Genomic DNA, 59,021 nt, shown 5'->3' with positions numbered 1-59,021 from the left:
GGCTAAAGGGATCAAGGGGTATGGGGAGAAAGCAGGGATCGGGTACTGAATTTGGATGATCAGCCATGATCGCATTGAATGGCGGAGCAGGCTCGAGAGGCCGAATGGCCTACTCCTGCTCCTATCTTCTATGTTTCTCTGTTTCTATGTTTCGAGGCTGCCTGCTCGGCTGTGGACTTCGAGCCGTCCCAACAATTCCAACTATTGCAGGGAACAGGCTCCATCTTGATACTATTCAGCTGCCTGGGGCTGCACCGAGGCCTCTGTTCTTATCCACTAGTCATTGATTGTGGTTGGTAATGAAGAAGAAAGCTGCAGACTGTGGGAATATATCAATGGACTGGTCAGGTGGGCAGAACAGTGGCAAATGGAATTCAATCTGGAGAAGTGTGAGGTAATGCATTTGGAGAGGGCTAACAAGGCAAGGGAATACACTATAAATGGTAGGACACTGAGAAGTGCAGAGGATCAGAGGGACCTTGGAGTGCATGTCCACAGATCCCTGAAGGTAGCAGGACAGGTAGATAAGGTGGTTAAGACAGCACACGGGATACTTGCCTTTATTAGCCGAGGCATAGAATATAAGAGCAGGGAGGTTATGCTTGAACTGTATAAAACACTAGTTAGGCCACAGCTAGAACACTGCGTGCAGTTCTGGTCACCACATTACAGGAAGGATGTGATTGCACTAGAGGGGGTGCAGAGGAGATTTACGAGGATGTTGTCTGGTCTGGGGAATTTTGGCTATAAGCAGAGATGGCTGGGGTTGTTTTCTTTGGAACGGAGGAGGCTGAGGAGAGACCTAATTGAGGTGTATAAAATTATGAGGGGCCTAGATAGGGTGGTAGAGGCAGAGACCCTCCTCACATTTAAAAAGTACTTGGATATGCACTTGAAGTGCTGTAACCTACAAGGCTACGGACCAAGTGCTGGAAAGTGGGATTAGGGAGGATAGCTCTTCGTCAGCCGGCACGGACAAGATGGGCCGAATGGCCTCCTTCTGTGCTGTAAATTTCTATGATTCTATGATTCATTGATCATCCCATTCCCAAGCTGACTCTGTGTTAACACCTCAGACGAGCCATCCCACGTAGGGTGACTCCCTCAACCTGTTCTCCTGGTAACAGAACCAGTTTGTGTCTCTCAGGAATGCCCAAGGCTCTGTTGTCTGTGCACCAACTCACTCGTGACCTCACACGTTGCAACAAGTCTGCTGCCTGAGCAGTTTGCAGTGTTATTAGGTCTGTAGGTCTCTCAGCAACCACCTCCCTTATCGAGGCAAAGGGCTCATCTCCTGACTTTGGGTGTTATCATTCCAAACTTCAGCATTCTCTGTCTTTTAGTTTCAATCTGTCTGTGTCCACCCAGTGACGACACTGAGCTCCTCCCTCCAACCACTGACACTCGCCCTCTTGCTGAGAAAGAAAGACTTGCATTTATATAGCGCCTTTCACAACCTCAGGATGTCCCAGAGCACTTTACAGCCAATGAAGAACCTCTGAAGTGTAGTCACTGTTGTAATGTAGGAAATGCGGCAGCCAATTGGTGCACAGCAAGCTCCCACAAACAGCAATGTGACAATGACCAGAAAATCTATTTCAGTGATGTTGATTGAGGGATAAATATTGGCCCCAGGACACCGGGGAGAACTCCCCTGCTCTTCTTCAATGTAGTGCCATGGGATCTTTTACATCCACCTGAAAGAGCAGACGGGGGCCTCGGTTTAACATCTCATCCGAAAGACGCCATCTCTGACAGCGCAGCACTCTCTCAGTACTGGAGTGTCAGCCTAGATTTTTATGCTCAAGTCTCTGGACTGGGACTTGAACCCACGACCTTCTGACTCAGAGGTGAGAGTGCTGCCCACTGAGCTAAAGTGCCTGGAGCTAAGCCAGCTGGGATACTTGACATAGGATTACATCGGATATACGGCACAGAAACAGGCCATTCGGCCCAACCAGTCCATGCCGGTGTTTATGCTCCACTCGAGCCTCCTCCCGTCTTTCCTCATCTAAATCTATCAGCATAACCCTCGATTCCCTTCTCCCTCATATGCTTGTCTAGCCTCCCCTTAAATGCATCGATACTATTCGCTTCAACCACTCCCTGTGGCAGCGAGTTCCACATTCTCACCACTCTCTGGGTAAAGAAGTTTCTTCTGAATTCCCTATTGGATTTCTTGCTGACTATTCAATAGTAACTGTCAAAAGGGAATTGGATATATACTAAAAGCAGAAATTTGCAGGGCTGTGGGGAAAGAGCAGGGCAGTGGGACTAATTGCACCGCTCTTTCAGAGAGCCGGCACCAGCACGATGGGCCGAAAGGCATCGCACTGTGCTCTATGATTCTATAACATCAGCTTCTCTCTGCTCACTGGTACTGAGAGAACAGGGAATAATCTTTAAATCCAGCCCAGTTATTGGGGGCCCTTAACATTAACAAGCCCCAGTTGCCTGAATTAACATGGTTCAGTCCTGGATGTGATTAAAGGCATCGTAAACAGTGGACTCGACCCACCGCAGTCACACTGTGGACACTCTGGTGTGTCAGCGGGTGGGATACACCAGGGAATCCCTTTCCACACACTGAGGTTGACTCTAATGATCGGGAGTCCCAGGGTTTCGGATACCAGATAATCAAGCTCACAAGAACACAAATTGTCTCTCCAGGCTTTATTAAGAGCGCTGCATAACACAGATCGGGTGATAATTCCCTCAATCTGGAGAATAGAAGTACAGTGGATTCACGCGCGATCTTCTCGAGTCTGTTCCAACTGACAACGGCTTAAGTGGCCTGTTCTTATACACAAGCTTCGTTACCGCTCAGGAAATGGGATTGTTTGGACCTGTCTGTTGACCGCCTCCTGAACTCCTGTTAATTCAGGGAATTTAGTCCATCTGTGACCAGACTATAACCACAAGCCCGTCTGGTTATCACACCTATATGGTCCGTGAGGTTATTATTAGATTCACACCCAGACGTTGTGCCTTCACTTGTCTGGCACTTCATCCCATAACACGGGTACAGAGGCTCAGTAATGTTTCATTCATCAGAAAAGACAAAGTACAACACCATACTGGACAGCTTAACAGAATCTCATCATATTTATGGGGCCATAAATATAAAAGGCACTAATAAATCCAGGAGGGAATTCAGGAGAAACTTCTTTACCCAGAGAGTGATGAGAATGTGGAACTCGCTACCACAGGGAGTAGTTGGAGGTGAACAACACAGATGTATTTAAGACGAAGCCAGATAAACATAGGAGGATATGTCGGAGGAGGCTCGTGTGGAGCATAAACCCCGGCATGGACCAGTTGGGCCGAATGGCCTGTTTCTGTGCTGTACATTCAATGTAATAACATGAACAGTCCACCGGTGCGCTCGAGGCCTTCCGCGACCGGTGGGTACCGGAGGGACTGGCGTGCATCATCACCACCGAAAATAGAATCTTCATTTAATTTAAGTTTCCTTTAAACTTTTTTTGTTATGTTACAGGTTTTATTGGTTGTGATGGTTGACTTTTAATAGGCAATTGCCTGTGATAAGGAGAAAAACAAAAATAACATTAACAGTCAAATCAAGGGAATCATCAGCACAACAGATTGAAAGATTAAACAGCAGTACAAGAATTTATAAAACATTCATCCATTCCACGTTCATGTCACCCCAGCTGTCTTCATGGCCCTGCGCTACAGAACAGTGTGAACTTGCTGGTGTCTCAGCAGGTGATTGGAGCTTTTAAAGCTCTTCCCACAATCAGAACATGTAAACGCTCTCTCATCAGTGTGAACAAGCTTGTGTGCCAGCAGGTTGGTGGACTGCAAGAATCCCTTCCCACACACAGAGCAGGGAAATGGCCTCTCCCCAGTGTGAACTTGCTGGTGTCTGGTCAGAGCCCCAGACCTTTTAAAACTCTTACCACAGTCAGAACATGTAAATGGTCTCTCATCTGTGTGAACAAGCTGGTGTTGCTTCAGGTCCCGGGAGTATTTAAAGCTCTTCCCACAGTCAGAACATGTAAATAGCCTCTCATCAGTGTGAACCAGCTGGTGTATCAGCAAGTTAGATGAATCAGTGAATCCCTTCCCACACACAGAGCAGGGAAATGGCCTCTCCCTAGTGTGAACTCGCTGGTGTTTGGTCAGAGCCCCGGAGCTTTTAAAACTCTTCCCACAGTCAGAACATTTAAACGCTCTCTCATCAGTGTGAACAAGCTGGTGTTGCTTCAGATCCTTGGAGCATTTGAAGCTCTTCCCACAGTCAGAACATTTAAATGGTTTCTCATCAGAGTGAGCTTGCTGGTGTCTCAGCAGGTTGCATGAATACACAAATCCCTTCCCACACACGGAGCAGGTGAACGGACTGTCCCCAGGGTGACTGCGCCGATGGACATCTGACGCATATGGCGAACTGAATCTCTTCCCGCTGTCCCCACCTTTACCCGGTTTCTCCCCGGTGTGACGGAGCACGTGTCTCGCAAGGTCAAGCGATCGGCTGAAGGCGAGTCCACACACGGAACACGTGAGCGGTTTGTCTGCGCTGTGATCGCTGCTCTTTCCTTCCATGTACAAAGGCCGATGATATTCAGGTCCTGATGAATCGAGCAACTCTGTCAGATCCTGATGTGATGTCTGGTCTGAGCTTCCGGTCTGTAAATGCTCCACTTCTAAAACCCTGTAAAAGGAGTGTAGAAAGGGGTAAGAGGGAGAATGTTGTCTCATGTCCCCCTTTCCCAGCCCAGGGGCAGTGAAGCTGATTTTCAGGCCCCAGCTGCTGCACAGGTTGGTTGAAAGAATCAACAGTAATGGCGGCTGCAATCCCCACCAGCCCCCGCGCTCCAGACAGCGCTCCGGCCGCCGCGCTGAGTTGTGACTGACACCACACAGCGCCCCATGGCCCCGCCCTCTCCTGCTCCACAGGTGCCCGGCCCGCACCGCGCATGCTCAGCACACACCCTGGGCCCCTGTCAATCATCCTCCCCCGCGCCTGCGCGCTGGGCCCGAGCTCCAGGCTGCCGCGCGGGGCTTTCTTTGTAAAGTCGGTGTTGGTGAAGAGCCGCAATCAGTGAGGGAAACATAGAAACATAGAAGATAGGAGCAGGAGTAGGCCATTCAGCCCCTCGAGCCTGCTCCGCCATTCAATGAGATCATGGCTGATCATCCAAATTCAGTACCCTGTCCCTGCCTTCTCTCCATATCCCTTGATCCCTTTAGCCTTAAGAAATATATCCAACTCCTTCTTGAATATATTTAATGAATTGGCCTCTACTGCCTTCTGTGGTAGAGAATTCCACAGGTTCACCACTCTCTGGGTGAAGAAATTCCTCCTCATCTCTGCCCAAAAGGCTTACCCCTCATCCTTAGTCTGTGACCCCTGGTTCTGGACTCCCCGGCCATCGGGAACATCCTTCCTGCATCTAGTCTGTCCAGTCCTGTTAGAATTTTATAAGTTTCAATGAGCTCCCCTCTCATTCTTCTAAACTCCAGCGAGTATAAGCCCAATCGACCCAATCTCTCCTCATACGTCATTCCTGCCATCCCAGGTATCAGTCTGGTGAATCTTCGCTGCACTCCTTCCATGGCAAGAACATCCTTCCTCAGATAAGGCGACCAAAACTGCACACAATACTCAAGATGTGGTCTCACCAAGGCCCTGTACAACGGCAGCATGACATCCTTGTTCCTGTATTCAAACCCTCTCACTACGAAGGCCAACATACCATTTGCCTTCTTAACCGCCTGCTGCACCTGCATGCTTACCTTCAGCGACAGGCGCACAAGAACACCCAGGTCTCGTTGCACTTCCCCTTCTCCCAATCTATTGCCGTTCAGAAAATAATCTACCTTCCTGTTTTTGCCACCAAAATGGATAACCTCGCATTTATCCACATTATACTGCATCTGCCATGCTTCTGCCCAATCACCCAACCTGTCCAAATCATACTGGAGTTTCTCGGCATCCTCCTCACAGCACACACGCCCACGCAGCTTTGTGTCATCTGCAAACTTGGAGATATTACATCTAGTTTTCTCGTCTAGATCATTTATATATATTGTGAATAGCTGGGGTCCTAGGACCGATCCCTGCGGTACCCCAGTAGTCACTGCCTGCCACTCAGAAAAAGAGCCGTTTATTCCAACTCTTTGCTGCCTGTCTGCCAACCTGTTCTGTATCCAAGTCAATACCTTGCCCCCAATCCCATGTGCCTTAACTTTACACGCTAATCTCTTATGCGGGACCTTATCGAAAGCCTTCTGAAAGTCCAAATACACCACATCCACTGGTTCTCCCTCATCTATTTTACCAGTTACATACTCAAAAAATTCCAGTAGATTAGTCAAGCATGATTTACCTTTTGTAAATCCATGTTGACTTTGTCCGATCCTGTCACTGTTTTCCAAGTGCTCTGCTATTACATCTTTTATAATGGACTCTAGCATTTTCCCCACTACCGATGTCAGGCTTACCGGTCTACAAGTCCCCGTTTTCTCTCTACCACTTTTTTTGAAATAGTGGGGTTACATTAGCTACCCGCCAATCCATGGGAACTGTTCCAGAGTCTATCGAATTTTGGAAGATGACCAGCAATGCATCGACTATTTCTAGGGCCACTTCCTTAAGTACCCTCGGATGGCGTCGAGCTTCTTGAGTGTTGTTGGAGCTGCACTCATCCAGGTAAGTGGCGAGCATTCCATCACACTCCTGACTTGTGCCTTGTAGATGGCTTTGGGGAGTCCGGAGCTGAGACACTCGCTGCAGAATACCCAGTCTCTGACCTGCTCTTGCTGCCACAGTATTTATGTGGGTGGTCCAGTTAAGGTTCTGGTCAATTGTGACCCCCCCAGAATTGTAGAGATTAGGCCATTTAGTAGCTTGTCTCCAGTCTTTCAAATAATCAGGACCGACTGCAAACCAGTATGGTGGGTATAATGTGTTTAATCATTGTTTAAGATGGAATATAACATGCTGGTTATACAGCAAAAACATACGACCGTGACAAGCAGCTGGCACCGGTCCCGATCAGACAGACGGCTGGCGTGTGTGAACAGTTCTCTGGTTTCTGACCTCTCTCTCTCTCTCTAGAACCTCCGATGGTGAGTGTGGGATCACTCTCAAAAGAATGTTCGACCAGCCCAACTTCTGCTCAGCTCTCCCCTCCACCGTCCGTGTGGGCAAGCACTCGGGGGGGTCACTTTATTCACTTTTTAGGGGTGGGCCTGAGGCCAAGTTATTGACAAGACCATTTAACCTATCGAGGTTCCTCTAAAACCTCATCACACCATGATAGCTCAAGTTCTTTGTCTCGATTCTTGGATGAAAGCCCTCCCCAAAAGAGGGTCTCATTGCTTCATCCAATTTGTCTTCTTGTTTAATCTTTCTGAAGGTTATTCCTTTGGAACTTGTGTCTATCTCTCTTGTCTCTGTCCTCCTTGACCCAGCAAGTACAAGGCCAGACCCAGTCCCCCTTAATCATGGCCCCAGCCAGAGCTGTCTCACTTCAGCCAGTCGCTATCTCACTTCCATTTAGCAAATGGCCCATTCTAAGGTGGATACCTTAGCCTCCTCAAATTCCTTTCATTCTATCTCTTTTCCTAATTAACTTTTAATTATCTTCGCAAGCAGTTCTGCTAAACAAACTCCAAATTCTATCTGTGGAGATTATAAGATGGTTATTCGTAACAATGGAAGAAACATAGGTTGGGCCTTCACTGGCCAAATTAAAGATACATTAACAAAGTCCAGACCCTAACTTACAAACAACAGATATAACAGGCAATGCCATCCGATGGGCCCCCGTGTGGAATGTTTGCGCTTCACCTAATCTAACAGATTAAAAAGACTGTCTCAAATTCTAATGCAAGTCATAGAGTCAGTCATAATGGCACAGAAGGAGGCCATTCGGCCCATCGAGTATGTGCCAGCTCTCTGTCGAGCAATCCAGGCAGTCCCACTCCCCCGCTCTATTCCCTGTAGCCCTGCAAGTTTATTTCCCTCAAGTGCCTAGCCAGTCTCCCCTTGAAAACATTGAGTGTCTCCGCTTCCACCACTTCCGTCGGCAGCGAGTTCCAGGTCCTCACCAGTGGCTGCGTAAAAAAGTTTTTCCTCACATCCCCCTGTATCTCTTGCCCAAAACCTTAAATCTGTGTCCCCTAGTCCTTGTACCATCAACTAGTGGGAACAGCCTTTCCCCGTCTAGCCTATCCAAACCCGTCATAATCTTGTATACCTCTATCAAATCACCCCTCAACCTCCTTTACTCTAATAAAAACAAATCCAGCTTCTCCAACCTGTCCTTGTAGCTAAGATCCCCCATCCCCGGAACCATTCTGGTAAATCTCCTCTGCACCCTCTCAAGGGCCTTCACATCCTTCCTAAAGTGTGGTGACCAGAACTGGACGCAATACTCCAGTTGCGGCCTAAACATAGAAACATAGAAGATAGGAGCAGGAGTCGGCCATTCGGCCCCTCGAGCCTGCTCCACCATTCAATGAGATCATGGCTGATCATCCAAATTCAGTACCCTGTCCCTGCCTTCTCCCCATATCCCTTGATCCCTTTTACCTTAAGAAATATATCTAACTCCTTCTTGAATATATTTAATGAATAGGCCTCAACTGCCTTCTGTGGTCGAGAATTCCACAGGTTCACCACTCTCTGGGTGAAGAAATTCCTCCTCATCTCTGTCCTAAATGGCTTACCCCTTATCCTTAGACTGTGACCCCTGGTTCTGGACTCCCCGACCATCGGGAACATCCTTCCTGCATCTAGTCTGTCCACTCCTGTCAGAATTTTATAAGTTTCAATGAGATCCCCTCTCATTCTTCTGAACTCCAGCGACCCAATCTCTCCTCATACATCATTCCTGCCATCCCAGGAATCAGTCTGGTGAATCTTCACTGCACTCCCTCCATGGCAAGAACATCCTTCCTCAGATAAGGTGACCAAAACTGCACACAATACTCAAGGTGTGGTCTCACCAAGGCACTGTACAACTGCAGCAAAATATCCTTGTTCCTGTACTCAAATCCTCCTGCTATGAAGGCCAACATACCATTTGCCTTCTTAACCGCCTGCTGCACCTGCATGCTTACCTTCAGCCACTGGTGCACAAGGACACCCAGGTCTCGTTGCACTTCCCCTTCTCCCAATCTGTTGCCGTTCAGATAATAATCTGCCTTCCTGTTTTTGCCACCGAAGTGGATAACCTCACATTTATCCACATTATACTGCATCTGCCATACATCTGCCCAATCACCCAACCTGTCCAAATCATACTGGAGTTTCTCTGCATCCTCCTCACAGCACACACGCCCACCCAGCTTTGTGTCATCTGCAAACTTGGAGATATTACATCTAGTTCCCTCGTCTAGATCATTAATATATATTGTGAATAACTGGGGTCCTAGCACCGATCCCTGCGTTACCCCACTCGTCACTGCCTGCCACTCGGAAAAAGACTCGTTTATTCCAACTCTTTGCTTCCTGTCTGCCAACCAGTTTTCTATCTGTGGTGATTATTCTTGTTTTATAAGAAGCATTGTAATTGGTTGCCTGTTTTCCTGCCTTGAGATATATGCTGTAAACTTATTGGTTAGTTGATGTCATGTGACCGGTGGTGGCCATCTTAAATTCAGTTCTCCACAGTTTGGTGGAGACTGGGTGTTTAATATGTACTGCTGGTTTTTTAAGGTTAATAAAGCCTAGCTTTTGAAAGGCAATCTACTCTTCATTTCAATTTATTAACCTTTTGCTATAATGGAACGATATCTTCGACCGGAACGATTTAATGCTGACCTTAATTCTGCAGGAGTGGATGATCAATGGAAACATTGGTATCGTACATTTAAAAACCTTTTGGGTGTGTTGGATCAGCAATCTCTAAAGTTGGATATACTAATCAACTACATTGCTCCGGATGTGTACAAGTATATTTTGGACTGTGAAACTTATGAATTGGCTATTGCTACGTTGGGAAAAAATTTTGTTAAACCCAAAAATGAGGTATTTGCACGTCATCTTTTATCTGCCCGTAGGCAGCAGGCGGGAGAATCCTTGGATGCTTATTTACAGGCACTCCGGCGCCTTGGTGCTAACTGTAATTATAAGGCCGTGTCTGCAGAAGAACATAAGGAAGAGTCGGTACGGGATGCATTTATTAATGGACTAGCTGGGGGGAGCCCGGCGTTGCCAGGGCTGTTTTGGGGCAGGCGGTTTAAATCGAGTGCCAGGCTTTGGGGCCCTGTCTGTGTCCCTTTGTGAATCTGGTGCTGGGCAACATTTTAAATCGAGTCCCAGGCTTTAGGGCCCTGTCTGTGTCCCTGTCTGTCTACCTTTTAAAAGCTTGAAAAATGAAAGTGAAAGTACTTATAAAATGTTTTTGGTAAATCTTATGTTATTTTAAAAAGAGATACTAACTTTCAAAGTAGTTTTAGCTGGAAGCTGAAGTCATTTGAGCTGGAAGCTGAAGTCAGAGCTGGTAGTTAAACAATGGCTGCCACATCCCCGAGATGAAAACGAATAGTCCCGCCCACACACACACCGATTGGCCAACCATCAGGGGACCGTACTGTAGGATTGGTCAATCGTGATGGAACAGGATTGGTCGAACCTTGACGTCAGTCAATCAATGCTAGCAGATAATGAGTTTAATTTTGAAGGTTTTTTGCATAAGGCGCGAACAATTTTCGTCCGACCGAAAAGTAAATACGCTTACGACTGTCCCGGAAGCGTAAGCTTTCTTTCGAGGTAACGCGCGCGTAGGTACGCCCTGTAACTTTCGAGCGCATAGCCCGACAGACGCACACGTGATGACAGACAGAATGACAGACAGAAGGACAGAAGCATCGCTTTATATATATAGATTACTGTCTAGATCAATTCGTCAGCGGTTATTAGAAAATAAGACCTTGGATCTTAAGAGTGCTTTTGAGCAAGCCTCTACATTGGATTTGGCTCAGAGAAGTTCGGATTCTTATGCTCTTTTTGATCGGCCTGCGACCGTGGTTTCGGCAGTTCCGGATGAAAGGGAATTATGTGGACTTAATAGGAGTGGTTTACCAGATTCCGAAACAGTTTCTACTTCGGCAGCTGTTGCCTCTAGGATTCAGAAGTGTTATTTTTGCGGGAACGCCCGGCACCCCCGTCTGAAGTGCCCTGCCCGGGAGGCTGTGTGTAGTAAATGCGGCAAGGGAGGTCATTACGCACGTGTTTGCAAATCGGTTGCCTCCTCTGCGACCATTCAGCCTTTAGATAGGGCGTTTATTGCATCAGTTTCTGCCGCCTTTGCCCATGGCCTAAACAAAGCTATAGTTATGGCCCAAGTTAATGGGTTAGAAGTGAAGGCCCTTATAGATACAGGCAGTACTGAGAGCTTTATAAGTCTTCAGTTTGTGAGGGAGAAGCGTTTGAAAATTTCGCCTGTTTCCTATCAGGTGTGTATGGCTCAGACGACGCTCACCTCACAAGTAGCTGGTTGTTGCCTTGTGAAATTAATTCTCCTAGGTAATACGTATACTGATATACACCTATCTGTTCTGCCTAATCTCTGTGCGGATATTTTGATTGGTCATGATGTGCTTCAATTACATGAGTCTCTCTGTCTTTCTTTCGGAGGAACTAAGCCACCTTTGTCTATTTGTGGATTAACTTCTTTATCCATTTCTCCATTATCACTTTTTTCCAATTTGATGCCGGACTGTAAGCCAATTGCTACCAAGTCAAGAAGGTATAGCAGTCAGGATAAAGAATTTATTAATTCTGAAGTTCAACATCTTTTATCGGAAGGAATCATTGAACCTAGTTTTTTGCCCTGGCGGGCACAGGTAGTTGTCACCACTAATGAGAGACATAAGAAGCGAATGGTGATAGACTACTCTCAAACTATTAACAGGTATACTCTATTAGATGCGTACCCCCTGCCTAAGGTTGATGAGCTTATCAATAAAGTATCTCAATAGAAGGTTTTTAGCACTATTGACCAAAAGAGTGCTTATCATCAGATTCCTATCATTAAGAGGGACCAACCATATACGGCCTTTGAAGCTGGTGGAAAGCTGTACCAGTTTTGCTGTGTACCATTCAGTGTTACTAACGGGGTCGCCTGTTTTCAACGGGCAATGGATGCTTTTATAAGTGATAACTCTCTCTCTGACACCTTTTCATATTTAGATGACATCACGGTGTGTGGCAAATCAAGGGTGGAGCATGATTTTAATTTAGAAAGATTCCTTCAAGCTGCGGAAAAGTTGGCTTAACTTTCAATAAAGAGAAGTGTATCTTTTCGACCACCGAGGTAAATTTACTGGGGTATATTATCTCGGGAAACAAGATTAAACCAGATCCAGAACGGCTGCGACCACTGATTGATTTACCTTGCCCTACTAATTCTAAGGCTTTGCAACGAGTTGTTGGACTGTTTTCTTATTATTCTAATTGGATTGCAAACTTCTCGCAGAAGATCCGGCCCCTTATTCGGGTTACGACATATCCTCTATCATGGGAGGCCAGGATGTGTTTTGATAATCTTAAAAAGGATATCCTTGGAGCAGTTGTGCATTCTATTGATGAGCAGGTTCCCTTTGTGATTGAGATGGATGCTTCCGATTTTGCAATTGGGGCTACCCTGAACCAAAATGGAAGACCTGTGGCCTTTTTCTCACGTACTCTGAACAATAGTGAGAAGAGACATTCATCAATAGAGAAAGAGGCGTACGCAATAGTAGAAGCACTGCGTAAATGGAGACATTATTTATCTGGGCGACATTTTATGTTAGTAACTGACCAAAAATCTGTGTCCTTAATGTTTGATGTCAAACATTTTGGAAAGATTAAGAATGATAAAATAATGAGGTGGAGGATTGAGTTGGCATGCTACCATTTTGATATAGTTTATCGTCCGGGGAAGGATAATGTTGCCGCTGATGCGCTGTCGAGGGCTTATTGTTCTGTGAATCACGGAGATACGCTTATTAATCTTCATAATGCTTTGTGCCATCCTGATGTTACGAGGATGATACACTTCGTACGCAGTAAGAATTTGCCCTTTTCAGTTGAAGACGTCAAGCGGATGACTTCGTCATGCTCTGTCTGCGCCCGGTGTAATTTCTTTAAGCCTCAACGAGCTCATCTTATAAAGGCTACTTCTCCCTTTGAACGTCTGAGCGTTGATTTTAAGGGGCCTCTTCCTTCAACGACTCAGAATCGATATATATTTACTGTTGTGGATGAGTTTTCAAGGTTCCCTTTTGCTTTTCCTTGTGCAGATGTATCAGCTGCTACAGTTATCAAATGTCTGACTCAACTTTTTGTCATCTTTGGGATGCCTGCGTATATCCATTCGGATCAGGGAAGTTCTTTTATGGCTTCCCAGTTGAAGGAATACCTCCAGAGTCGGGGAATTTCTACTAGCAGAACTACCCCATATAATCCCCAGGGTAATGGACAGTGCGAACGATACAATGGGGTGATCTGGAAGGCAGTTATGTTGGCTTTGACATCCCGGAACCTTAAGAATACACAGTGGGAAATGGTACTGCCTGATGCCCTGCATTCCATTAGATCATTGCTTTCAATGGCTACTAATGTGACTCCCCATGAAAGGCTCTTCAACTATCCACGGAGATCCACTACGGGATATTCGGTACCTTCATGGCTTACTATGCAGGGACCTGTGCTGCTCCGACGCCATGTTAGACTGTCAAAGTATGATCTTTTAGTGGAGGAGGTGGAGCTATTGGAGGCAAATTCCCAATATGCTCACATTCGATTCCAAGATGGGAAAGAAAGTACGGTTTCAGTTAAAGACTTAGGCCTAGAAATTGGGTATAGCCCCGCCAGCACGTTTGCGCCCGCCGCGGAGCCAGTTGTGCCCGCCCCATATTCACTTTCAGTGCCCCAAAGCGGAACCGGGCGCTGGTACAGGGTGTGTCCGCCCCGCTTGGGGCGCTGAAAGTGAATTTCAGCGCTCCCGGTCCCGCTGCACCACCCGATGCGGTGCGGCAGGCTGCTGTACTGCAGGCCTCCCCTTCTCTTAAGGGGGAGGTGCCTTCAACAGCCGGAGCCCCGATTGCAAGTGCCGGCAAAAGAGCCCGGCACAACGGAGAAGTGCCGGGCTCCATGGAAACCAGCCGGCAATGCCGCAGGGGGGGGTGGAGGAGGCCGGGGAAGGAGGTGCGGGCAGGCGGCCGCCGAAAAAGTGGCCGGCCGCACCTCCACCTCAAAGCGCCCCGCTAAGGCTGCAGTAAGGACCCGGTCTCCCGATGTTGTTAGCGGCCGCCACGGAAGAGGCGGCCGCTACTGAAGATGGGGATCGGCGTGGTTTCGGGCGGTACCGGGGCACTGCGCACACCGATGACGTCATCGGTGCCGGCGCAGCGCTACCGGCTAACGCCGATGTTAGGGCCCACCTAATTTCGGGCGCGACGCAACTTCCGGCGCAACCCACTCTTTCGCCCCTATTTGGGCGCAAACGCAAGTGAATTTCTAGGCCTTAGCTCCTTGTGGTGGCCAGCCCTCTTCTGAGGACATTAACAATAGCCATAATTCAGATAATGTTGATGTCGTCACAGATACTACGAATATTTCCAATCCTATTGCAGACACTTACAATTCTCTTAGTCTGCCGCCGATGGATGTTCATGACCCTCCCAGTTTACCTTCTAATGGGACTTCCAATCCGGATACCGTTGATAATCGGGATATTGATAGCCTCCCTGCAGAAGATATTTCTGTGTCTCCTGGTGTGGGAGGGCAAGGAACTCCACCAAGGCTAAGAAGGTCGACACGAACAAGATATCCGGTCGACCGATTAAAAATGGACTTTTAAAATAATTTAATAGTAAAATTTTAAAATTGTTGAAGGCATGATACATGTATTGTTCTAGTCATAAATAACTAATTGTAAACTGAAAAGGCTGCCTAGGTTGAAGTATATTTTAAAAGGAGGGGTGAATGTGGTGATTATTCTTGTTTTATAAGAAGCATTGTAATTGGTTGCCTGTTTTCCTGCCTTGAGATATATGCTGTAAACTTATTGGTTAGTTGATGTCATGTGACCGGTGGTGGCCATCTTAAATTCAGTTCTCCACAGTTTGGTGGAGACTGGGTGTTTAATATGTACTGCTGGTTTTTTAAGGTTAATAAAGCCTAGCTTTTGAAAGGCAATCTACTCTTCATTTCACTATCCAAGTCAGTAACTTACTCCCAATCCCATATGCTTTAACTTTGCACGCTAGTCTCTTATGCGGGACCTTATTGAAAGCCTTCTGAAAGTCCAAATACAGCACATCCACTGGTTTTCCCTTACCTATTCTACCAGTTACATCCTCAAAACATTCCAGTAGGTTAGTCAAGCATGATTTACCTTTTGTAAATCCATGTTTACTTTGTCCGATCCTGTCACTGTTTTCCAAGTTCTCTGCTATTACATCTTTTATAATGGACTCTAGCATTTTCCCCCACTACTGATGTCATGCATACCGGTCTATAATTCCCCGTTTTCTCTCTACCACCTTTTTTAAACAGTGGGGTAACATTAGCTACCCTCCAATCCATGGGAACTGTTCCAGAGTCTATCGAATTTTGGAAGATGATCAGCAATGCATCTACTATTTCTAGGGCCACTTCCTTAAGTACCCTAGGATGTAGATTATCAAGCCCTGGGGATTTATCGGCCTTCAATCTCGTCAATTTCCCTAAAACCATTTCCCTACAAATACTGATTTCATTCAGTTCCTCCCTCTCATTAGACCCTACGTTGCCCGACATCTCTGGGAAGTTATTTGTTTCCTCCTTTGTGAAGACAGAACCAAAGTATGTATTTAATTGGTCTGCCATTTCTTTGTTCCCCATTATAAATTCCCCTGATTCTGACTGCAAGGGACCTATGCTTGACTTCACCAATTTTTTCTCTTCACATATCTATAGTATACACTGTAATAAGTTGGAGAAGTCTGTTGGTGAGAGACTGGCTCCCAGCCAGTGTAATAAAGACAACTTGAATATCGATCTGAAACCTCGCGTCGAGTGTCAGTTAATACACTCTACAACACTTTGCTAACCAGTCTCTCAATATGTCCTGCCACCTTCAGGGCCCTATGCAGATTAACTCCCAGGTCCCTCTGTCCCTGCACACTCTTTAAAACTGTGCCATTAAGTGTATATTGCCTCTCCCTGTTCCTTCTGCCAAAATGCATCACCTCACACTTCTCTGTATTAAATTGCATCTGCCACCTGTCTGCCCATTCTGCTAGCCTTTCTATGTCCTGTTGCAGCCGATTGGTATCATCCTCACTGTTTGCCACACCCCCAAGTTTGGTGTCATCGGCTAATTTAGAAATTCTACTCTGTATTCCAATGTCAAGGTCATTTATATTTATCAAAAAAAGCAGTGACCCCAACACTGACCCTTGGGGAACACCACTGCCTACCATCCTCCAGTCTAAAAACAGCCATTTACCACAACTCGCTGTTTTCTGTCCTTAAGCCAATTCCTTATCCAAGCTGCCACTGACCCACCTATTCCATGAGTCTCAATTTTGTTAACCAGCATTCTATGTGTTACTTTGTCAAACGCCTTCCAATAATCCATGTAGACAACATCTGTACTGGCCGCGCTAGACGTGCTCCTTTCTAGCTATCCAGCAAGTTAAACACTCATTCATAATAATTCCTCGTGAAGCCATTTCGTTGTTTGAAGCTTTACTTGAACAAATTTGTGAAACTGTAAACAAAGACAAAGTATGTTTTGTACATAAACTGAGTACTACACATTCGATATTACACAAGATATAAACATATTTACAACAGTAGAATAGACTAACTGTATAACTAACTAACATTTGAACTAACTTCTGTAACTATTAAATATTAACCTTTTACAAACATAGTATTATCAAAATATTACTCTGACAACATTGCTATTATGCTAAGGACTAAAGATACTCACAGATATTGCGTTTAGCCTAACATATGAAGTCAGATTACACTAGATTGTAAGTGGAGCCTCTCATGGAATTCTCCATTACTCAAGTCAGGTTCTTCCTGGTAAAACTGCTTCCTGGGGTCAACAGGAAGAAAGGTAAGAAGGTCAAATGACCTCTCACAGGAAGAAACAGATGACCTTTCCAGCTTACAAACTGTTAACACAATAACTGCCACCAGAGGGTGCTATTGCATGTAAAAATATCCATCGGTCCAGAACAACATCCATTGCATTCCCTTCATCAATCCTCCCTGTTACTTCATCAAAAAATTAAATTAGTCAAACACGATCTGCCTTTTACAAATCCGTGTTGGCTCTCCTTAATTAGCTTAAACCTCTCCAAGTGCCTATTAATTTTTTCCTTGATTATTTTTTCTAAAACTTTACCCACCACTGATGTTAAACTGACCGGCCTGTAGTTCCTAGGATTGTCCTTACACCCTTTCTTGAACAATAGTGTCACATTTGCCACTTTCCTGTCCTCAAGCACCTCTCCTGCATCTAGCAAAGATTGAAAAATTATGGCAAGCCCTTCCGCTATCTCCTCCCCCAATTCCCTGAGCAACCTGGGATGCAAGCCATCTGGACCAGGTGACTTACCCACTCTGAGCATACCCAGGCTTTCTAGTACATCCTGTCTATCAATTTTCACCCCTTTCATTGCTTCTACCTTTTCCACTTCTACCGATATTTTGTCAGCATCCACCTCCTTAGTAAACACCGATACAAAGTACTCATTGAGTATTCTAGCCTTGCCCTGCGCCTCTAAGCATATATCACCTTCTTTGTCCCTAATAGGCCTCACCCCGCCTCTTACTACCCGCTTACTGTTTACATGCCGGTAGAAGATTTTTGGGTTCCCTTTTATGTTAATCACTATTCCACTCTCATTCGCTCTTTGCCAATCTTATTTTCATCTTCACTGCCTCTCTCAACTTATTGTATTTGGTCTGGTTCTCCCTTGAAGAATTCACCTGACATTCATCATAAGAACATAGGAAATAGGAGCAGGAGTGGGCCATACGGCCCCTCGAGCCTGCTCCGCCATTCAATAAGATCATGGCTGATCGTCGACCTCAACTCCACTTTCCTGCCTGATCTCCATATCCCTTGATTCCCCTAGAGTCCAAAAATCTATCTATCTAAGCCTTGAATATACTCAAAGACTCAGCATTCACAGCCCTCTGGGGCAGAGAATTCCAAAGATTCACAACCCTCTGAGTGAAGAAATTCCTCCTCATCTCAGTCTTAAATGGCCGACCCCTTATCCTGAGACTATGCCCCCTAGTTCTAGACACTCCAGCCATGGGAAATAACCTCTCAGCATCTACCCTGTCAATCTCCTTCAGAATCTTGTATGTTTCAATGAGATCACCTCTCATTCTTCTAAACTACAGAGAGTATCGGCCCATTCTACACAATCTCTCATCACAGGACAGCCCTCTCATCCCAGGAATCAATCTAGTGAACCTTCGTTGCACCGCCTCCAAGGCAAGTATATCCTTCCTTAGATAAGGAGACCAAAACTGTGCACAGTACTCCAGGTGTGGTCTCACCAAGGCCCTGTGCAATTGTAGCAAGACTTCCTTACTCTTATACTCCAACCCCTTTGCAATAAAGGCCAACATGCCATTTGCCTTCCTTATTGCTTGCTGTACCTGCATGCTAGCTTTCTGTGTTTCTTGCACGTGGACACCCAAATCTCTCTAAACACCAACATTTGAAAGTTTCTCACCATTTAAAAAATATTCTGTTTTTCTATTCTTCCTACCAAAGTGAATAACCTCACATTTCCCTACATTATACTCCATCTGCCACCTTACTGCCCACTCACTTAGTCTATCGATATCCCTTTGCAGACTCTCTGTGTTCTCCTCACAGCTTACTGTCACACCTAGCTTTGTATCATCAGCAAACTTGGATACATGACACTCGGTCCCTTCATCTAGGTCATTAATATAGATTGTAAATAGCTGAGGCCCCAACACTGATCCTTGCAGCACCCCACTAGTTACAGCCTGCCAACCTGAAAGAGATCCGTTTATCCCTACGCTCTGTTTTCTGCCCGTTAACCAATCCTCTATCCATACTACTATATTACCCCCAACCCCATGAGCCCTAATCTTGCTATGATTGTGCAGCTGTATCCCAGCGCATACCTGCCCGTCACAATAGAGGAGGTGAAACTGGAATGGCAGAAAAAAATAAAGTAAAAAAGTGGAGGGGGGAGTTCTCCCCTGTGTCCTGGGGCCAATATTTATCCCCCAAACAACATCAGCAATACAGATTATCTGGTCATTATCACATTGCTATTACTGGGAGCTTGCTGTGCGCAGATTAGCTGCTGCGGTTCCTGCATTAAACCCTCGTCCATGTAAAAGTCGGATAGCTGGGTGGAGAAGGGTAGAACACCAGAGCCTAGTCTTGCAGAATTTCTTCACTGTACAGGATGTCCAAATACAATCCCGTATCCACTGTCTCCACAAGAGACAGTGTTTCATAGAAACATAGAAGATAGGAGCAGGAGGAGGCCATTCGGCCCCTCGAGCCTGCTCCGCCATTCAATGCAATCATGGCTGATCATCCAAACTCAGTACCCTGTCCCTGCCTTCTCCCCATATCCCTTGATCCCTTTAGCCTTAAGAAATATATCTAACTCCTTCTTGAATATATTTAATGAATTGGCCTCAACTGCCTTGTGTGGTAGAGAATTCCACAGGCTCACCACTCTCTGGGTGAAGAAATTCCTCCTCATCTCTGTCCTAAATGGCTTACCCCTTATCCTTAGACTGTGACCCCTGGTTCTGGACTCCCCGACCATCGGGAACATCCTTCCTGCATCTAGTCTGTCTAGTCCTGTTAGAATTTTATAAGTTTCAATGAGATCCCCTTTCATTCTTCTAAACTCCAGCGAGTATAAGCCCAATCGACCCAATCTCTCCTCATACGTCATTCCTGCCATCCCAGGTATCAGTCTGGTGAATCTTCGCTGCACTCCTTCCATGGCAAGAACGTCCTTCCTCAGATAAGGTTCAGCAGTCAGAGCACTTTGAACAACCCTTTTTATTTTCTTAGCGTCCCAAGCTAAAGGACAAGATTTCCCATTCTCGCCCAGAAGAAAGACGATGAAACCAGCTGCAGTGGAATAGCCATCAGGACGATCAGCCTGTGAAGCATCGCTAAAGATAACTCGCTTCATGTCACTGGGTCGCCTAAGGATGGGAACTTAAGTGCGGATTTATCCAGATTTAATTTTGGTAATGTTTAATTTGCTGTTAAAACATTCTCTACTGTGGGGTGTTCCATTGAAGTACTTAACTCAACACATCAAAACTGGCCTCTGGTCCAGTCTGAGTGCACAACCAGTTCAACTGACCAATCAAGTTTCGCAATAGCTCTGCCTCTTCTTTAGATATAACATCACCTTTCTGTGATGACCCAATACCATTAACCGGGATTGGAGTAACACTCTCTAAATAGGACAGTTGATTTAAAGTTAGAGCAGACCCACTTTGCTTAATATCTAAACCAATATATTTAATATAATGCGGGGGAGAGGGTCCCACTCCCCCACTACAGAGCAGTGTGAACTCGCTGGTGTCTCAGCAGGTTACTGGTCCTTTTAAAGCCCTTCGCACACTCCGAGCATTTAAACGGTCTCTCATCGGTGTGAACTCGATGGTGTGTCAGCAGGTTGCACAACCGACTGAATCCCTTCCCACACACAGAGCAGTTGAACGGCCGCTCCCCAGTGTGAGCTCGCTGGTGTGTCAGCAGGTGGGATGACCGAATGAATCCCTTCCCACACAGAGAGCAGGCGAACGGCCGCTCTCCAGTGTGAACTCGCTGGTGTGCACGCAGGTTGCATGACTGAGAGAATCCCTTCCCACACACGGAGCAGGTGAACGGCCTCTCCCCAGTGTGAACTCGCTGGTGTATCATTAGAGCGGATAACTGAGTGAATCCCTTCCCACACACAGGGCAGGTGAACGGGCTCTCCCCAGTGTGTAGGCACTGGTGTCTCTTCAGGTAATTGGAGATTTTGAAGCTCTTCCCACACTCCGAACATTTAAACGGTCTCTCATCCATTAAACGGGCAGCACGGTGGCATAGTGGTTAGCACTGTTGCCTCACAGCGCCAGGGACCCGGGTTCGAATCCGGCCTTGGGTGACTGTCTGTGTGGAGTTTGCACATTCTCCCCGTGTTTGCGTGGGTTTTCTCCGGGTGCTCCGGTTTCCTCCCACAGTCCAAAGATGTGCAGGGTTAGGTTGATTGGCCATGATAAAAATTGACCCTTAGTGTTAGGGGGATTAAATACGTGGGGTTACGGGGATAGGGTGGGATATGTGTTGGTGTAGGGGTTACGGGGAGCGGGTGGGATATGTGTCGGTGCAGGCTCGATGGGCCGAAATGGCCTCTATCTGCACTGTGAGGTTTCTGTGATTTCTGTGATCCATGTGAATTTGCTGATGTACCAGCAGGGGGGACGAGAGAGCGAATCCCTTCCCACACACAGAGCAGGTGAACACCCTCTCCCCAGTGTGAACTCGCTGGTGTTTCAGCAGGTTGGAGGACCGAGCGAATCCCTTTCCACACACAGAGCAGGTGAATGGCCTCTCTCCAGTGTGGAGGCGCTGGTGTCGCTTTAGCCCCGGGAAGCTTTTAAAGCTCTTCCCACAGTCAGAACATTTAAACGGTCTCTCATCAGTGTGAACAAGCTGGTGTGTCAGTAGGGTGGATGACAGACCGAATCCCTTCCCACACACAAAGCAGGTGAATGGCCTCTCCCCAGTGTGAGCTCGCTGGTGTGTGGTCAGATCCCCAGAGCTTTTAAAGCCTTTCCCACAGTCGGAACAAGTAAACCGCCTCTCATCAGTGTGAGCTCGCTGGTGTCCCTTCAGATCGCCAGAACGTTTAAAGCTCTTCCCACAGTCAGGACATTTAAATGGTCTCGCATCAGAGTGAACAAGCTGGTGTGTCCGCAGGTGAGCTGGATAAACAAATCCCTTTCCACACACTGAACACGTGTGCGGTTTCTCCGCGCTGCGATTGCTGCTCTCTCCTTCCATGTACAAAGGCTGATGATATTCAGGTCCTGATGAATCGAGCGACACTGCCTGATCTTGAGGTGATGTTTGGTCTGAGCTTCCTATCTGTAAATGCTCCACTTCTAAAACCCTGTGAAAGGAGTTGAGAAAGGGGTAAGAGGGAGAATGTTGCCTCATGTCACCCTTTCTCAGCCCAGGGGCAGTGAAGCTGATTTTCAGGCCCCAGCTGCTGCACAGGTTGGTTGAAAGGATCAACAGTAATGGCGGCTGCAATCCCCACACGCCCCTGCGCTCCAGAATGAATATTTTGAGGGGGTGACTAGGTGTGTGGATGAGGGTAGTGCAGTTGATGTAGTCTACATGGACTTCAGTAAGGCTTTTGACAAAGTCCAGCATGGGAGACTGGTCAAGAAGGTAAGAGCCCATGGGATTCAGGGCAACTTGGCACATTGGATCCAAAATTGGCTTAGTGGCAGGAGGCAGAGGGTGATGGTCGAAGGTTGTTTTTGTGACTGGAAGCCTGTGTCCAGTGGTGTACCGCAAGGATCGGTGCTGGGTCCCTTGCTGTATGTAGTGCACATTAATGATTTAGATATGAATGTAGGAGGTATGATCAGTAAGTTCACAGATGACACAAAAATTGGTGGAGTGGTAAATAGCGAGGAGGGAAGCTTCAGGCTACAGGACGATATAGACGGGTTGGTCAGATGGGCAGAACAGTGGCAAATGGAATTTAACCCTGAAAAGTGTGAGGTGATGCATTTTTGGAGGACTAACAAGACAAGGGAATACACAATGAATGGTAGGATCCGAGGAACGACAGAGGATCAGAGGGACCTTGGTGTGCATGTACATAGATCCCTGAAGGCAGCAGGATAAGTAGATAAGGTGGTTAAAAAGGCATATGGGATACTTGCCTTCATTAGCCGAGGCATAGAATATAAGAGCAGGGAGGTTATGATGGAGCTGTACAAAACGCTAGTTAGGCCACAGCTGGAATACTGTGTGCAGTTCTGGTTGCCACACTATAGGAGGGATGTGATTGCATTGGAGAGGGTGCAGAGGAGATTCACCAGGAAGTTTTTTTTTTAGTTCCATTGTGTATGCATGCGTATTATTTGTGTCCGCATGCGTGCGTTCACTTGAGCGTTCGTTTGTTCGATCGTTCGTACATTAAGGAAGGCTTTAACACTAAATAACACCACAATATACAAAGTCCCATAACCATATCAGAAATCAATTAAAACTTCCAGTAAACTACTTTTAACCAGAAACCCGAAACTTCTTCAACAAAACAAGTAAATACCAGTTCTACACCAGTCCTATTGCATTCTAATAACTCCTCATTTTCACTTGATGTTATCTAACCATATAATGTCATGATCCCAGGAAGTTACCTGGGCTGGAGCGCTTCAGCTATGAAGAGAGACTGGACAGGCTGGGATTATTTTCCTTGGAGCAGAGAAGGCTGAGGAGGGACCTGATTGAGGTGTACAAAATTATGAGGGGCATAGATAGGGTAGATAGAAAGGAACTTTTCCCCTTAGTAGAGGGGTCAATAACCAGGGGGCATAGTTTCAAGGTAAGGGGCAGGAGGTTTAGAGGGATTTGAGGAAAAACATTTTCACCCAGAGGGTGGTTGGAATCTGGAACTCACTGCCTGAAAGGGTGGTAGAGGCAGGAACCCTCACAACATTCAAGAAGCATTTAGATGAGCACTTGAAGCACCATAGCATACAAGGCTACGGAGCAAGTGCTGGAAAATAGGATTAGAATAGACATGGCTTGATGGCTGGCGCAGACACGATGGGCCGAAGGGCCTCGTCTTGACAGGCAGGCAGTGACTAGTGGGGTACCACAGGGATCAGTCCTAGGACCCCAGCTATTCACAATATATATTAATGATCTAGACGAGGGAACTAGATGTAATATCTCCAAGTTTGCAGACGACACAAAGTTGGGTGGGCGTGTGTGCTGTGAGGAGGATGCCGAGAAACTCCAGTATGATTTCGACAGGTTAGGTGATTGGGCAGATGCATGGCAGATGCAGTATAATGTGGATAAATGTGAGGTTATCCAATTTGGTGGCAAAAACAGGAAGGCAGGTTATTATCTGAACGGCAATAGATTGGGAGAAGGGGAAGTGGAACGGGACCTGGGTGTCTTTGTGCACCAGTCACTGAAGGTAAGCATGCAGGTGCAGCAGGCGGTTAAGAAGGCAAATGGTATGTTGGCCTTCGGAGCGAGAGGGTTTGAGTACAGGAACAAGGATGTCTTGCTGCAGTTGTACAGGGCCTTGGTGAGACCACATCTTGAGTATTGTATGCAGTTTTGGTCACCTTATCTGAGGAAGGATGTTCTTGCCATGGAGGGAGTGCAGTGAAGATTCACCAGACTGATACCTGGCATGGCAGGAATGATGCATGAGGAGAGATTGGGTTGATTGGGCTTATACTCGCTGGAGTTTAGAAGAATGAGAGGGGATCTCATTGAAACTTATAAAATTCTAACAGGACTAGACAGACTAGATGCTGGAAGGATGTTCCTGATGGTCGGGGAGTCCAGAACCAGGGGTCACAGTCTAAGGATAAGGGGTAAGCCATTTAGGACAGAAATGAGGAGGAATTTCTTCACACAGAGATTGGTGAACCTGTGGAATTCTCTACCACAGAAGGCAGTAGAGGCCAATTCATTAAATATATTCAAGAAGGAGTTGGATATATTTCTTAAGGCTAACGGGATCAAGGGGTATGGGGAGAAGGCAGGGACAGGGTACTGAGTTTGGATGATCAGCCATGATCTCATTGAATGGCGGAGCAGGCTTGAGGGGCTGAATGGCCTACTCCTGCTCCTATCTTCTATGTTTCTATGTGTTCAATCTTTCCTTGAAGCTGAAATTCTCTAGTCCTGGCAACATCCTCGTAAATCTCCCGTCTGGAGCACAGTCACATCTTTCCTGCAATGGGGACGACCAGAACTGCACGCGGTGGCCTAACTGGTGTTTTTGTACAGTTCAAGCAGACCTTCTCTGCTCTTACATGATAGAGAGAGAGAGGCACTGCCCCTTTAATACCTGGAGACACATAGAAACATAGAAGATAGGAGCAGGAGTAGGCCATTCGGCCCCTTGAGCCTGCTCCGCCATTCAACAAGATCATGGCTGATCATCCAAATTCAGTACCCTGTCCCTGCCTTCTCTCCATATCCCTTGATCCCTTTAGCCTTAAGAAATGTATCTAACTCCTTCTTGAATATATTTAATGAGTTGGCCTCTACTGCCTTCTGTGGCAGAGAATTCCACAGGTTCACCACTCTCTGGGTGAAGAAATTCCTCCTCATCTCTGTCCTAAATGGCTTACCCCTTATCCTTAGACTGTGACCCCTGGTTCTGGACTCCCTGACCATCGGGAACATCCTTCCTGCATCTAGTCTGTGTAGTCCTGTTAGAGTTTTATAAGTTTCAATGAGATCCCCTCTCATTCTTCTAAAGTCCAGCAAGTACAAGCCCATTCGACCCAATCTCCCCTCATACGTCATTCCTGCCATGCCAGGTATCAGCCTGGTGAATCTTCGCTGCACTCCTTCCATGGCAAGAACATCCTTCCTCAGATAAGGCGACCAAAACTGCACACAATACTCAAGATGTGGTCTCACCAAGGCCCTGTACAACTGCAGGAAGACATCCTTGTTCCTGTACTCAAACACACTCGCTACGAAGGCCAACATACCATTTGCCTTCTGAACTGCCTGCTGCACCTGCATGCTTACCTTCAGCGACTGGTGCACTGGGACACCCAGGTCTCGTTGCACTTCCCCTTCTCCCAATCTATTGCCATTCAGATAATAATCTGCCTTCCTGTTTTTGACACCAAAGTGGATAACCTCACATTTATCCACATTATATTGCATTTGCCATGCTTCTGCCCAATCACCCAACCTGTCCAAATGATACTGGAGTTTCTCGGCATCCTCCTCACAGCACACACGCCCACCCAGCTTTGTGTCGTCTGCAAACTTGGAGAGATTACATCTAGTTCCCTCGTCCAGATCATTAATATATATTGTGAATAGCTGTGGTCCAAGGACCGATCCCTGCGGTACCCCACTAGTTACTGCCTGCCACTCGGGAAAAGAGCCGTTTATTCCAACTCTTTGCTTTCTGTCTGCCAACCAGTTCTCTATCCAAGTCAATACATTGCCCCCAATCCCATGTGCCTTAACTTTACACGCTGTCGAACGCCTTTTGGAAATCCATATGCACCACGTTAACCGCATTGCCCTCATCAACCCTCTCTGTTACCTCATCAGAGCGGGTCCGGCGGACCTGCGGCCAGAGCCCCGGCACCAGGAAACCCAGGGTGCAGCGCCTCCCCCATCTGAGCCGCTGCTTCCCGGTTTCTTCAGCCGGTTCCACCGAGTCCGACTCGGGACAAAGGACAGGAGCCAGGCTCCCAGAATGGCCCGCGGCCCCGGGGAGCATGCGCACTCTCAGCGGGGAAATCAGCGCGTTGGATAGAGCGGTTGCTGGGGTGCGGGGAATTGTGGGTGCTGCAGCCGCCATTATCCACTTTGGTGTCAAAAACAGGAAGGCAAATTATCATCTGAACAGCAATAGATTGGGAGAAGGGGAAGTGCAATGAGACCTGGGTGTCCTTGTGCACCAGTCGCTGAAGGTAAGCATGCAGGTGCAGCAGGCGGTTAAGAAAGCAAATGGTATGTTGGCCTTCATAGCGAGAGGGTTTGAGTAGAGGAACAAGGATGTCTTGCTGCAGTTGTGCAGGGCCTTGGTGAGACCACATCTTAAGTATTGTGTGCAGTTTTGGTCGCCTTATCTGAGGAAGGATATTCTTGCCATGGAGGGAGTCCAGCCAAGATTCACCAGACTGATACCTGGGATGGCAGGAATGATGTATGAGGCGAGATTGGGTCGATTGGGCTTGTACTCGCTGGAGTTTAGAAGAATGAGAGGGGATCTCATTGAAACTTATAAAATTCTGGCAGGACTGGACAGACTGGATGCAGGAAGGAGGTTCCCGATGGTCGGGGAGTCCAGAACCAGGGGTCGCAGTCTAAGGATAAGGGGTAGGCCTTTTAGGACAATAATGAGGAGGAATTTCTTCACCCAGAGACTGGTGAACCTGTGGAATTCTCTACCACAGAAGGCAGTAGAAGCCAATTCATTAAATATATTCAAGAAGGAGTTGGATATATTTCTTAAGGCTAAAGGGATCAAGGGGTATGGGGAGAAAGCAGGGACCGGGTACTTAACTTGATCAGCCATGATCTCATTGAATGGCGGAGCAGGCTCGAGGGGCCGAATGGCCTACTCCTGCTCCTATCTTCTATCTCTTATGTGGGACCTTATCGAAAGCCTTTTGAAATTCCAAATACACCACATCCACTGGTTCTCCCTTATCTATTTTACCAGTTACATCCTCAAAAAATTCCAGTAGATTAGTCAAGCACGATTTACCTTTTGTAAATCCATGTTGACTTTGTCCGATCCGGTCACTGTTTTCCAAGTGCTCTGCTATTACGTCTTTTATAATGGACTCTAGCATTTTCCCCACTACCGATGTCAGGCTTACTGGTCTATAATTCCCCGTTTTCTCTCTACCACCTTTTTTGAACAGTGGGGTAACATTAGCTACCCGCCAATCCATGGGTACTGTTCCAGAGTCTATCGACTTTTGGAAGGTGACCAGCAATGCATCTACTATTTCTAGGGCCACTTCCTTAAGTACCCTAGGATGTAGATTATCTTCTATGTTTCTATGTATTCAATCTTTCCTTGTAGCTGAAATTCTCTAGTCCTGGCAACATCCTCGTAAATCTCCCGTCTCGAGCAGTCACATCTTTCCTGCAATGGGGCGAGCAGAACTGCACGCAGCACTCTGGCCGGTGGCCTAACTGGTGTTTTGTACAGTCCAAGCAGAACCTCCCTGCTCTTACATGATAGAGAGAGAGGCACTGCCCCTTTAAATACCTGGGGGGCACCCATTCCCCTTTAAATGGCCAAGCAATTGTTTTTGTTGAAAAGGGGCCGCAGTCCTCTTTGACTCACCCCCCCACCCTCTCACCCACCACAAATACTCAAAAGAGAGAGAGAGAGAGGAGGAAGAATCCTGGTCTTTGTCCCTTTAAAAGTGTCTGCCCACCAAAATGTTCACAGCACCAGGGCTCTTTGTTCTGGATAAAAGTCGAAAAGAGAAAAGGTTCACTTATTTTTAAATGAATGCAGTTGATGAACAGCCTTGCAATAAAGGTAATGCAAAGGAATAAACACTCACAAGCTGGGGTTTTTTCCACCCCCTCCTCCCCTTCCCTTTAACAGCTCCTGCAGACAATGAAAGCAGGAAAGCGGCCTGCAGCCCACCGAGGTCCCGCCCCCCTCCCTTCCGCGCCGCCATTGGTTGGACGACCGTCAGCCCGCTCGGTCCTCCCAGCGTTTTCCGCGCTCCTGATTGGCGGAGGCTTCGCGTCAATCACACCCCCCTCCGATTACGCGCTGACGCCAGCACGCAACGACCAGGGGTCGGTTGGATCGGCGCACGCCACCGCAAGGTAAAAAAAAGACACCCCACACAAATGAGGAAAAACAAGAATAATAATAACCGCACTTTAGAGGGGAGGAGGTTGGGAAATTAATGAGTGTTTTCAATTTGTTTCGCAAAAAAAAATATTTGAAAAGCTTCCCAACGGTGCGAGGCGGGATGCGCATGCGCTCCAGCCAGCCTCTGACTCACCCACGTGGGCCCGGGGGCCGGACACGCCCACTTGCCTTCCCCTGCACCAATCACAGCGCGGGCAGGCGCAACACGAGGCTGGTCCTCCAACCAATGGCGGCGCGGCAAGGGGGCGGGGCCTCCTCTCCAGCTCAGGTGCGCTGGGGCCGATTGTGACGCGCTGTCCCCAGGTGAGAGCAGCTCAGTCAGCACAGAGCTGGGGCTGGAATCTGGGAGAGGGGCCGCAGGCAGCGGGCCTGGCAAAGGGGCACAAGCTTCACAATACAAGCTTCTTTCAAATGCACAATTGTTTCCTACACACAGCCTTGGTCACTCTGCAAAAAAAACTGTTTAACAATTCATCATAACTCCCCTGCTTTAGGAGAGGGGTAGAGTGCAAAAGCAAGGAAGTTATGATGAAACTGCAAAAGACTGGAGTCAGCTGTGGCTCAGTGGATAGCAGAGTCAGAAGGTTGTGGGTTCAAATCCCGCTCCAGGGACTTGAGTATATAAAGCGAGGCTGACACTCCAGTGCGGTGTTGAGGGAGCGCCGCACTGTCGGAGGGGCAGGACTGAGGGAGCACCGCACTGTCGGAGGGTCGGCACTGAGGGAGCGCCGCACTGTCGGAGGGTCGGTACTGAGGGAGCACCGCACTGTCGGAGGATCGGTACTGAGGGAGTGCTGCATTGTCGGAGGGGCAGTGCTCGGAGCGCTGTTCCATCGGAGGTACAGTGCTGCGGAAGAGACTCATTGTCGGAGGGGCAGGAATGAAGGAGCGCTGCAGTGTTGGAGGTGCCGTCCTACGGATGAGACGTTAAACCGAGGCCCCCGTCTGCCCCCTCAGGTGGATGTAAAAGATCCCGTGGTGCTATTTCGAAGAAGTTATCCCCGGTGTTTTGAGCCCAATATTTATCCCTCAATCAACATGATGAAAAAACAGATTATCTGGTCATTATCACATTGCTGTTTGTGGGAGCTTGCTGTGCGCAAATTGGCTGCCGCGTTTCCCACATTACAACAGTGACTACACTTCAAAAGTACTTCATTGGCTGTAAAGCACTTTGGGACGTCCGGTGGTCGTGAAAGGCAGTTCAGAAGGCAAATGGTATGCTGGCCTTCATTACAAGAGGATTTGAGTACAGGAGTAAAGAGGTCTTACTCCAATTATATCTTCTTCTTTCTTCTTAGGCAGTCCCTCGGAACCGAGGATGACTTGCTTCCACATTAAAAATTAGTTCTCAGGTGTAAGGGTAAACCGGGAGAGCTTCTTCTCCCTGAGACGGACCCTTTGATATAAAGGGTCGACTGGATCCATGTTTATCTGTAATTTAAGCACAGGTCTGGTCGTCTTCCGAGCTCTTTCCCCTAGAGGAGAGGGTAGAATGGGGGTCTTTAGTGTTAAATGGTTTCACCTGGGTCTGGTGCTTCCATCGCATACCCGTCAGTTCACAGATCACAGAAATCACAGAAACCTCACAGTAGAGATAGAGGCCATTTCGGCCCATCGAGCCTGCACCGACACATATCCCACCCGATCCCCGTAACCCCTACACCAACACATATCCCACCCTATCCCTGTAACCCCACGTATTTAATCCCCCTAACACTAAGGGTCAATTTTTATCATAGCCAATCAACCTAACCCCGCACATCTTTGGACTGTGGGAGGAAACCGGAGAACCCGGAGAAAACCCACGCAAACACGGGGAGAATGTGCAAACTCCACACAGACAGTCACCCGAGGCCGGATTCGAACCCGGGTCCCTGGCGCTGTGAGGCAACAGTGCTAACCACTATTCTTGTAGACAATCACACGTATCACTTGTCATTAATACAGTACATGGCCCCATCCAACGGGCCCCATTCCCTTTCTTCCAATAACTTGCGTCATTACTTGTTGACCTATTCTGGGCAGCTCGTCTGGTTTAAGTCCAGCATTCTGCCTTTCTAGATCTTTAATCTGTTGTTGTTTCCTCACTTCTTTATTTACCGCTTGTACCTCCTGATTTTGTTGTACTAAGTGTCGCCTTAATCTGTCTTGCACTGGTCCTGGTTCTCCCACCCCTCCAGCCAAATCCTCTGGTAGTCTCATAGCTCGTCCTGTCATTAATTCATGGGGGGTCAGTCCGGTCGTTCGTCCTGGGGTGGCTCGCAGCCTCATTAGTATGCTGGGTAACAATTCCGACCATCCCTTCCCTGTTTCTTGGATGGCTTTTGTCAACGTGTTTTTCAGTGTCCTATTCATTCTTTCTACCATCCCCGAGCTCTGGGGGTGATATGGTATGTGATATTTTTGTGTCACATGTAGCAGCTTACAGATTTCTTTCATTATTTTGCTGGTGAAATGAGTGCTGTTGTCTGAGTCAATTTGCAGAGGCACTCCCCAACGGGGTATAACCTCGGTAGCCAATATTAGTGCAACTGTTTTTGCAGAGCAGTCTCGGGTGGCAAAGGCTTCCACCCACCTGGTAAATTGGTCAATTATTACCAGGCAATATTTCCTCCCCTGGTCCTGCGCTAAGGGGCCGGTAAAGTCAATTTGTAAGTTTTCCCAGGGTCCTTGGGGCCTGGGTTGGTTCGCTACTCTAACTCGACATCTCTGTCCTACATTATTCTTGCGCATATTATACAGCGGTGGCAATATTTCGCTACTTCCCGACCCATCTTTGGCCACCACCAGTACTGTGTCAGTAGGTACAACATGTTACTTCTGCCAGTATGTGTTACACCATGGTATAGCGCCATCAGTTGTTGTCTACAACATTCCGGTGCCACCACCTGGTTACGTGGGCCCCATTTCCAAATTCCATCTTGGAAACATAGAAGATAGGAGCAGGAGTCGGCCATTCGGCCCCTCGAGCCTGCTCCGCCATTCAATGCGATCATGGCTGACCATTCAATTTCAGTACCCTGTCCCTGCTTTCTCCCCATACCCCTTGATCCCTTTAGCCTTAAGAAATATATCCAACTCCTTCTTGAACATATTTAATGTATTGGCCTCTACTGCCTTCTGTGGTAGAGAATTCCACAGGTTCACCACTCTCTGGGTGAAGAAATTCCTCCTCATTTCAGTCCTAAATGGCCTACCCATTATCCTTAGACTAGGACCCCTGGTTCTGGACTCCCTGGCCATTGGAAACATCCTTCCTGCATCTAGTCTGTCCAGACCTGACAGAATTTTATAGGTTTCGATGAGATCCCCTCTCAATCTTCTAAACTCCAGTGAGTATAAGCCCAATCGACACAATCTCCCCTCATACGTCATTCCTGCCATCCCAGGTATCAGCCTGGTGAATCTTCGCTGCACACCTTCCATGGCAAGAACGTCTTTCCTCAGATAAGGCGACCAAAACTGCACACAATACTCAAGGTGCGGTCTCACCAAGGCCCTGTACAACTGCAGCAAGACATCCTTGTTCTTGTACTCGAACCCTCTTGCTACGAAGAGCAACATACCATTTCCCTTCTTAACCGCCTGCTGCACCTGCATGCTTACCCAATCTATTGCCATTCAAATAATAGTCTGCCTTCCTGTTTTTGCCACCAAAGTGGATAACCTCACATTTATCCACATTATAGTGCATTTGCCATGTTTCTGCCCAATCACCCAACATGTCCAAATCGTACTGGAGTTTCACGACATCCTCCTCACAACTTACCCTCCCACCCAGCTTTGTGTCATCTGCAAATTTGGAGATATTACATCCAATTCCCTCGTCCAGATCATTAATATATATTGTGAACAGCTGGGGTCCCAGGACCGATCCTTGCGGTACCCCACTAGTCACTGCCTGCCACTCGGAAAATGACCCGTTTATTCCAACTCTTTGCTTTCTATCCGCCAACCAGTTCTCTATCCAAGTTCATACCTTGCCCCCAATCCCATGTGCCTTAATTTTGCACGCTAATCTCTTATGCGGGACCTTATCGAAAGCCTTTTGAAAGTCCAAATACACCACATCTACCGGTTCTCCCTTATCTATTTTACCAGTTACATCCTCAAAAAATTCCAGTAGACTAGTCAAGCACGATTTACCTTTGGTAAATCCATGTTGACTTTGTCCGATCCTGTCACTGCTTTCCAAGTGCTCTGCTATTACATCTTTTATAATGGACACGAGCATTTTCCCCACTACCAATGTCAGGCATACCGGTCTATAATTCCCCGCTTTTTCTCCACCTCCTTTTTTGAATAGTGTGGAAACATTAGCTACCCTCCAATTCATGGGTACTGTTCCAGAGTCTATCGAGTTCTGGAAGATTACCAGCAATGCATCTACTATTTCTAGGGCCACTTCCTTAAGTACCCTAGGATGTAGATTATCAGGCCCTGGTGATTTATCGGCCTTCAGTCCCATCAATTTTCCTAACACCATTTCCTACAAATATTGATTTCTTTCTGTTCCACCCTTTCATCAGACCCTATGTTCCCCGGCATCTCTGGGAGGTTATTTGTGTCCTCCTTTGTGAAGACTGAAACAAAATATGTATTTAGTTGGTCAGCCATTTCTTTGTTCCCCATTATAAATTCCCCTGATTCTGACTGCAAGGGACCTACGCTTGACGTCACCAATCTTTTTCTCTTCACATATCTATAAAAGCTTTTACAGTCAGTTTTTATGTTCCCTGCAAGCTTACTCTCATATTCTATTTTCCCCTTCTTAATTAATCCCTTTGTCCTCCTTTGTTGAATCCTAAACTGCCCCCAATCCTCAGGATTATTGCTTTTTCTGGCCAATTTATATGTCCTCTCCTTGGATCTTATGCTATCCCTAATTTCCCTTGTTAGCCACGGTTGAGTCACATTTTTTGTTTTATTTTTATGCCAAACTGGGATGAACAAATTCTGTAGTTCATCCATTCGGTCTTTGAATGTTTGCCATTGCCTATCCACCGTCAACCCTTTGAGTGACATTCCCCAATCAATCCTACCCAACTCGCTCCTCAAATCATCGTAGTATATCATTTAATTGTATAATTGGTGGTACTGATTTAATTTAATTTAATTAAAGGTAAGTCATGGCAGGAGAGCTCGGCCCCATGGTATGCTCCTCCTGCACTATGTGGGAAATCAGGGACACTTCCTGTGTCCCTGACGAGCATTCCCTTCCTGCCTGTGCAGCCCTTACCTGTGCTGTGAGCAACTGATTAAACGTGATAGCCACGACATCCTCAGCATCGCAAATGCTCCAGTATGTATCCATTCACAGCTCCAGCGCCGCAGTGCGGTCTGCCAGTAGCTGCAGCTGGATACACTTCCCACACACATGGTCATCAGGGACACCGGAAGTGTCCCTGATTTCCCACATAGTGCAGGAGGAGCATACCATGGGGCCAAGCTCTCCTGCCATGACTTACCCTTTAATTAATTTAAATTAAATCAATACCACCAATTATACAATTAAATGATATACTCAAGGGCCCTTGTTTCCTAGCGCTCCCCGCTACACAACAGAGACCTTAGAAACTATAACCACAAAATTAAGACCTTCTAAACTTTATAAACTATGAACCTTAACTGTCAAACTATGGAGTAGTATGAATACTCACCTGGCCGTACTCCCCCAATCAGCTGCTTCCTCCTGCCCGCATCACGTTTTGAATCATGAAGTGGCTCTGGAACGCCGCCGCCGGTCTGTGAGATTGGTAAGCCTGTGAAAAAAAGCCTGCGAAAGTGTGTTTAAATACTCACTGAACCTCTGCTCTCACCGCTCCTGACACTGGCCTGTGAAAATACTCCTGCCCCAGAGGGCTGTGGAGGCTCAGTCATTGAGTATAATCAAGGCTGAGATCGATAGATTTTTGGATTCATGGGGAATCAAGGGATTTGGGGATCGGGCGGGAAGGTGGAGATGAGGTAGAAGATCAGCCATGATCTTATTGAATGGCGGAGCAGGCTCGAAGGGCCAAATGGCCTGCTCCTGCTCCTATTTCTTACGTTCTTAAGAAAGCTGTTTGCTATAGCCTGCTGCCCCACGACAAATACACAGAGGATTTCAGTTACGTGGAAAGACTGGAGAAGCTGGGATTGTTCTCCTTGGAGCAGAGAAGGTGCAGCGGAGATTTAATAGAGGTGTTCAAAACATGAAGGGTTTTGATAGAGTAAATAGGAGCATGGGAACAGGAGGAGGCCATTCAGCCCCTCCAGCCTGTTCCGCCATTCAATGAGATCATGGCCGATCTGTGTCTTAACTCCACCCACCTGCCTTGGCTCCATATCCCTTTGCTCCCTTGTCTAGCAAAAGTCTATCGCTCTGGGATTTAAAATGATTAATTGAGCTGGCATCGACTGCTTCCTGTGGGAGAGGGTTCCACACTTCTACCACCCTTTGTGTGAAGAAGTGTTTCCCAACTTCTCTCCTGAATGACCTGGCTCTGATTTTAAGGTGATGTCCCCTTGTCCTCGACTCCCCCACCGGCAGAAAAAGTTTCTCTCTATCTACTCTACCAATTCCTTTCAAAATCCTAAAATCCTCAATCACTCCTTAACCTTCTAGATTCCAGGGAACACAAGCCTAGTTTATGTAATCTCACCTCATAATCTAACCCTTGGAGCCCGGGTAACATTCTGGTGAATCTGTGCTGCACTCCTTCCAAGGTCAGTACATCCTTTCTGAGGTGCGGTGCCCAGAACTGTACACAGTGCTCCAGATGGGGTCTAACCAGGGCTTTGTATAGCTGTAGCTTATAAGGAGAAACTGTTTCCAGTGGCAGGAGGGTCGGTAACCAGAGGACACAGATATAAGGTCATTGACAAAAGAACCAGAGGCGAGGTGAGGAGAATTTTATTGAGGCAGCGAGTTGTTGTGATCTGGAATGCGCTGCCTGAAAGGGCGGTGGAAGCAGAGTCAATAATAACGTTCACTGGGGAATTGGATAAATACTTCAAGGGGAAAAATTTTCAGGGCTATGGGGACAGAGCAGGGGAGTGGGACTAAATGGAGAGCTCTTTCAAAGAGCCGGCACAGGCACGATGGGCTGAATGGCCTCCTTCTGTGCTGTATGATTCTATGAGCCACTCCTAGAGTGGAGTGGTGCCCGCAGGGATCGCTTGGCAGGAAATTGGGAGGAGGTGGTTCACACGCAGACAGCACCTGATTTCGAGACACTGTCCTTTTAAAATAATCCCTCCACAGGCAAGGAGGGACTCGGTCCCTTTAATGAAAATCACATTGAAAAGGAGAGTCCCTGTCCCTTTAAGAGCCCTCCGCCCACCACTCCCGCCTTTTTCTTAAAAGTCTTTGAAATTAATAATAAAAGTTCATGCAGAAAATATGTGTGTGTCTGTCTGCAATTTTGTGAGTATCTGTGTCTGTCTGACTGTATGTGTGTGTGTCTGTGTAGAATAGCATCATAGAATGATACAGTACAGAAGGAGAGAAGCAATATTTTTACTCACAAGTATTTGCTCCACAGGGTTTTTTGTTTCTGCTTCATCAATTTAAAAATGAACTGCTTTTTTAAAAACTTCTGCAAAACACAATTAGTTTGAGCTGTAAAATGTGAAAGGAACATTAAAAATAAACTTTCCAAGGCTCACAGATCCTGACCAGGCCCCTTCAGAAAATGGCGGCAGGCCGATCCGTCCAATGAGCCGGTTCCAGATCCCGCCTCCTCCTTCGCCGCGATTGGTTGGAGGACCAAAGCCCCTCGGTCGGTCCTCCAGGCTCAGCCTCCCCTTCGCTCATTGGTGGAGAGCTCAGTGTCAGTCAGTGCACGCCGGCGACGTCATGACGTTCCAGGGTGGGCGGTTGGAGCAGGCGGGAAATTCAGCCGGTGCAAGTCCCGCCCCTCAGGCTCCCCGATTGGTTGGAGGACCCGCCGCCGGCTCGCTCCTCCAGCCCCGCCCCGCTCACTCCCTATTGGTCGGAAGCTCCCGTCAATCAGGTCCTGGGCCCGGGTCACGTGTCCCTGGAACATGCTCCGCCAAACTGAAGAAGCTCCGCTCGGGGCCCGGATCCGTGGACTCTCAGGTTTGGATTCCCCTTTATTCTCTCCCCTCCTCTGATCTCAATCGGATCTGGGGGAAAACTCACTTTCCCTCACTGATTGCGGCTCTTCACCAACACCGACTTTACAAAGAAAGCCCCGCGCGGCAGCCTGGAGCTCGGGCCCAGCGCGCAGGCGCGGGGGAGGATGATTGACAGGGGTTCAGGGTGTGTGCTGAGCATGCGCGGTGCGGGCCGGGCGCCTGTGGAGCAGGAGAGGGCGGGGCCATGGGGCGCATGCGTGGGGTCAGCCACAACTCAGTGCGGCGGCCGGAGCGCTTTCTGGAGTGCGGGGACTTGTGGGGATTGCCGCCGCCATTATTGTTGATCCTTTCAACCAACCTGTGCAGCAGCTGGGGCCTGAAAATCAGCTTCACTGCCCCTGGGCTGGGAAAGGGGGACATGAGGCAACATTCTCCCTCTTACCCCTTTCTACACTCCTTTTGCAGGGTTTTAGAAGTGGAGCATTTACAGACAGGAAGCTCAGACCAAACATCACCTCAAGATCAGACAGAGTCGCTGGATTCATCAGGACCTGAATATCATCGGCCTTTGTACATGGAAGGAGAGAGCAGTGATCACAGCGTGGACAAACCGCACACGTGTTCCGTGTGTGGACTCGGATTCAGCCGATCGCCTGACCTGGCGAGACACGTGCACCGTCACACCGGGGAGAAACCGGGTAAAGGTGGGGACAGCGGGAAGGGATTCAGTTCCCTGTCTACGTCAGAAGTTCATCCGCACAGTCACCCCGAGGACAGTCCGTTCACCTGCTCCGTGTGTGGGAAGGGATTCACTCGCACATCTCACCTGCTGAGACACCAGCTTGTTCACACTAATGAGAAACCGTTTCAATGTTCTGACTGTGGGAAGAGGTTTAAAAGCTCCATGAATCTGACAAGACACCAGCGGTCTCACAATGGAGAGAGACTGTTCACCTGCTCCGTGTGTGGGAAGAGATTCACTCGCACATCCCACCTGTTGAGACACCAGCTTGTCCACACTGATGAGAGACCGTTTCAATGTTCTGACTGTGGGAAGAGGTTTAAAAGCGCCACAAATCTGATGACACACCAGCGGTCTCACAATGAAGAGAGACCGTTCACCTGCTCTGTGTGTGGGAAGGGTTTCACTGTGTCATCCAACCTGCTGCAATATGAGCGAGTTCACACTGGAGAGGGGCCTTTCTCCTGCTGTGAGTGTGGGAAACGTTTCACTCAGTCATCCAACCTGCAGACACACCAGCGAGTTCACACTGGGGCGAGGCCATTCACCTGCTCCGTGTGTGGGAAGGGATTCATACGGTTATTCAACCTGCAGGCACACCACCAAGTTCACACTGATGTTAGGCCGTTTAAATGTTCCGACTGTGGGAAGAGTTTTAAAAGCTCCGGGGCTCTGAGCACACACCAACGAATTCACACTGATGAGAGAGCATTTCAATGTTCTGACTGTGGGAAGAGTTTTAAATGCTCCGGGGCTCTGACCAGACACCAGCTTGTTCACACTGGGGAGAGGCCATTCACCTGCTCCGTGTGTGGAAAGGGATTCACTGATTCATCTACCTTGCTGAGACACCAGCTTGTTCACACTGATGAGAGACCCTTTAAATGTTCCGACTGTGGGAAGAGCTTTAAAAGACCCGGGGCTCTGACCACACACCAACGAGTTCACACTGATGAGAGACCCTTTAAATGTTCTGACTGTGGGAAGAGCTTTAAATGCTCTGAGGCTCTGACCATACACCAACGAGTTCACTCTGATGAGAGAGCATTTCAATGTTCCGACTGTGGGAAGAGTTTTAAAAGCTCTGGGGCTCTGACCCGACACCAGCTTGTTCACACTGGGGAGAGGCCATTCACCTGTTCCGTATGTGGAAAGGGATTCCCTGATTCATCTACCTTGCTGAGACACCAGCTTGTTCACACTGATGAGAGACCTTTTAAATGTTCTGTCTGTCAGAAGAGCTTTAAATGCTCTGGGGACCTGAAGCAACACCAGCTTGTTCACACTGATGAGAGGCCATTTACATGTTCTGACTGTGGGAAGAGCTTTAAAATCTCCGGGGCTCTGACCACACACCAGCGAGTCCACACCAATGAGAGAGCATTTACATGTTCTGAATGTGGGAAGAGCATTAAAAGCTCCAATCACCTGCTAAAACACCAGCGAGTTCACACTGTTCTGTAGCGCAGGGCCTTGTAGACAGCTGGGGTGCCATGAACATGGAATGGATGAATGTTTTGAAATTCTTGTACTGCTGTTTAATCTTTAAGACTGTTATGCTGATGATTCCCTTCGATTGACTGTTCATGGTGTTCCATAGAATGTACAGCACAGCAACAGGCCATTCGGCCCAACTGGTCCATGCCGGTGTTTATGCCCCACACCCACCCTACTTCAATTAACCCAATCAACATATCCTCCCATTCCTTTCTCCCTTGTGTAGCTTCCCCATAAATGCATCTGTGCTGTTCACCTCAACTACTCCCTGTGGTAGTGAGTTCCCCTTTCTACGACTCTCTGGGTAAAAAAGTTTCTCCTGAATTCCCTACTGGATTAATTAGTAACTGTTTTATATTTATGGCCCCATAAATATGATGGGATTCTGCTAAGCTGACCAGTATGTTGTTGTACATTGTCTTTTTCTGATGAATGAAACATTACCGAGCCCCTGTACCCGTGTTATGGGATGAAGTGCCAGACAAGTGAAGGCACAACGTCTGGGTGTGAATCTGATAATAACCATACAGACCGTATAGGTGTGATAACCAGATGGGCTTGTGGTTATAGTCTGGTCACAGATGGACTAAATTCCCTGAATTAGCAGGAGTTCAGGAGGCGGTCAACAGACGGGTCCAAACAATCCCATTTCCTGAGCGGTAACCAAGCTTGTGTATAAGAACAGGCCACTTAAGCCGTTGTCAGTTGGAACAGACTCGAGAAGATCGCGCGTGAATCCACTGTACTTCTATTCTCCAGATTGAGGGAATTATCACCCGATCTGTGTTATGCAGCGCTCTTAATAAAGCCTGGAGAGACAATTTGTGTTCTTGTGAGCTTGATTATCTGGTATCTGAAACCCTGGGACTCTCGATCATTGGAGTCAACCTCAGTGTGTGGAAAGGGATTCCCTGGTGTATCCCACCCGCTGACACACCAGAGTGTCCACAGTGTGACTGCGGTGGGTCAATTCCACTGTTTCCGATGGCTTTACAATTCACAATATATATTAATGATCGAGGCAAGGGAACTAGATGTAATATCTCCAAATTTGCAGACGACACAAAGCTGGGTGGGCGTGTGTGCTGTGAGGAGGATGCCGAGAAACTCCAGTATGATTTGGACAGGTTGGGTGATTGGGCAAAAGCATGGCAGATGCAATATAACATGGATAAATGCGAGGTTATCCACTTTGATGGCAAAAACAGGAAGGCAGATTATTATCTGAATGGCAATAGATTGGGAGAAGGGGAAGTGCAACAAGACCTGGGTGTCCTTGTGCACCAGTCTCTGAAGGTAAGCATGCAGGTGCAGCAGGCAGTTAAGAAGGCAAATGGCATGTTGGCCTTCGTAGTGAGAGGGTTTGAGTACAGCAACAAGGATGTCTTGCTGCAGTTGTACAGGGCCTTGGTTTGACCACATCTTGAGCATTGTGTGCAGTTTTGGTCGACTTATCTGAGGAAGGATGTTCTTGCCATAGAAGGAGTTCAGCGAAGATTCACCAGACTGATACCTGGGATGGCAGGAATGACGCATGAGGGAAGATTGGGTCGATTGGGCTTGTACTCGCTGGAGTTTAGAAGAATGAGAGGGGATCTCATTGAAACTTATAAAATTCTGACAGGACTGGACAGACTAGATGCAGGAAGGATGTTCCTGATGGTTGGGGAGTCCAGAACCAGGGGTCACAGTCTAAGGATAAGGGGTAGGCCATTTAGGACAGAAATGAGGAGGAATTTCTTCAACCAGAGAGTGGTGAACCTGTGGAATTCTCTACCACAGAAGGCAGTAGAGGCCAATACATTAAATATATTTAAGACGGAGTTGGATATATTACTTAAGGCTAAAGGAATCAAGGGATATGGGGAGAAGGCAGTGACAGGGTACTGAATTTGGATGATCAGCCATGATCACAATGAATGGCGGAGCAGGCTCAAGGGGCCGAATGGCCTACTCCTGCTCCTATCTTCTATGTTTCTATGTTTAGCTGCCATGGGAGTGTTTGATGGGGACAGTGTAGAGGGAGCTTTACTCTGTATCTAACCCGTGCTGTACCTGCCCTGGGAGTGTTTGATGGGACAGTGTAGAGGGAGCTTTACTCTGTATCTAACTCGTGCTGTACCTGCCCTGGGAGTGTTTGATGGGACAGTGTAGAGGGAGCTTTACTCTGTATCTAACCCGTGCTGTACCTGCCCTGGGAGTGTTTGATGGGACAGTGTAGAGGGAGCTTTACTCTGTATCTAACCCATGCTGTACCTGACCTGGGAGTGTTTGATGTTGACACCAGGGAATGTTAAAATGTTCCATTCCCCCACAATCTCAATGGTAATAAAATGCATAAAGTAACAGAAGCTTCTCTCCTGGACACAGATATTGAGAGGACTGGGAATGTCTGCAACTAGTCATCAATTAACTCTCGTCTTATCTTAGAAACAACGACTCAATCGACTGTGTTTCAAACAAATCTGATTTATTTATACAGAATATTAAATTGCAGCCCAGTTGTTGGGGTTTTAACATCCACAAAATATAAGATGGCCACTAATAAATTCAAGAGGGAATTCAGGAGAAACTTGTTTACCCAGAGAGTGGTGAGAATGTGGAACTCGCCACTACAAAGAGTAGTTGAGGCTAAAAGTACAGATGCATTTAAGGGGAAGCCATGAGGGTGAAAGGAATAGGAGGAAACTCTCCACTGGCTGGAGTCAGCCCGAGCACAAGGAAGATGGTTGTGGTGGTTGGAGGTCAATCATCACAGCCCCAGGATATCGCTGCAGGTGTTCCTCAGGGCAGTGTCCTCGGCCCAACCATCTTCATCTGCTTCATCAGTGACCTTCCCTCCATCATAAGGTCAGAAGTGGGGATGTTCACTGGTGACTGCACAGTGTTCAGTTCCATTTGCAACTCCTCAGATAATGAAACCGTCCATGCCCGCATGTAACAAGACCTGGACGACATTCAGGCTTGGGCTGATAAGTGGCAGGTAACATTCGCACCACACAAGGGCCAGGCAATGACTATCTCCGACAAGCGAGCATCTAACCACCTCCCCTTGACATTCAACGGCATCACCATTACCGAATCCCCCACCATCAACATCCTGGGGGGTCACCATTGACCAGAAACTTAACTGGACCAGCCACATAAATACTGTGGCAACAAGAGCAGGTCAGAGGCTGGGTATTCTGCGGCGAGTGTCTCACCTCCTGACTTCCCAAAGACTTTCCACCATCTACAAGGCACAAGTCAGGAGTGAGATGGAATACTCTCCACTTGCCTGGATGAGTGCAGCTCCAACAACACTCAAGAAGCTCGACACCATCCAGGACAAAGCAGCCCGCTTGATTGGCACCCCATCCGCCACCTTAAACATTCACTCCCTCCACCACCGGTGCACCATGGCTGCAGTGTGTACCTTCAACAAGATGCACTGCAGCAACTCGCCAAGGCTTCTTCGGCAGCACCTCCCTTCCCGCGACCTCTTCCACCTAGGACAAGGACAGCAGGCACATGGGAACACCTGATAGAATACATAGATCCCTGAAGGCAGCAGGACAGGTAGATAAGGTGGTTAAAAAGGCATATGGGAGACTTGCCTTCATTAGCCGAGGCATAGAATATAAGAGCAGGGAGGTTATGATGGAGCTGTACAAAACGCTAGTTAGGCCACGGCTGGAATACTGTGTGCAGTTCTGGTCGCCACACTATAGGAAGGGTGTGATTGCATTGGAGAGGGTGCAGAGGAGATTCACCAGGATGTTACCTGGGCTGGAGCGCTTCAGCTATGAAGAGAGACTGGACAGGCTGGGGTTGTTTTCCTTAGAGCAGAGAAGGCTGAGGGGGGACCTGATTGAGGTGTACAAAATTATGAGGGGCATAGATAGGGTAGGTAGAAAGGAACTTTTCCCCTTAGTAGAGGGGTCAATAACCAGGGGGCATCGTTCCAAGGTAGGGGCAGGAGGTTTAGAGGGGATTTGAGGAAAAACTTTTTGACCCAGAGGGTGGTTGGAATCTGGAACTCACTGCCTGAAAGGGTGGTAGAGGCAGGAACCCTCACAACATTCAAGAAGCATTTAGATGAGCACTTGAACCACCATAGCATACAAGGCTACGGACAAAGTGCTGGAAAATGGGATTAGAATAGACAGGGCTTGATGGCCGGTGTAGACACGATGGGCCGAAGGGCCTCTTTCTGTGCTGTATGACTCTATGACCACCAACTCCAAGTCAAACACCATTCTAACTTGGAAGTATATTGCCATTCCTTCATCATCACTGGGTCAAAGTCCTGGAACTCCCTCCCTGACAGCACTGTGAGAGTACCTTCACCACACGGACTGCAGCGGTTCAAGAAGGCGGCTCACCGCCACCTTCTCAAGGGCAATTAGGGATGGGCAATAAATGCTGGCCTTGCCAGCGACGCCCACATCCCATGAACGAATTAAAAGAAACTTCATCCCATAACACGCGTACAAGGGCTCAGTAATGTTTAATTCATCAGAAAAAGTCAAAGTACAACAACATACTGGTCAGCTTAACAGAATCTCTTCATATTTGTATTGCTGCAGTTGTACAGGGCCTTGGTGAGACCACACCTTGAGCATTGTGTGCAGCTTTGATCGCCTTATCTGAGGAAGGATGTTCTTGCCATGGAAGGAGTTCAGCGAAGATTCACCAGGCTGATACCTGGGATGGCAGGAATGATGTATGAGGAGAGATTGGGTCGATTGGGCTTATACTCGCTGGAGTTTAGAAGAATGAGAGGGGATCTCATTGAAACTTATAAAATACTAACAGGACTAGACAGACTCGATGCAGGGAGCATGTTCCCGATGGCGGGGGAGTCATGAACCAGGGGTCACAGTCTAAAGATAAAGGGTAATCCATTTAGGACAGAGATGAGGAGGAATTTCTTCACCCAGAGGGTGGTGAACCTGTGGAATTCTCTACCACAGAGGGCAGTTGAGGCCAATTGATTAAATATATTCAAGAAGGAGTTGGATATATTTCTTAAGGCTAAAGGGATCAAGGGATATGGGGAGAAGGCAGGGACAGGGTACTGAATTTGGATGATCAGCCATGATCTCATTAAATGATGGAGCAGGTTCTAGGGGCCGAATGGCCGACTCCTGCTCCTATCTTCTATGTTTCTATGTTTATGAGGCCACAAACTTAAAATAGTCACTAATAAATACAGGAGTAATGAATTCAGGAGAAACTTTTTTACCCAAAGAATGGTGAGAATGGGGAACTCGCTACCACAGGGAGTAGTTGAGGTGAACAGCATAGATGGATTCATGGAGAAGCCACATGAGTGTGAAAGGAATGGGAGGAGATGTTGATCGGGTTAATTGAAGTAGGGTGGGTGTGGAGCATAAACACTGGCATGGACCAGTTGAGCCAACAGTCTTAAAGATTAAACAGCAGTACAAAAATGTATAAAACATTCATCCATTCCACGTTCATGTCGCCGCAGCTGTCTGGCAGGGCCCTGCACTACAGAACAGTGTGAACTCGCTGGTGTCTCAGTACGTACGATGACTGAGTGAATCCTTTCCCACACACGGAGCAGGTGAACTGTTTCTCATCAGTGTGAACTTGTTGGTGTCTCAGCAGGTGGGATGACCGAGTGAATCCCTTCCCACACACGGAGCAGGTGAACGGCCTCTCCCCAGTGTGAACTCGCTGGTGTCCATTCAGATTCCTGGAGCTTTTAAAGCTCATCCCACAGACAGAACATGTAAACAGTCTCTCATCGGAGTGAACTCGCTGGTGTTGCTTCAGATCCCCAGAGCTTTTAAAGCTCATCCCACAGTCAGAACATTTAAATGGTCTCTCATCGGTGTGATATCGCTGGTGTGTCAGTAGGTCGGATGACTGAGTGAATCCCTTCCCACACACGGAGCAGGTGGATGGTGTCTCCCCAGTGTGAACTCGCTGGTGTCTCAACAGGTGGGAGGGCCGAGTGAATCCCTTCCCACACACGGAGCAGGTGAACAGCTTCTTTCCTGCTCTCTCCAGCTGGTGTCCCTTCAGCTCCTGGGACATTTGAAAGCTTTTCTCACAGTCGGACTGTTTCACCAGCCTCTCCCCAGTGTGAACTCGCTGGTGTGCCAGCAGATTCGAGGACCGAGTGAATCTCTTCTCACACACGAAGCAGGTGAACAGAATCTCTCCTGCTCTCTCCAGCTGGTGTCTCTTCAGATCCTGGGACCTTTTAAATCGCTTCCCACAGTCAGAACATTTAATGTGAACAAGCTGGTGTCTCAGGAGGGTGGCAGAATGAATCGCTTCAATAACACGGAGCAGGTCAACGGTCTCTCATTGGTGTGGACAAGCTGGTGTCTCAGCAGCACGGAGGGTGCAATTAATCCCTGCCCACACACGGAGCGGGTTAAAGGTCTCTCCCTAGTGTGAACTTGCTGGTGTATCATCGGAGCGGATGACTGAGTGAATCCCTTCCCACACACGGGGCCCGGGTTTCCCCCAGTGTGTGGCCACTGGTGTCGCTTCAGGTATTTGTAGATTTTGAAGCTCTTTCAGAACATTTAAAAGTTCTCTCCCCAATGTGAACTCACGGGTGTGCCAGCAGATTGGAGGAGCGACTGAATCAGGTCCTGAGGAATCGCGTAACTCTGTCAGAATTTGAGGTGATGTTTGGTTTGAGCTTCCTGTCTGTAAATGCTCCACTTCTAAAACCCTGTAAAAGGAGTGTAGAAAGGGTAAGGGGGGAGCAGGAATTTTTTTGGCTTATTTTGCCTCAAAGAACAAACAGGGCAGAGCCGGTCCCACTGACGTCCAGCCATGCCCACAATAACCAGCGGGCCAGAAACAGCCCAATCCACCTCACTGACTTGGCCCTGAAGTCAAATCAAGTCTCATCAAAGTCTCATCAAATGACATCCTTTGTGACTGTGACAAAGGTAAACTATCTCTACTCGTCCTTCTTGACTTGTCTGCAGTCTTTGACATGGTTGACCACTCCATCCTTCAACGCCTCTCCACCATCGTCCAGCTGGGCGGGACTGCACACGCCTGTTTCCATTCTTATCTATCTAATCGTAGCCACAGAATCACCTTCAACGGCTTCTCTTCCCGCTCCTGCATCGTTACCTCTGGTGTCCCCCAAGGATCTATCATTGGTCTCCTCCTATTTAGAGTCATAGGCATAGAAATTCAGTGGGTAGCGCTGGCGCCGAGCGCCTAAAGAGACCTAGAATTGGGGCGATACCCTATGTTGGGGCGGACGCTATGAAGATAGCGACAACTCAGATATTGACTATACATTTAGCGCCTGCGCTAAGTGTTTGCGCGCGCCCGCAAGCAGATCATGACGTCATTTCAGTGTGCAACGCCTTCTAGGAGCGCCTGAGCGCATATTGGGTGGTGCCCGGAGCCTTAACGCCTATCGCTATTCGTGACAGTTCGAGGGAGGGCTAGCAGGCCCTTCTTGGAGTAGGGGGGCGCTATTTAAAGGGGACAGCTCTAGTGCAGAATCTTCAGCCACTTGGCCTGCTCATTGCTGGAGAGAGTTGGCGAGCTACTGTGGAGCGGAGTTTTGGGAATTTAGCTTTAGAGTACTTGGGACCTTCAAACCTGTCCGAAGCACTTGCAGCACTACACCTAAAAGCCTTTTGACCAACTGGCATCGGAATGGGAGCTTCTTTGGAGGGCGACGGCCTCATCGCCCAACACTGTGAAGGGGCAGAGAGACGGCGGGAGAGAGGGCCGGGATTGGCCAGAAGGAGGAGGGGCAATGGAGGTCGGCCAATCCGACGGGATGCTGCGAGGGTCTTTAGGCAGCAGGTGACAAGCCTTGACATGTCGGAGGAGCAGTGTTTGCGAAGGCTCCGATTCTGGAGGGACATTGTTACTGATCTGTGCCACCTGCTTGGTCAGGATCTGCAGCCGCGTGAACGCTGCAGAACCTCTCTGTCCGTGATGGTTACACTGACTGATGGCCTCCATTTTTATGCCAACGGATCCTTTCAGTCAGCCATTGGGGACATTGCAACTGTCGCTCAGGTTGCAGTCCACTGTTGCATCCGGCAAGTTACAGATGCCCTTTATAGGCGAAGGCGTCAATTCATGACCTTGCCTCTGACCCTGCACAAGCAGGCGGAGCACGCGCAGGGTATCGCTTCTATTGCGGACTTCCCCATGGTGCAGGGGGCGATTGACAGCACACACGTGGCTTTGAGGGCGCCATGCCATCATCCTTAGGACTTCCGCAACCGCAAGGGGTTCCACTCCCTCAACATGCAGCTGGTCTGTGACCAACGCCAAATCATCATGGCAGTCACCGCGCATTTCCCAGGGTGCAGCCACGATGCCTTTATCCTGCGGTTGACCTCAGTTTGTAACCTTTTTGAGCGGATGGCTCGAAGACGAGGTTGGCTTACTGGGGACAAGGGCTATCCTCTCTGGCCATGGCTGATGACAACACTCCGTGTGGCCGACACCCCAGCAGAATAGCTGATCAGCAGCGGCCATCAGGCGACCAGGCACAGTAAACAGCACACTATTGGTGTTCTCAAAAAGCGTTTCCGATGTCTGGAACATTCGGGGGGATCCCTGCAGTACTCGCCGCAGCAAGTGGGACACATCGTCGTCGTCTGCTGCATGCTCCACAACTTGGCGATTCGACGCACCCAGCCAATTCCAGCTGTCCCTCAACGACCAGTAGAGCAGGCGGAGGAGGAGGAGGAGGATGAGGAGGAGGAAGAGCAGGCGGAGGAGGAGGATGAGGAGGAGGAGGAAGAGCAGGCGGAGGAGGAGGAGGAAGAGCAGGTGGAGGAGGAGGAAGAGCAGGTGGAGGAGGAGGAGGAGGAAGAGCAGGTGGAGGAGGATGAGGAGGAGGAGGAAGAGCAGGTGGAGGAGGAGGAGGAAGAGCAGGTGGAGGAGGAGGAGGAGGAAGAGCAGGTGGAGGAGGAGGAGGAGGAGGAAGAGCAGGCGGAGGAGGAGGAGGCGAAGGAGGAGGAGGAAGATGGAAGGGCTGCTGAAAGTGGAAGGGCCATACGTCAGAGGCTCATCTGGACGCGTGTCGAGATCCCTGTGGCGGAATGATGAGAGTCTTAACTCCTGCGCACTTTGGATGTTTGACAGCCTCTGAATGGCAGCATCACTGAAAGTAGTCACATGCACCATGCCACATTGAAACTTCTGTTTATTGGCACAAAAGTCTTTCATTACAGCAAAACAACGTAATATCAACAGAAACCATAAGTTACTAAATAACTGTGAACTCTTCGGCAAAGCCGCAAAACTCAACAAACCTTCTGCAAATATAACAGCAGGTGAGGGTGTCCTTGAATTTGGACAAAGAAACGTCTCAGCACCTCCCTCTACAACTGGCCCCTTGAGGGAGAATGACTTCTCTTTCACGCCCGGCCCCTTCCCTCCCTGCTGCTCCTACGTAATTGGACCCCAGTGGCGGGCTCAAGGCTGGGGGACGCCTGCTGACTGTCTGGAAGCGCAGATGCCCTGAGGTACGGCCTGGCTGACCTCTGGGCTTGGAGGGTGCGGACGCAGGATGCTTGATGTGACCATGGCTGGAAGCAGTGTGCCCTGCAGGTGGTGGCAGCTGCAATGCAGACGTCCCAGCGCTGGCATGTGCAATGGTCTCCTGCCGAGAGAGGACACCTGCACCATGGTCGGACAACACACTGGCTATCTGAGGGGAGCGGCTCGGCTCATCCGCCACAATCGCATGCTCCACTGATTCCTGGCCTTGTATGGGACTGGAAGGGCCCGGGGTGATCCTATCTGATGCAGAGAGGGTGGCTGCAGTGAGAGATCACGTTGCGTCAATTTGGGTGTGGAGGAGCCCAGCAAGTGACTGCGTGGCAACAGTGAGGACCTGTGTGCCAGGTGCCAGTGCTTCGGAGAAGCCCTGGACAGTTCTTTCCATTGCTTCGGACAAGGCAGGTGCCGACCGCTCCACTGCCTCGGACAAGCCCTGGACAGACCTTTCCAGGGATTGTCCAAAGCCCTGAACAGTCCTTTCCATTGCTGACTCAAAGCCGTGGACAGTCCTCTCCATTGTTGCCCCGAAGCCCTGGATAGACCTGTCCATTGTTGCCCCGAAGCCCTGGATAGTCCTGTCCATTGTTGCCCCGAAGCCCTGGATAGACCTGTCCATTGTTGCCCCAAAGCCCTGGAGAGTCCTCTCCATTGTTGCCCCAAAGTCCAACATACTCTTAGCCAATGAATCTATTGACTCAGGCATCTTCTCCACTGCAGCCATCAGCTCCATGTGTCTGACCCAGGCCTGTTTGCTCATTTCAGCCAGGTGACGCACCTCATCTGCACTCTGTGCAGCAGTCATCACTACCTGCCTTGCCCTCCGAGGAGACGGTGGCCGAACTTGCCTATCCCCCGTGCGTTGCTGCATGCCGCTTGTTCCGGCAACTGGTTCATCCTCAGAGGCCCCCCCCCATCCCTCCAGGGGACTACTATCCCCAGTCTGTAGATGTGTCCGCTCCCCGGATTCTGCAACGGCTGGTCCGGATTCCTCCTGGTCCTCGCCTCCGGTGGCACTGGCACTGGCAGCTTCAGCGCGTTGAGCCCGAGTTGGTGCTGCTTCATCTGAAAGTAGGGAGGTGGAAGAGTGGCTTTAGCAAAAGGACAGCTTTGCTGAAAGGCATGCCACATTGCGGCAAGGCTCTGACATGGCTGCACACTGAGGATGCATGCTGGCGGGGGGACCAAGTGGAAGGCAACAGGTGGAAAAGGTGAGAGTCTTACCCTCGCTGTCGGTAATGGGGTCGGCAGATGCAGTGGTCACAGGACCAGACAGACGTCCTCCAAGTATCTGGTGCACTCTCTCCTCCAGATCCGTGAGAGTGACCACTTGTGGAGGTCCGCCACCGGTTTGACGCTGCTCCTTTCGGATCGTCGCCAGCTTGGACTGCAGGGGAAAGAAGGGGAAGTTCTGTAACATGAGGCCTTGAGACATCATCGCATGCCCCCCATGGTGCAAGAGCCCTTACATGAGGCCTTGAGACATCATCGAATGCCCCCCATGGTGCAAGAGCCCTTACATGAGGCCTTGAGACATCTGTCCATGTGTGTGCCCAGAAAGGGCCATGGGTGCTTGCTGACAGATGGCCATTGGGGCATCATTGCAACAGGGTGCCCGAAGTCAGCTGCAGATGGAGGTAATCAGAAGTTTGCTAAACCATCACTCACCCTAACGATCCGTGTGAGGTCGTTGAATTTCTTCCTGCACTGAACAGGGGGGTCCTGGTCGCCATGCTGCTGGAGTTGACCCTCACAGCAACCTCTCTCCAAGATTGTCGGTAAGCCTTCTGATTCGGCCTCTTGCCATTGTCCGGATACAGGACCTCTCGACGGTGTTCAACTGCAGCCACCAACTGGTCCAGAGCCTCAGTGCTGAAGCACTCTGCTCTCTGCCTAACCTTCTCCATGCTGAACAAGTTTCTAACGCCAGAGAAGGGCGAGCGCCGATTCTGAGGTCTACAGGGCGTTGGGTGTTGAAGCTCAGGCTGACTGACCCACCCCTTTAAGAGCCGGCCGGCGCCTGGAAGTCTCGTGGTTTCCCGTAATTGAGATCACCTGCACTGCGCCCGTCCGTGTCGATATTCAGTAGCGCCTGAACTTTTGCACCTTAGGAGCACCGTGCAACGGCTGAATTAGCGCCTCAATCCCCTTTGGGGGCGATGCAACCCAATATCTCGCCAGGCAGCGATAAGTTTCGCCAGTTCTAGCGCCTCAAGCGGGGCTATACCCAATTTCTAGGCCATAGAGTTATACAGCACAGAAAGAGGCCCTTCGGCCCATCGTGTCCGCACCGGCCATCAAGCCCTGTCTATTCTAATCCCATTTTCCAGCACTTGGTCCGTAGCCTTGTCTGCTATGGCATTTCAAGTGCTCATCTAAATGCTTCTTGAATGTTGTGAGGGTTCCTGCCTCTACCACCCTTTCAGGCAGTGAGTTCCAGATTCCAACCACCCTCTGGGTGAAAAAGTTTTCCCTCAAATCCCCTCTAAACCTCCTGCCCCCTACCTTGAAACTATGTCCCCTGGTTATTGACCCCTCTACTAAGGGGAAAAGTTCCTTTCTATCTACCCTATCTATGCCCCTCATAATTTTGTATGCCTCAATCAGGTCCCCCCTCAGCCTTCTTTGCTCTAAGGAAAACAACCCCAGCCTGTCCAGTCTTTCTTCATAGCTGAAGCGCTCCAGCCCAGGTAACTTCCTGGTAAATCTCCTCTGCACCCTCTCCAAAGCAATCACATCCTTCCTATAGTGTGGCGACCAGAACTGCACACAGTATTCCAGCTGTGGCCTAACCAGCGTTTTGTACAGCTCCATCAAAACCTCCCTGCTCTTATATTCTATGCCTCGGCTAATGAAGGCAAGTATCCCATATGCATTTTTAACCACCTTATCTACCTGTCCTGCTGCCTTCAGGGATCTATGTACATGCACACCAAGGTCCCAGTGGATGTGGTGTATTTGGACTTCCAAAAGGCATTTGACAAGGTGCCACACAAAAGATTACTGCACAAGATAAAAAATCACAGGATTGGGAGCAATATACTGGCATGGGTGGAAGATTGGCTATCTAACAGAAAATAGAGAGTGGGGATAAATGGTTCATTCTCGGGTTGGCAATCAGTAACTGGTGCTGTTCCGCAGGGGTCAGTGCTGGGACCCCAACTCTTTACAATCTATATTAACGATTTGGAGGAGGGGACCAAGTGCAACGTATCCAAGTTTGCCGACGATACAAAGATGGGAGGGAAAGCAGTGAGTGAGGAGGACATTAAAAACCTGCAAAAGGACATAGACAGGCTAAGTGAGTGGGCAGAAATTTGGCAGATGGAATATAATGTTGGAAAGTGTGAGGTTATGCACTTTGGCAGAAAAAATCAAAGAGCAAGTTATTATCTAAATGGAAACTGCAAAGTGCTGCAGTACAAAGGGATCTGGGGGTCCTGGTGCATAAAACGCAGAAGGTTAGTATGCAGGTGCAGCAGGTGATCAAGAAGGCCAATGGAATCTTGGCTTTTATTGCAAGGGGGATGGACTATAAAAGCAGGGAAGTCTTGCTGCAGTTATACAGGGTATTGGTGAGGCCACACCTGGAATACTGCGTGCAGTTTTGGTTTCTATATTTAAGAAAAGATATACTTGCTCTCGAGGCGGTTCAGAGAAGGTTCACTCGGTTGATTCCGGAGATGAGGGGGTTGACTTATGAGGAAAGGTTGAGTAGGTTGGGCCTCTACTCATTGGAATTCAGAAGAATGAGAGGCGACTTTATCGAAATATATAAGATTGTGAGGGGGCTTGATCGGGTGGATGCGGGGAGGATGTTTCCGCTGATGGGTAAGACTAGAACTAGGGGGCCTAATCTAAGAATAAAGGGCTGCCCTTTCCAAACTGAGATGAGGAGAAACTTCTTCACTCAGAGGGTGGTAAATCTATGGAATTTGCTACCTCAGAGAGCTGTGGAAGCTGCAACATTAAATACATTTAAAATGGAGATAGACAGTTTCCTAACTGATAAGGGAATTAGGGGTTACGGGGAGAGGGCAGGGAAGTGGACGTGAGTCTAGGTTCGGATCAGCCACGATCCTATTGAATGGCGGAGCAGGCCCGAGGGGCCGTATGGCCTACTCCTGCTCCTATTTCTTATGTTCTTAGATAAGAATGATTATGTCCCTCTGATCCTCTGTCCTTCCTGGGGTCCTACCATTCATTGTGTATTCCCTTGCCTTGTTTGTCCTCCCAAAATGCATCACCTCACACTTTTCAGGGTTAAATTCCATTTGCCACTGTTCTGCCCATCTGACCAACCCATCTATATCGTCCTGTAGCCTGAGGCTTCCCTCCTCACTATTTACCACTCCACCAATTTTTGTGTCATCTGCGAACTTACTGATCATACCTCCTACATTCATATCTAAACCATTAATGTACACTACAAACAGCAAAGGACCCAGCACCGATCCCTGCGGTACACCACTGGACACAGGCTTCCAGTCACAAAAACAACCTTCGACCATCACCCTCTGCCTCCTGCCACTAAGCCAATTTTGGATCCAATGTGCCAAATTGCCCTGGATCCCATGGGTTCTTACCTTCTCATCTACATGCTGCCCCTTGGCGACATCATCCGAAAACACAGCGTCAGTTTCCACATGTACGCTGACGACTCCCAGCTCTACCTCACCACCACTTCTCACAACCCCTCCACAATCTTCTAATCCAGTTATGGATTAAATATTGGGAAGACTGAAGCAATTGTTTTCAGTCCCTGCCACAAACTCTGTTCCCTAGCCACTGACTCCATCCCTCTCCCTGACATCTCTCTGAGGCTGAACCACACTATTTGCAACCTTGGTGTCATATTTGACCCCGAAATGAGCTTCCGAACACATATCCGCAGCATAACTAAGACCGCCTATTTCCACCTCGGTAACATCGCCCGTCTCTGCCCCTGCCTCAGCACATCTGCTGCTGAAACCCTCACCTGGGCCTTTGTTACCTCTAGACTCGACTATTCCAACGCACTCCTGGCTGGCCTCCCACATTCCACCCCACATAACCTTGAGGTGATCCAAAACTGCCCGTGTCGTAACTCAACGCCAAATCCCATTCACCCATCACCCCTGTGCTCGCTGACCTACATTGCCTCCCGGTTAAGCAATGTTTCGATTTCAAAATTCACATCCTTGTTTTCAAATCCCTCCATGGCCTCGCCCCTCCCAATCTTAGTTATTCCCTTCAGACTCACAACCACCCACGACAGAATCATAGAAATAATGACACGGAAGGAGGCCATTCAGCCCATCTTGTCCGTGCCGGCCGATTATGTGCTATCCACACTAATCCCACTTTCCAGCACTTGGTCCGTAGCCTTGTAGGTTACGGCACTTCAAGTGCATATCCAAGTACTTTTTAAAATGTGCTGAGAGTTTCTGCCTCTACCACCCTGTCAGGCAGTGAGTTCCAGACCCCCACCACCCACTGGGTGAAAACATTTCTCCTCAACTCCCCTCTAAACCTCCGACCAATTACTTTAAATCTACGCCCCCTGGTTGTGGACCTCTCTGCCAAGGGAAATAGGTCCTTCCTATCTCGGCCCCTCAGAATTGTATACACATCAATCAGGTCTCCCCTCAGCCTCCTCGGTTCCAAAGAAATCAACCTCCTCCCCCCCCCTGAGACATCTGCGTTCCTCCAATTCTGCCCTCTTGAGCATCCCTGATTATAATCGCTGCACCATCAGTGGCCGTGTCTTCTGTTGCCTCGGCCCTAAGCTCTGGAATTCCCTCCCCGAACCTCTCCGCCTCTCTTTCATAGAAAATAGGAGCAGGAGTCGGCCATTCGGCCCCTCGAGCCTGCTCCACCATTCAATGAGATCATGGCTGATCAAAACCCACCTCTGTGACCAAGCTTTTGGCCATTTGCCCTAATTTCTCCTTATGTGGCTCGGGGTCACATTTTTCAATGTCTTACAATACTCCTGTGCAGCGCCATGGGACGTTTTCCTACGTTAAAGGCGCTATAGAAATACAGGTTGTTGTTGTTCTCATTGTTGGAGGTGAGCTCTGAACAGGCCCCGCCCCCTCCACCGCATGTGCCGCTCCAAGGTGAGCGAGTGCTCTGAACAGGCCCCACCCCCTCCCCCTACTCCGCATGCGCCGCTCCAAGGTGAGCGCGGGCTCTGAACAGGCCTCGCCCCCTCCCCCTACTCCGCATGCGCCGCTCCAAGGTGAGCGCGGGCTCTGAACAGGCCCCGCCCCCTCCCCCTACTCCGCTCCAAGGTGAGCGCGGGCTCTGAACAGGCCCCGCCCCTTCCCCCTACTCCGCATGCGCCGCTCCAAGGTGAGCGCGGGCTCTGAACAGGCCCCGCCCCCTACTCCGCATGCGCCGCTCCAAGGTGAGCGCAGGCTCTGAACAGGCCCCACCCCCTCCCCCTACTCCGCATGCGCCGCTCCAAGGTGAGCGCGGGCTCTGAACAGGCCCCGCCCCTTCCCCCTACTCCGCATGCTCCGCTCCAAGGTGAGCGCGGGCTCTGAACAGGCCACGCCCCCTCCCCCTACTCCGCATGCGCCGCTCCAAGGTGAGCGCAGGCTCTGAACAGGCCCCGCCCACTCCCCCTACTCCACATGCGCCGCTCCAAGGTGAGCGCGGGCTCTGAACAGGCCCCGCCCCCTCCCCCTACTCCACATGCGCCGCTCCAAGGTGAGCGCGGGCTCTGAACAGGCCCCACCCCCTCCCCTACTCCGCATGCACCGCTCCAAGGTGAGCGCAGGCTCTGAACAGGCCCCACCCCCTCCCACTACTCCGCATGCGCCGCTCCAAGGTGAGCGCGGGCTCTGAACAGGCCCCGCCCCCTCCCCCTACTCCGCATGCACCGCTCCAAGGTGAGCGCGGGCTCTGAACAGGCCCCGCCCCCTCCCCCTACTCCGCATGCGCCGCTCCAAGGTGAGCGCGGACTCTGAACAGGCCCCGCCCCCTCCTCCGCATGTGCCGCTCCAAGGTGAGTGCGGGCTCTGAACAGGCCCCGCCCCTGCCCCCTACTCCGCATATGCCGCTCCAAGGTGAGCGCGGGCTCTGAACAGGCCACGCCCCCTCCCCCTACTCCGCATGTGCCACTCCAAGGTGAGCGCGGGCTCTGAACAGGCCACGCCCCCTCCCCTACACTGCATGCGCCGCCGGGCCCGCTCCCGAGGATGAGCCGCTACCACGCCTGCGCAGGGCCTCGCATTCTGGGTCGGCCCGAGCAATCGCAAGAGTCCGGATCACCGGCGGAAAGTGAATTTTGTCAGGGTTTTTTTATATATAGCGGAGAAGCGCGGGCGGGGAGATAAATAAAAAGAAAATACAAACCGGACCGTCCCAGCGCCCTCACGGCACCGAGCGAAGCAGATTGAGCGGCCGCAGCCCCTTGTCTTCTGCAGGGAGCCGGACTGGGGCACGTCATCAACTCCACGGCGGTGACTGACAGGAGCTCCGACCAATAGGGAGAGAGCGGGCGGCGCTTGGAGGACTGAGGTGGCGGCGGGTCCTCCAACCAATCGGGGTGTCCGAGGGGCAGGACTTACGCCGCCTGCTTCTCCCGCTGCTGAGACAAGTGGAATGCAGCAGAGGGCGCTCTTCTGAGTTTGGGGCTCAGGCCTGTTAGTGGAGCAGTGCAGAGGGAACTTTACTCTGCACTGGGCTTTACTCCCTCAGCACTGCACTGGAGGGGCAGCACAGAGTTTTAGACTCGAGTCTCTGGAGTGGGACTTCAACCCACAACCTTCTGACTCAGAGGAGAGAGTGCTGCCGCCTGAGCCATGGCTGACACTCTGTATCTAACCCGTGCTGTACCTGCCCTGGGAGTGTTTGATGGGACAGTGTAGAGGGAGCTTTACTCTGTATCTAACCCGTGCTATACCTGCCCTGGGAGTGTTTGATGGGGCAGTGTAGAGGGAGCTTTACTCTGTATCTAACCCGTGCTGTACCTGCCCTGGGAGTGTTTGATGGGACAGTGTAGAGGGAGCTTTACTCTGTAACTAACCCGTGACGTGCATGCCCTGGGAATGTATGATGCGACAGCGTAGAGGGAACTTTACTCTGTATCTAACCCGTGCTGTACCAGCCCTGGGAGTGTTTGATGGGGACAGTGTAGAGGGAGCTTTACTCTGTATCTGACCCATGCTGTACCTGCCCTGGGAGTGTTTGATGTGACAGTGTAGAGCGAGCTTTACTCTGTATCTAACCCGTGCTGTACCAGCCCTGTGAGTGTTTGATGGGACAGTGTAGAGGGAGCTTTACTCTGTATCTAAACCGTGCTGTACCAGCCCTGGGAGTGTTGTTTGGGACAGTGTAGAGGGAGCTTTACTGTGTATCGAACCCGTGCTGTACCTGCCCTGGGCGTGTTTGATGGGACAGTGTAGAGGGAGCTTTACTCTGTATCTAACCAGTGACGTGCATGCCCTGGGAGTGTATGATGGGACAACATAGAGGGAGCTTTACTCTGTATCTAACCTGTGCTGTACCTGACCTGGGCGTGTAGCGGGAGCTTTAGTCAGTATCTAACCCCTGCTGTACCTGCCGTGGGAGTGTTTGATGGGACAGTGTAGAGGGAGCTTTACTCTGCATCTAACCCATGTAGTACCAGCCCTGGGAGTGTTTGATGGGACAGTGTAGAGGGAGCTTTACTCTGCATCTAAACCGTGCTGTACCTGCCCTGGGAGTGTTTGATGGGACAGTGTAGAGGGAGCTTTACTCTGTATCTAACCTGTGCTGTACCTGCCCTGGGAGTGTTTGATGGGACAGCGTAGAGGGAGCTTTACTCTGTATCTAACCTGTGCTGTACCTGCACTGGGAGTGTATGATGGGACAGCGTAGAGGGAGCTTTAGTCTGTATCTAACCCGTGCTGTATCTGCCCTGGGAATGTTTGATAGGGCAGTGCAGAGGGAGCTTTTCTCTTTATCTAACCCGTGCTATACCTGCCCTGGGAGCGTAGCGGGAGCTTTAGCCAGTATCTAATCCGTGCTGCACCTGCCCTGGGAGTGTTTGATGGGACAGTGTAGAGGGAGCTTTATTCTGTATCTAATCCGTGCTGTACCTGCCCTGGGAGTGTTTGATGGGACAATGTAGAGGTAGCTTTAGCCTGAATCTAACCCGTGCTGTACCTGCCCTGGGAATGTTTGATAGGGCAGTGCAGAGGGAGCTTTTCTCTTTATCTAACCCGTGCGATACCTGCCCTGGGAGTGTAGCGGGAGCTTTAGTCAGTATCTAACCTGTGCTGTACCTGCCCTGGGACTGTTTGATGGGACAGTGTAGAGGGAGCTTTAGTCTGAATCTAACCCCTGCTGTACCTGCCGTGGGAGTGTTTGATGGGACAGTGTAGAGGGAGCTTTACTGTGTATCTAAACCGTGCTGTACCAGCCCTGGGAGTGTTTGATGGGACAGTGTAGAGGGAGCTTTACTGTGTATCTAAACCATGCTGTACCAGCCCTGGGAGTGTTTGATGGGACAGTGTAGAGGGAGCTTTACTCTGTATCTAACCCGTGCTGTACCTGCCCTGGGAGTGTTTGATGGGGCAGTGTAGAGGGAGCTTTACTCTGTAACTAACCCGTGACGTGCATGCCGTGGGAATGTATGATGCGACAGCGTAGAGGGAACTTTACTCTGTATCAAACCCATGATGTGCCTGCCCTGGGAGTGCTGGATGGGACAATGTAGAGGGTGCTTTACTCTGTATCTAACCCGTGCTGTACCCACACTGGGAGTGTTTGATGGGACAGTGTAGAGGGAGCTATACTCTGTATCTAACCCATGACGTACCTGCCCTGGGAGTGTTTGATGGGACAGTGTAGAGTGAGCTTTACTCTGTATCTAACCCGTGCTGTACCAGCCCTGGGAGTGTTTGATGGGATAGTGTAGAGGGAGCTTTACTCTGTATCTGACCCATGCTGTACCTGCCCTGGGAGTGTTTGATGGGACAGTGTAGAGGGAGCTTTACTCAGTATCTAACCCGTGCTGTACCTGCCCTGGGAGTGTTTGATGGGGACAGTGTAGAGGGAGCTTTACTCTGTATCTAACCCGTGCTGTACCAGCCCTGGGAGTGTTTGATGGGACAGTGCAGAGGGAGCTTTACTCTGTATCTAAAGCGTGCTGTACCAGCCCTGGGAGTGTCTGATGGGACAGTGTAGAGGGAGCTTTCCTCTGTATCTAAACCGTGCTGTACCAGCCCTGGGAGTGTTGTTTGGGACAGTGTAGAGGGAGCTTTACTCTGTATCTAACCCGTGCTGTACCTGCCCTGGGCGTGTTTGATGGGACAGTGTAGTGGCATTTTACTCTGTATCTAACCCGTGCTGTACCTGCCCTGGGAGTGTTTGATGGGACAACGTAGAGGGAGCTTTACTCTGTATCTAACCCATGCAGTACCAGCCCTGGGAGTGTTTGATGGGACAGTGTAGAGGGAGCTTTACTCTGCATCTAAACCGTGCTGTACCTGCCCTGGGAGTGTCTGATGGGACAGTTTAGAGGGAGTTTTACTCTGTATCTAACCCGTGCTGT

At 49.1% G+C, this 59,021-nt stretch overlaps 2 protein-coding genes across 2 annotated transcripts; one reads left to right on the top strand and one right to left on the bottom strand.

Moving 5' to 3' along the window:
* The first annotated feature begins 37,242 nt into the window (after positions 1 to 37,242).
* Positions 37,243 to 38,938, top strand: LOC147084186 (uncharacterized). Its single transcript, XM_085979842.1, has one exon. It carries the CDS (start codon positions 37,307 to 37,309, stop codon positions 38,936 to 38,938), a length of 1,632 nt encoding a protein of 543 aa, XP_085835968.1. The 5' UTR covers positions 37,243 to 37,306.
* A 4,751-nt stretch (positions 38,939 to 43,689) lies between these two features.
* LOC147084185 (uncharacterized) lies at positions 43,690 to 58,087 on the bottom strand. The gene is made up of 2 exons (XM_085979841.1): positions 58,075 to 58,087; positions 43,690 to 45,261 (listed from the first exon to the last, which is right to left on the bottom strand). The coding sequence occupies exons 1-2, from the start codon at positions 58,085 to 58,087 to the stop codon at positions 44,468 to 44,470; spliced, it is 807 nt and encodes a 268-aa protein (XP_085835967.1). The 3' UTR covers positions 43,690 to 44,467.
* Positions 58,088 to 59,021: the final 934 nt, after the last annotated feature.

This window comes from Somniosus microcephalus, unplaced genomic scaffold, assembly GCF_052327205.1.
Source record: "Somniosus microcephalus isolate GS21.2 unplaced genomic scaffold, FLI_Smic_1.0 scaffold1, whole genome shotgun sequence".
In the NCBI taxonomy this organism is placed as follows: Eukaryota; Metazoa; Chordata; class Chondrichthyes; order Squaliformes; family Somniosidae; genus Somniosus; species Somniosus microcephalus.
This window is presented reverse-complemented; position numbering and strand designations above follow the sequence as displayed.

Coding starts and splice junctions, on each gene's coding strand:
- LOC147084186 (XM_085979842.1), top strand. CDS start 37,307: ATGGAAGGAGAGAGCAGTGATCACAGCGTGGACAAACCGCACACGTGT.